The sequence below is a fragment of the Primulina tabacum genome, chromosome 11, assembly GCF_025594145.1.
Source record: "Primulina tabacum isolate GXHZ01 chromosome 11, ASM2559414v2, whole genome shotgun sequence".
Classification (NCBI taxonomy): domain Eukaryota; kingdom Viridiplantae; phylum Streptophyta; class Magnoliopsida; order Lamiales; family Gesneriaceae; genus Primulina; species Primulina tabacum.
Genome location: NC_134560.1, coordinates 30427193 through 30499281, shown reverse-complemented (window position 1 = coordinate 30499281; position 72089 = coordinate 30427193). Strand labels below are relative to the sequence as shown.

The 72089-nt window shown below is 38.8% G+C and overlaps 1 protein-coding gene across 1 annotated transcript; it reads right to left on the bottom strand.

Annotated features, from left to right (window-relative positions):
- Positions 1-23518: 23518 nt before the first annotated feature.
- LOC142519736 (uncharacterized) lies at positions 23519-39579 on the bottom strand. The gene is given in 9 exon segments (XM_075622764.1): positions 23519-23652; positions 35167-35361; positions 35419-35783; positions 36372-36394; positions 36629-37057; positions 37148-37690; positions 37692-37741; positions 38220-38569; positions 38648-39579. Coding segments are annotated over 9 exon segments (3021 nt in total).
- Positions 39580-72089: the final 32510 nt, after the last annotated feature.

Here is a 72089-nt window from a genome sequence, read left to right as displayed (position 1 = left end):
AGCCTCAAAGTTGTAAGTTTTACATGCTTTATGTGATTTAATATGTTGTTACCTGCATGACGATATGAATATTATGTTTATGATACATGTTTATTAGTTGTTTTGAGTATTTATGCTTTGCATGCTTAAATTGCTAAAATGAATTAGGACATGTCACATGGTTAGAGAACTTAGATTTTACTGCATGTTGGTTACGTTAGAATTTGGAAAAAATTCAGATAAAATGCCTCCTAGACGTGCACCCGTTATCGAGAATCAGGAAGAGAACAGTGTTAATCGTCGAGGGAATAGTCAAAGAAATTCACCGCCACCACCACCTCCTCCTCCAGGGGATCCTTCTACTCGTGCTTTAGAGGGTATGGCTCGTCTCTTCGAGCAACAATTGCAGCAGCAGCAGTTACAGCAGATGCAGCAGCAGCAGATGCAGCAGCAGCAGCTGCAGCAGCCATCTAGGCCACAGCAGGATATTTATGAGCAGTTTCGGAGGCTAGGGCCGAAGGAATTTTCTGGCACCACCGATCCATTTGCTGCTGAGAGTTGGATCCGTTCACTCGAGGTACATTTTCGTTATCTGGACATGGGAGACGCCGACCGTGTGAGGTGCACTACTTATCTGCTTAGGGACGACGGTTCTTTATGGTGGGAAGGAGCCGAGCATGGCGTTGACCTGGCTACACTCACTTGGGCAGAGTTCAAGACAAAATTCTATGAGAAATACTTTACTGCTGATGTCAGAAGCCGGATAAAGAGGGAATTTATGACTCTCCGTCAGGGAGACATATATGTTGCTGATTTTGTGAAGAAGTTTGATAGGGGTTGCCACTTTGTACCACTTATTGCTGGGGACGCGGAAGAAAAACTTAGGCATTTCAAGGATGGCCTACGACCTACCATTCGGGATAAAGTTATGATGATGCGTCCGGAGAGTTATGCTATGGCAGTTACTTATGCATATCAGGCTGAGCAGTCCTTAAAGGACTTTGATTTTGAGATCCAGCGCAAGAGGCAACACTACCAGAATAACAATCAGCCGAATAAAAAGCCAAATACGGGTCCTCCTAGACCTCAAGGGCCTCAAAAGCCCCAAGGTCCCGTCAAGAAGCCAGCTCTACCAAAGCCACAAAATCCTGGAGCACCAAAGCCTGCTGAAAGGCAACCATGCAAAGAGTGCAACCGTCTTCAACTTGGAAAATGCGAGTTGGGATCATTTAAATATTTCTACTTCAAGGAGGCTGGTCACAAAGCTATTGATTGCCCAAAGAGGAAAGCAGCTACTACAACACGAGCTTATGTTATGAATGCCGAGGAAGCTGAGGAAGAGGCAGGCACTACACTCATCACGGGTAACCTGGTCATTTAATGTTTTTATATTGCTTATTATTGCATGAAATGTTAAATTGGTTATTAGAATTGATTTGGAATCAAGATTCAACCTAGTGAAAAATTAGGTTGCATGTTCTACTTAGTTGGATTTAAGTTATGATTTTAGAAACCATAGAAAACGATTTGAATGTTGTGCCTTATTTTATGTGAAGGATGTAATGATTCCAAATAAAAAGTTTAGGGCTAAAATTAAAAGGGAAATCATAATTAGGGGTTTAGGGAGAAATTTCGAATTTCTGGAGGGGTTATCATGCAATTTCAAAATTTTAAGGGACCATAATGACATATTTCAAAATATAAGGGACCTAAGTACAAATTCTGAATTCTTAAGGATCAAAAGGCAATTCTCGAAACATGAAGGACTAAATCAAAATTTTCGCAATAATGTAAGGACTTAATTGCAATAATTCAAAATTTTGGGGACAATAATGCAAATTTCAAAAATTTGGAGGGCTGAAGTTCAATTTTTCCAAGAAATGTTTAAGTTCAACACGAAATCTTCTTATAACTGTGGGAATTAATGATAGTAAATCCTTAAGATTGAACGCGAAAAGTTATAAAAGACAATTTTCATCGCAGGGAGGATCATCATTCTAGGCGTAGCTACCTATGTATTGTTAGATTCAGGAGCTACACACTCTTTCATATCCGAAACCTTCATAAAAAGACTGAAAATTACTCCTCAAGATATGGGTTTGGGTTTCAAAGTTTCTATTCCTTCCGGTGATCAGATGCTCACGTCTAAAATTGTCAAGAATCTGGAGCTTCGTTTATTCAGGGACGTTGTTCGAGCAGATCTTATTGTGCTCCCTATGCCAGAATTTGATATTATACTTGGGATGGATTGGCTATCAGCGAATGGATCATCGATTGATTTTCGACACCGATCAGTATTTATTAGGCCACCTAGTGGTAAATCTTTTGTCTTTGAGGCGGTAAGAAACAAGCAAATGCCGCACATTATCTCTTGTCTATGTGCGAGGAAGCTTATTAAGCATGGATGTCAAGCTTATCTAGCATGTGTACCTACTACACATGAATCCATTAGTCAGAAGTTAGAAGATGTTGATATTGTGAGAGATTTTTCTAGCGTCTTTCCCAACGACGTTTCTGGCATTCCACCCGATCGTGAAGTGGAATTCTCTATTGATCTTATGCCGGGCACTGTTCCTATATCAAAAGCACCATATCGTCTAGCACCTGCAGAAATGAAAGAATTGAAAGATCAATTTCAAGAATTGCTAGACAAGGGTTTCATTCGCCCTAGTTACTCTCCATGGGGCGCTCCGGTGTTGTTTGTGAAAAAGAAAGATGGCAGCATGCGTCTTTGCATTGATTATCGAGAGCTTAATCGGGTCACTATCAAAAATAAGTATCCACTGCCAAGAATTGAAGATTTATTTGATCAGTTGCAAGGAGCATCGATATTTTCTAAGATTGATCTGCGATCTGGATACCATCAGTTGAAAGTCAAAGAGTGACGTTCACAAGACAGCGTTTCGCACGAGATATGGGCACTATGAGTTTATGGTCATGCCATTCGGGTTGACCAATGCGCCAGCGATTTTCATGGATCTCATGAATCGCGTATTTCAGCCATATCTGAATCAGTTTATTATGGTCTTCATTGATGACATATTGATCTATTCCAAGAGCAAAGAGGAGCATAGCCGTCATTTGAGGATCGCACTGCAGGTATTACAAGACAGAAAGCTATATGAAAAGTTCAGCAAGTGCGAGTTTTGGCTTGACAGAGTGGCGTTCTTAGGCCACATCATTTCTAGTGATGGCGTGGAAGTTGATCCGAGTAAAGTTGAGGCAGTAAAAGAGTGGCCAGTACCGAAGAGTGTCATCGAGATTCGCAGTTTCTTGGGACTAGCTGGCTATTATCGCAAATTCATCAAGGGGTTCTCATCTATTGCAGTGCCTTTGATATCTTTGACGAAGAAAAATGCTAAGTTTATTTGGGGATCCGAGTGTCAAGACAGTTTTGACAAGTTGAAGCAAGCCTTGATATCCGCACCAGTGTTATCTATGCCATCGGGGCAAGGGGAGTATGTTCTATATACCGACGCTTCTAAACCTGGTTTGGGCGCAGTTCTGATGCAAAACGACCGAGTTATTGCCTATGCGTCAAGACAGTTGAAAATTCATGAAAAGAACTACCCTACTCATGATCTTGAGCTTGCAGCAATAGTCTTTGCACTAAAAATTTGGAGACACTACCTTAATGGGGAGAAATGCAAGATATTCACCGATCATAAAAGTTTGAAATACTTCTTCAACCAAAAGGAGTTGAATATGAGACCGCGCAGATGGCTTGAATTGGTAAAGGACTATGATTGTGGCATTAGCTACCATCCGGGGAAAGCTAATGTAGTGGCAGACGCATTGAGTAGAAAAGCAACAGTTATCACTCATTTATCACTCCAAAGAACGTTGCAGTCCGAGATACATCGGTTTGAGCTTACAGTGTATGCTAGGGGCGAGGCCCCTAATCTTGCCACATTATCAGTACAGTCGACTTTGAGAGACATAATTCGTGATGGGCAGTCTACTGATGAGCAGTTGCAAAAGTGGAGAGCTAGAGATGAAGCCAAGGGCCGGAATTTATATTCAGTAGTGGATGGCTTGGTCCATTGTCGAGACCGTCTATGGGTTCCTAGTGACGATTCCTAGAGAAATCTTATTATGAAGGAAGCCCATGACACACCATATTCCATTCATCCGGGCAGCAAAAAAATGTATAGAGATTTGCAGTTGTTATATTAGTGGCCAGGCATGAAGAGGGACATTCTGAGATATGTATCCAAGTGTTTGACTTGCAGCAAGTCAAAGCAGAGTATCAAAGACCAGCGGGAAAATTGAAGCCACTCCCCATTCTCGAGTGGAAATGGGAGAATATCACCATGGACTTTGTTGTGGGATTGCCAAAGACAGTTAAAGGATTCAATGCCAGTTGGGTGATAGTTGATCGTCTTACGAAATCAACGCATTTTCTGCCTATTAAGACGACATTCACCATGGTTCAGTATGCCGACTTGTTTATTCGGGAGATAGTTCGGCTGCATGGGATTCCTGTATCCATCGTTTCTGACAGGGATCCGAGATTCACGTCGTCTTTTTGGAAAAGTCTGCATGCAGCAATGGGGACCAAGTTATTGTTCAGTACAGCATTCCACCCTTAGACCGATGGCCAATCAGAAAAAGTTATACAGATTTTGGAAGATCTACTGCGAGCTTGCGTTATTGATTTCCAAGGCAGTTGGGAACCAAAGTTACCTCTAGTGGAGTTCACCTACAACAATAGTTTCCAGTCATCAATCGGGATGGCTCTTTTTGAGGCACTTTATGGAAGGAAATGTAGATCTTCTATTCATTGGGACGAGGTTGGGGAAAGAAGAGATATTGGTCCGGATTTGATTGAAGAGACGGCCGCGCTTGTAGTCAAAATACGTGAGAGAATGAAGACCGCACAAAGCCGACAAAAGAGTTATGCAGACAAAAGACGAAGGGACTTAAAGTTTGCAGCGGGCGACCATGTATTTGTGAAAATAGCACCTATGAAGGGTGTTATGCGCTTTGGCAAGAAAGGCAAGCTGAGTCCAAGATTTATTGGTCCATTCAAGATTTTGGAGATGATTGGGACACTAGCTTATAGAGTGGCATTGCCACCAGCGCTTGCAGGAGTTCACAATGTGTTCCACATTTCAATGCTGCTGAAGTACATGTCGAATCCGTCACATGTGCTTAATTATGAGCCTCTTCAACTAACTCCAAATATGACATATGAAGAGAGGCCTGTCCAAATCTTAGCAAGGCAAGAAAGACGATTCCGGAACAAAGTCATTCCAATGGTCAAGGTAAGGTGGCTGAATCACTCGGAAGAGGAAGCTACTTGGGAAACCGAGAGAGACTTGAAGAGTCGCTATCCTGATCTATTCGGTAAGTTCTAATTTCGAGGACGAATTTTATTTAACGGGGGGAGGAATTGTAAGGTCCAAAATTAAGACGACGTAATCCAACTGCATGCAAATCTAAAAAATATGAAAAATGAGTAATTAATTGATTTTAATTGCTAATTAATTATGTGACATAATGTTTATATGTTAAATGAGATTTTATTGTCATCATGCATAAAATGGTATTTTTAAGGAATATTCAAGTGACGATCGATGAACGGGAACCGATGGCTAAAAAATGTAAAAATGTTTTTGTTAAATAATTATTTTAATTATTTAAAATATGGTCGATGCTTTTTAGTATTTCTGAAAATAAAGGGGTTTTGACGTAATTTTATACACTGGGACATAAATTTTATCGGTGTTGGTTTTCAACTAAAATACGAACTTTTTGGCAACCCGGCTAATAAATTCACATACTTAATTAAAGAAAAACTTTGTTAATATTTTAATTGTGTCCTAAATAGACTAATGGGCCCAATTAGATGGCCTAATAGGACTAAAAAGCCTTGAAGGTGATTAACTAATATATAAAGTATTGAATAATTAAAACCCTAGTCTAGTTTAGACAAAAATAATCGGCCACACACTTCACTTTTCTGAAAACACTCCCCACCCCCCTTGCACGGCACTACACACAAATTGGAGAGGGTTTTCGAAAGGGCAAGCAAGAACAAGCCAAAGTCGCGTCCCGTTCTTCGTCGTCAACGATTATTCGAGCATATAATACGCAAAGGCACACCTTAATCTCCTTTGCTCATCCATCATATCATATTATTGTCGGAATTTTTGCATGCATGAAAAACATGAAGTTATTTTCAGAAGTTTCGGTTATTACATGCACTCATAAGAAAACTTAGGATTTTTTTTATGCAAATTCATGTTTTATCACGTCAAGGGGCTGCCATGGTTTTAGGTTATAAACTGATAATGTCTATACATGAATTAAAGTCCTAACTAATTCACCATACTCACTAAGTCGAAGGGAAACAAGCAGAACAGGTTGAAGCCGTGAGTTTCTGTCATGTACTTGGGGCGATCGGGTTTCTTGTGGTAGGGGGCTGGAGGGTCACGGCTTGGGCTAGAGCTCTGGCTAGGGATGGGTTTGAGTCAGGGGCAGAGTCCTAGCCATGCTAGGACTCGAGCTGGGTAGCTTGGGAAGAGTCCTTGTTGACAAGGACACTCACCCGAGAAGGTGAAACAGCGCGCGCAGGGGCAGCGCCTGTGCAGGGCTTAGGGGCTTGGTCTGAGGACTTCGGGCTGGGCCAGGGGGTGACCTTTGGGTCCTAGGCAAGTGCTTGTTAGGTTGGTTCGGGGTTGGGTTCGTTGGTAGGGGCAGGAGAGCTTGATCAAGTGTCCTTGTCCAACAAGGATTTGTCGGCCAACTTTTGGTGAGAGAGGGAGGCCTTCGTTTTTCGTTTGGGGGAGGTTTCCGTGAGTTTCCTAGGTCTAGTAGGGTACTCCAGCATGTAGAGCAGGTTCTGGGTCATTATGGTCCGGGGGTAACTCGATAAAATTAAGAGATGGCTCGGGGGCGAAGATTTTGTGTCATTTAAGGGTTTTTTTAAACTAATGAAAATTGGAAAACGGCTCACGGGGGTCGAGTCATGGTCCATAAGGGCTAAAATAATATAAAAAGACTAAATTTAGAGTTTAGGAATTTTACATTAAAGTTTGGGATTTTTCGGGATTAAAACACCGTCAAAACAGTTAATTAAAGATAGATGAAAAAGTCTAATATTTAAGCTAAATAAAATTATGAAAAAAAAAATTCATGTAAGCTTAAATAATTATTTGGGACATGTTAGAGTCGTGAAATCAAGAAAAAAGTCAAAATCGTAAAATGTCAAGTTCAGGGGTAAAACGGTCATTTTACACCTAGAAATTAGTAAATGTCATGGCAGTGCCCTAAATGATATTTCTATGATATTATGATTATTTTTAAATGTATATGAAATGTTCATGATTAAATTTCAATTTTTAAATGTCTAAGCGATTTTTATGATTTAAGAAAGACATTTAAAAGACATGTTGCATGCTTGGTTTCAAAAACAAAATGTTATGTTGTGCATGATTTTTATAATATGATGAGAATGTAAATGTTGAAGGAAGTGAAGTGATTGTGACTAATTCGTTAATGTTGGCGACGTCGTGAGGGTTATGGTCCCAGTGGGAGCCTGACGATCGTGTTTCCATCATTACGAATATGCGGTAACGGTTATGTGGTAGCGGTTTTGTGGTAACGGTAAAGATGGAAATATCGTGAGGGGAAAAGGCCCCAGAGGGAGCCCATTTATGGGAAAAAGGCCCAGAGGAAACCCCGACGATCGTATTTATAATCGAAAAATGATAGGCAAGGGCCCAGTTGACCGGTGAGAGTGTTGCTGGTGTCCCCCGCCGCCCAGTACTGTGGTTACATGTTGATGGATCCATCGATTTATGATCATGATCAGGAAAGTCACAATTAACGATCTGAATTCAACAAAGGAAAGGAAAAGGAAAACTGGGAAATGTTTATGATCATGTTAAAATATTTTTTATGTCATGATATAGGAAAAAAGTTTAAGGTTTATTTATGCAAGTCATGAAAATGTTTATGCTTAAGTTTATGCATCTTCATGAAAACGATATTTTAAGTATAAGTATTTTTCACTGTTATATATTGACTGTATTACGTATTACTTGTTATCGAGATTATGGTGTGTTGAGTCTTTAGACTCACTAGGTGTGATGGATGCATGTGAGGTTGAGGGAGGCCTTGACAAGTGATCCTACTGGACTGTCGGTGCACACAACCCGAGGACCGGTGCAACTATTTTCCGCATTATGTTTCATGATTACTGATTTAAGATAAAGATTTTTAAGACTATTAACTTATGCTTTTGAGATATTTTTGAGAGATTTAGTATGGGCTTTACTTTTCAAATTATTTCTTTTTAGGTTTGGTACAACAGTTGACGATTTCAATTTATGACTATTGCACTTGATTTTTAAAATGCTAGATGGTTGGTATTTTAATTTCAAAGGGTAAAATATGTTATAAAAATATTTTCATGTGTTATATGTCATGACCGAAAACTGAGTGGGGAAAAAAAATTTAGTACTTTTAAGCAATAAAAAGAGCAGACGTTTCATAGAGGGTAGGCTTCCAGTAGACCTGGCGCTCGAGCGGTAATATATTACCGCCCGAGCGCGGCCCCATCTGTGAGAGTTTTTGGTTTCCACTTCTTTTCAAGTTCAAATAGTGAGTTCATGTATTTTATTGTTGGGAAATGTTCACACATCACTTTAGAGATTTTTCGGGGTTCGATGTCATGGGTTAGTACGATGATTTAACGAGGTCAAGACCCGAGTGATCTAGAACGTCATAAGCTATTTATATACTTCGGTGGTGAGCGCGATTACCTACCTCTAAGTTATGAAAGTTAAGTGCATGTAATCATGTTAGTATATGCAGCAGTGGCTCCAAACGAGATCCAACGAATCCCTCAACGCCATGTAAGTATGTTTGACGTGCAAAAGAAAATATTTTTTTAGTTTTTGAGGTATGCTAAATGTCTTGTGACCAAATTATGTATGAGATTAAAAAGCGGTAAATCATGACCATGGACCAATCTACCCCGGTAAAGCATGACCGGGTTTAGATCATGATTGAGAAGCGGTAAAGCATGACCAGGGACCAATCAACCCGTTAAAGCATGAACGGGGATCTCATGTATGTGGCAGTGTATCTTCCCTGTCAGCCCAGTACTGTGGTTTAGTCTGATCAGGCATTTTATGTATTGGTCACTTGCTTTGAAACATATTTCTACGCAAAATGATGAAGTTCATGTATGTTCAAGTATGTATGTTGCAAGCATGTTTCAGAAAAGTTTCACGTTATGGCACGTTTATGTTATGTATGTAAGTTCAAGCTTTTACATGCATGTTCAAGTTCCAAGTATGTTTATGCTATCACGTTCAAGTTTCAAATATGTACGCTCTACTTTAAAGATGCATGTGGTTTTATTATGTAGTACTTGTTATATCCAGTTTATTCATGTTGAGTCTTTAGACTCACTAGACCTGATCGATGCAGGTGAGGATGACTTTGAGGAGACGAGAGGTGCGGACTAGTGAGCTCGCTTGGACTGAGCGGGAGGCTAAACCCGAGGACCGCCCATGTTTTTAGTTTATGAAAAGCTTCAACTACTCTGATTTCATGTTTTGAGTCAAGATGTTTAAACAAGTGTTTTTAGCAAACTTTATTTACGATCTTTTTATTGCAATCATTTCTGGATGAATAGTTTACTTTAAATCGAAATTGAGAGTTTATTTCGTATGCAAGAAAATTTTTATTTTTCCGCAAATTTCAAGTAATTTAAAAGTACGATACGTTACACTAGTAGAGTCGAAATAATTAAATTAATTTAAGTGTTAAATAATTAAATAACATTGGGTCTTGTAGAGCCCAAATGGAAATAATTATTTAACTTGTGGATTTGAATAAATTCAAGTAAAATTTAACTGATCTCAAATGTATTTGAGATATTAAAATAATAGTCAATGGGCTTTGTAAATGTTACAAACCCAAATAACATGCTAGGAATGTGAAAGATTGGGAGTCAAAATTTTCAAATTAAAGGCTAGCATGCCTTTGGAATACACAACACTCTTTACACAACCAAGGCTCCCCCTTCCTTCTCTCTACCATGGCCGAAATTTTCCTTGAATTTTCTTCAAAAATTGCTTCTTCATTTTGATGATTTGATAGCAAACTTCTCAAAGAAAAATGTCTTAAATTTTCTAGTGCAAGTGTAAGGTGGTTCTAGCTGGTTGGCATTGGGCTTGATTTTTGACTAAGGTGTACTCAAAGGAAGCTTGTAGACTTGTCTACCATTGAAGAGCTAAGTTGTTTATCATCTTAGTTGGAGCCATCATCAATCTTTGAGATTGATAGGTAAAAAACTGGAACAGCCTATGTATACGTGTTTTTGTATTTGTTACACACTATGTGAGGGGTAGGGGTGGGCGCGGGTCTGGTTTTCGGGTTCGGGTACCCGACACCAACTCGATCATGTCGGGTACCCGAAAAAAAATTAATTTTTTTTTTTTGAAAAAATATATATATTTCTCACATTTCACAAAAAAATCACGTTATTATATCGAGTTATGGCTAGTCATTATATCATATTATGACTAGTAAATTAAAAAAACACATGTATTTTTCACATTTCAAAAAATATCATGTCATTATATCATTTTATGATTAGTCATTTGTCATTATATCGGATTATGACAAGCCACAAAAAATACATGTATTTTTTAAATGAATAGACGGATAGACCCATAATTTTTTTTAAATAAAAAATTTCGGTTACCCGATACCCGATCGGGTATCGGTAAAATACTCGAATCCGAACCCGAAAATTATTTTCGGGTATCGGGTACCCGACAAACCCATTTTTTAAAAAAATATCCGACCCGATCGGGTCGGATTAGGACACGATATCCAAAAATAAATGCCACCCCTAGTGAGGGGTGCTTAGGTTTTGCTCTTGTAAATTATTTTTAAAACTTCCGTTGCGAATTCCGTGCACCCGTAAACGATTCTCTTTCAAGTGGTATCAGATCTTAGGTCACTTTTTGAAAAGAAAATACATGATATTATATTGAGAACTTATTTCTAACCGCATGAGAAATCGACACAACGAATCGAGGACCGGTTTTTGGGGGTGTTTCGGCGCATGGTTGCTGCCCATTTCATGCAGCTAGGACTGCCTGGGGGGCTGCCGAAACACCACAACAAAATATAAAAAAAAAATTGTTGGCCGGAATCCGGCGACGGAGCTCCAACAACGACAATGACGGCTAGGGTTTCCAAAAGTGTTCTGGGATATCAAATTGTCATGGGCCCTAAGTTTGTTGAACCATTAGATTGTTGTTATTTTGTGAAATTTAAATGAGCCAAAAATTTTTTTGTGATAAATGTCTAGTTTAAGTTTAAGGTTGTTCTAGCTTGTTGGCAGTGGGCTTGATTTTTGAGTAAGGTGTGCTCAAAGGAAGCTTGTAGACTTGTCTACCATTGAAAAGCTAAGTTGTTTATCATCTTAGTTGGAGCCATCATCAATCTTTGAGATTGATAGGTAAAACACTTGAACCTCTTCTGTATGTGTGTTTTTATTTGTTACACACTATGTGAGGGGTAGGGGAGGGCGCGGATCGGGTCGGGTTTTCGGGTTCGGGTATCTGATATTTCGGGTACCCGACACCAACCCGATCACGTCGGGTACCCGAAATGATCGGGTATTTTCGGGTACCCGAAAATGTAACCTAAAAAAAAGTAATTTTTATGAAAAAATATATATATTTTTCACATTTCACAAAAAATCACGTTATTATATCAAGTTATGGCTAGTCATTATATCATATTATGACTAGTAAATTAAAAACACACATGTATTTTTCACATTTCACAAAATATCATTTCATTATATCATTTTATGATTAGTCATTTGTCATTATATCGGGTTATGATTAGCCACAAAAAAATATATGTATTTTTTAAATGAATAGACGGATAGACCCATAATTTTTTTTTTTTAAAAAAAGTTTCGGTTACTCGATACTTGATCGGGTATCGGTAAAATACCCGAATCCGAACACGAAAATTATTTTCGGATATCGGGTACTCGACAAACCCGTTTTTTAAAAAATATCCGACCCGATCGGGTCGGATCGGGACCGATATCCAAAAATAAATGCCACCCCTAGTGAGGGGTGCTTGGGTTTTGCTCTTGTAAATTATTTTTAAAACTTCCGTTTCGCATTCCGTGCACGCGTAAACTATTCCCTTTCAAGTGGTATCAGAGCTTAGGTCACTTTTTGAAAGCAAATACATGATATTATATTGAGAACTTATTTCTAAGCGCATGAGAAATCGACACAACGAATCGAGGACCGGTTATTGCGGGTGTTTCGGCGCATGGTTGCTGCCCATTTTAGGCAGCTAGGGCTGCCTGGGGGCCTGCCGAAACACCACAACAAAATATAAAAAAAATATTTTGTTGGCCGGAATCCGGCGACGGAGCTCCGGCAACGACGATGACGGCTAGGGTTTTCAAAAGTGTTTTGGGTTATCAAAGTGTCGTGGGCCCTAAGTTTGTTGAACCATTAGGATGGTTGTTATTATGTGAAATTTAAATCGGCCAAAATTTGTTTTTTGAAAAATGTCTAGTGCAAGTGTAAGGTTGTTCTAGCTTGTTGACAGTGAGCTTGATTTTTGAGTAAGGTGTGCTCAAGGAAAGTTTGTAGACTTGTCTACCATTGAAGAGCTAAGTTGTTTATCATCTTAGTTGGAGCCATCATCAATCTTTGAGATTGATAGGTAAAACACTTGAACTATTTGTTACACACTATGTGAGGGGTAGGGATGGGCGCGGGTCAGGTTTTCGAATTCAGGTATTCCGAAATTTCGGGTATCCGACACCAGCCCGATCATGTCGGTTACCCGTAATGATCGGGTATTTTCGGTTACCAGAAAAAAAAATTAATTTTTTTTATTTTTTTAAAAATATATATATATTTTTCACATTTCACAAAAAAATCACGTTATTATATCGAGTTATGGCTAGTCATTATATCATATTATGACTAGTAAATTAAAAAAACACATGTATTTTTCACATTTCACAAAATATCATGTCATTATATCATTTTATGATTAGTCATTTGTCATTATATCGGGTTATGACTAGCCACAAAAAAGTACACGTATTTTTTAAATGAATAAACGAATAGACCCATAATTTTTTTTAAAAAAAAAAATTTCTGTTACCCGATACCCGATCAGGTATCGGTAAATACCCGAATCCGAACCCGAAAATTATTTTCGGGTATCGGGTACCCGAAAAACCCGTTTTTTTTAAAATATCTGACCCGATCGGGTCGGATTGGGACCCGATACCCAAAAATAAACGCCACCCCTAGTGAGGGGTTCTTAGGTTTTGCTCTTATAAATTATTTTTAAAACCTCCGTTGCGCATTTCGTGCACCCGTAAACGATTCCCTTTCAAGTGGTATCAGAGCTTAGGTTACTTTTTGTTTAGCAAATACATGATATTATATTGAGAACTTATTTCTAACCGCATGAGAAATCGACACAACGAATCGAGAACCGGTTTTTGGGGGTGTTTCGGCGCATGGTTGCTGCCCATTTCAGGCAGCTAGGCTGCCTGGGGGGCTGCCGAAACACCACAACAAAGCCGGAATCCGATGACGGAGCTCTGGCAACATCGATGATGGCTAGGGTTTCCAAAAGTATTTTGGGATATCAAAGTGTCATGGGCCCTAAGTTTTTTGAACCATTAGGATGGTTGTTATTTTGTGAAATTTAAATGAGCCAATTTTTTTTTTTGTGAAAAATGTCTGTTTGGGCCTATAAGTTTAAATTTATAAAATATGTGTATTTTTTCTCATAAAATAAATAATTGAAGTTGGACTTTAATTATTTATAGTAATTTGTGATTTACAAAAAATTCGATTATAAAGAAATTAATTAGAAAGTGAATAAAGGAGTTTGTTTACTTTGTTAATTTAATTTATAATCGTGACGGTTAGTGATTGGATAATGATATATAATATTGGATCAAGATATATAAAATTGGATCAATTGATTATTGTGATAATTAATTGATGGTGTATGATATGTGATATTATGCATGAAGGATGATCAAAAGCTCAAGCCCAATTTGCTAGGTGTATGATATGATATTTTGTGTGGAATAATTGTAATAATTATCAATTTATAAATGGGCTTGGTTTATAACTCGTTCTCACTCCATGAGATGTATCCCTATTTGCCATGGATATTTATTTGTAAATATTAGTATAGTGGAAGATCAAGATTATAAGATAGTGGGCCTTGATGATTATGAAGATCGAAGACATGTAAATATTGAAAGCTTATGTAATTATGCATTTGCATCCCATGCATTCCCTAGGATTGGACTTAGGCCCGTGTTTGGCTCACACTGGCCATTAGTGTTGGGGCGATTGATCATCCTTGTTAAGTTTAATATTTATAATATATGCATGATATATTATAAATAATAAGTATATGCGTTATTATTATGATAATAACAAAGTTGCATGAATCCGACAAACATACGATCAAACATGGCAAGCTTTTAAATAAAATTAATGATGAGACCTTTCAAAATTAAAAACCCTTATTTGAATAAGATTCAAAATTAATATCAAGCCCGAAAATGAGAATTATAAAGGTGTTTATAATTTTCATGTTTTCCATCGACAATGGATGCCTGATGAACGCTACCCGTTCTCAGTGCTCGGTTCATATTATTGGGGGAGCTCTGGACGCCGAAAAGCTGTGACATCCATTGACATGGTAATGTGAACTATGTGAAACTCTCATGATTTCGGCTCATATTATTTAGGGAACTCATGGCGACCGTCCATTAAGGTTCAACATCGATGGGTAAGGCTTGACACGTAAAGATGAACGACGTCATATTATTGGGTCCTAATCAAACGTGAGACAGAATTTTACGTAGAGGGTTGCATGGAGATGCAATTGGAAACTACATTTTAGAAATTATGATTTCCTGATATTATTCGGGATCATAATTTGCTAATTGGACCTTACGTATCTACTAAGGAAAGGATTTTCCCGTTTTCATTAGAGGGTAGTGAAATATTTCAAAACAGTGGGAATGAAAATTTATGAAGTAAAAGTCCATACTTTATATCTTACTAAATATTTTACAATAGTAATTAACATTTATATGTTCTTACTTTTCTGTACATATTGGACAATTTCTTCGATACGCAATCTGTTATCTGCTATACTCGACAAACATATTTTAATCGGACCTAATTAAATAAATTGGCTAAGAAACCTAAAAATCGTCTTGAATTCGGAAATGATAGCATATAAACTCACTGATTCGCCCCCTGTTGAGGCTCCGATTAGTTGCACTCCTGAGGAATTGCAGACATACAAGGATTGGTGTGACCATGACTTGCGAGCCAAGTGTTATATGCATGCTGCTATGAATGATGAGCTGCAGAGGCGTTTTGAGGATGCAAAGAATGCTGCTGACATTCATATACATCTCATAAAACCCTTTAATGAGAAAACACGGCCTCTTAGGCATGCTACCATCAAGGAGCTAATCACTTTACGCATACGAGATGGGGCTTCGGTCCATGAGTATGGCCTAAAGATGATTGGGCTTGTGGACAAGCTTATTGGAATGGATCTTGTGTTGCCATAGGATTTGACCACTGACGTGTTGCTCTTGTCACTGCCTAGCTCATTTGATCTTTTTGTTGGTGAATTTCAACATGAACAAGCTAGAACCTACCCTTGAGTAGTTGATGAATATGCTTGTTACGTTTGAGTCCACCATCAAGAAAGAGAAGTCGGTTCTTTATGTGGGTTCTTCATCTGGTACGAAGATTGGTCCACATGGGAAGGGAAAAAAGCAGTCCGTTCCAACGTCCCAAGAAGAATGTGCCCTTAAAGAGGCAATCTCCGAGTCCCGCTGTAGCAGCCATACCAGTTAAGGCTGACAAGACTGTTGATGTATGTCATCACTGCAAGAAGCCTGGACATTGGAGGCGTAACTGCAGAGAATATCTTGCCCAGAAAGGTTCTGGAAATTTTATGTTCTACATTGAATTAAAATTTCAATTAACTCTACTTCTTGGGTATTAGATATCGGCTGTGGCTCACTTCTCTGTAATGATTTATAGGTGATGGGAAGAAGTAGTAGACTTAGGGAAGGTGAGACCTTCTTGAGGATGGGCAATGGAGCAAGAGTTGCTGCCAAGACCGCATGAGATGTTTACTTATTGTTGAACAATGATTTTAAGTTAATTTTGAGATATGTTTTGTTTGTACCTGAGTTGGTGAAAAACATTTAGCAAAGGTATTTACAACATTTACAAGAATGAATGTTTGATTGGAACAGGAGAACTTCAAAACGATCTATACAACTTAAAATTGAAAGATATTCCACTAAACAATGTCCAAGCAATAACAACAACAAACAAGCAAAAACAGGATACTCTTAATTCAGCACAATTATGGCATGCTCGATTAGGACATATTTCCCTAAGAAGAATGAACAAGCTAGTGGGAGTAGGCATGTTTGATATGTCTGATATTAACTCTCTTACGACTTGTGAATCGTGTCTAAAAGAAAGATGACCAAAATTCCCTTTAAGTGCCATGTGGGGGGAGCCAAAGGATTATTGGATTTGGTCCATACCGATGTGTGCGGTCCACTTAGCATTACCACTAAGCATGGACATGCCTACTTCATCACCTTTACCGATGACTTTTGGAGTTATGAGTTTGTTTATTTGATGAAATAGAAATCTGAAGCCTTTGAAAGGTTCAAATAATTCAGAAATGAAGTAGAAAAAAAATTGGGACGAAGAATCAAGTCACTTCGATCGGATCGAGGTGGTGAGTACTTGAGTGCCGAGTTCAAAAAGTATCGTAGGGAGAATGGGATTATCTCGCAGTGGACTCTGCCTGCTAGACCGCAGTTGAATGGTGTTTCGGAGCGGCGTAACTGGACTTTGATGGACATGTTTCGGTGTATGATGGGGTTCACGGAGTTGTCGCCATCCTTTTGGGGATATGTGCTTGAGACAACGGCACTGTTGGTGAATAATGTCCATTCAAAAGCAGTTGATAAGACACCATATAAGATATGGATGGATAAGCCTCCCAAATATTCTTTTCTTAGAATATTGGGATGCCCTGCTTATGTGAAGCAGGTGGTGGGAGATAAATTGGATAGTCGATCCATTTTATGTTACTTTGTGGGATATCCAAGGAATTCTGTTGGATATTATTTCGATCATCCCCAAGAAACAAATATGTTTGTTTCTAGGAATGCAACCTTCTTGGAAAAGGAAATTCTATTAGATATAAAACGGGAGATGATAGAACTTGAAGAGATTCGAGAGACACCCACGATTGTAGAACCCACACCCAAAGAGCCAATTAAGGAGATACAAGCTCCTAGAAGATCCGAGAGAGTCTCGAGTCCACCTATGAGGTATGGTCTGCTTCTTAAAGAGGGTCATGATGAGTCTAACCATGGATATGATTCAATGACCTTCAAGTAAGCGTTATCTGATACCGATTCATCCAAGTGGCTTGAGCTAAGGAATCTGAGATGAATTTCATGCGTTCGAACCAAGTGTGTAATCTTGTGGATCCACCTAAGGGAATGTTTCCCATAGGGTGTAAATGGATTTACGAGGAAAATTGGGGCGGATGGGAAGGTATTTGTAACGTACCGTAATTTGAACTACTTGAAATTTGCGGAAAAATAAAAATGTTCTTAATTAAATAGAAACCTTCAAATTGCGATAGAAATAAACTGATCATTCAAAATATTTGCAATTAAGGATAAGAATTAAAGTTTGCTAAAACAATTGTTTAAATATCGTAAACGATAACGTGAAATCAGAGTCTTTGAATCATTGCATAAAATCATAAAATCTTAAAACGTTGGCGGTCCCCGGGTTTAGCCTCATGCGCAGTCCAAGCCAGCTCATTGGTCCTCACCCCTCGTCTCCTCAAAGTCATCCTCGCCTGCATCGATCAAGTCTAGTGAGTCTAAAGAATCAACATGTATAAACTGGAAATAACAAGTAATACGTAATAAAACCACATGCATATTTAAAATAGAGCGTACATACTTGAAACTTGAACGCAGTAATATAAATGTAGACGTGCCATCATCATAAAGATTTTCTTAAACATACTTCCATCATACATACTTGAGCATACATAACATCATTTTGCGTAGAGATATGTTTCAAAGCAAGTGACCCATAGATAAATGTGCCTGATCAGACTAAATCACAGTACTGGACTGACAGAGAAAATCCACTGCCACATACATGAGATCCCCGGTCATACTTTACCGGCTGGATTGGTCATTGGTCATACTTTACCGCTTTTTAATTCTGATCTAAACCCGATCATACTTTACCAGGGTGGAGAGGTTCTCGGCCACGTTCACCGACTTCCAAACCCGTTCATAATTTGGTCACAAGACATTTAGCATACCTCAAAAACATAAAAAATATTTTCCTTGCACGTCGAACATATTTACTTGGCGTTGAGGGATTCGTTGGATCACGCTTGGGGCCACTGCTGCACATACTAACATGAGTTCGAAAACCTACCTTGCATAACTCTGACGTAGGTACTCGTGCTCACCACCGAAGTAATTAAATAGCTTATGATATTCTAGATCACTCGGGACTTGACCTCGTTTAATCATCGTACTATACCAAGACACCGAACCCCAAAGCAATCAACATATTTTTCCCAAAAAGAAGTACACAGACCCCATGCCCAGATCCGGCTATGGGTCCGTGTAGGTTCTGTAAAACTATACCCGAAAAGAAGTAAGAACTCGGACCCCATATACACCTTCAGGTCAGGGTCCATGTAGGCTCTGTATTATGACACCTCGAAAGAAACAAGGGCACGGACCCCGTGTAAGGGTCCGGCCCCTGGCCCGTGAACTTGCTAAAGAAATAAACCAACGAGAATTCCTATGCTTGTGACTTAGTCTCCCTAACTCGATCATTCAGACCTTGAATCGACGACACCGAAGCGGGGAAGATGCGGAGGTTGATCTGGAACGATTTGTGGCTCGATTTCTTGAAGAAAACTCACGAAAACTTGCTGGAAAAATATTCAGAGGAGGGGCGGCTGCACTAGGAACCCTAGGTTTTTGCTCTCAAAAATTTCTGAATTGGTGGAATAAAATGTGTGTGTGAGATATCGTGTAAGTGTTTGTGTTAAAGTGTGTGTGCGTGTGTTAGGTAGTAATTAGGGAATAAAAATTGCTTATTTAAAAATTAACCACTAATTAAATGTTACTCAAACACTAACTTTACTAAAAATTCCTTATTTAAAATAAAATGCACATGTACTAAATCTTTAAAATTTTAAAATCATAAGAATCACCTAATAAATAAATTAGGCTTTTAAAATGCTTAAAATTAAATAAATCTTTTAAAATTCCTCAACCTTAACTTGAAATAAATTACCACGTTTTTAAATTGCCAAAATCGTCTGAAACATTAATCTCAAAAAAACATTTAACGTGTATCACATAAACACAAATAGTTTAAAATAATGCAAATTAAATAGATCATGCATCGCTATAAATCATTTTAAACTTTAATAAATAATTTAACAATTAAATAAATGCATGTGTTTTGCGTGTACTGAATTTGGGTTCTACAGTTCCTCCCCCATTTATATAAATTTCGTACTCGAAATTAAATCTTACCAAACAGTTCTTGGTAGCAGTTCCTCATATCTGGCTCGGTCTCCCAAGTGGCCTCCTCTACTGATTGATTTAGCCATGGACTTTGACCAGTTTGGTTACTTTGTTCCGAAGTCTCCGTTCCTGTCGGTCTAGGATTTGAACAGGTTTTTCCTCATACGACAGGTCTGGAGTAAGCTGCAATGGTTCATAACTCAAAACATACGAATGATTCGCTAAGTATTTCCTCAGCATCGAGACATGGAACACATTCTATACACCGGAAAAATTCGGCGGTAGGGCTACACGATAAGCTAGTGTTCCAACTCTGTCAAGAATCTTGAACGGTCCAATAAATCTCGGAATAAGCTTGCCTCTCTTTCCAAATCTCATAACACCCTTCATAGGTGCTATCTTTAAAAAACCGTGATCACCTACGGCAAACTAAAGATGCCTTCTCCTCTTTTCAGCATAACTCTTTTGATGACTCTGTGCAGTCTTCATCCTGTCTCGGATCTTGACCACCACATCTGCAGTCTGCTGCACAATCTCTGGACCAAGTTCTGATCTCTCATCGACTCCATCCCAATGAATCGACGACCTGCACTTTATCCCATACAGTGCCTTGTAAGGAGCCATATCTATAGATGATTAAAAACTGCTGTTGTAGGTAAACTCCACTAGAGGTAGCTTAGATTCCCAAGTCCCATAGAAATCGATCACACAGGCTCGCAACAAATCCTCCAAATCTGAATCACTCGCTTAGACTGGCCATCTGTCTGAGGATGGAAAGTTGTACTGAATTGCAACTTCGTCCCCATGGCTGCATGCAAACTCTTCCAAAGATGTAAACCTCGGGTCCCTGTCGGACACAATAGAAACTGGGATCCCGTGCAATCTAACTATCTCCCTGATATAGAGCTCCGCATACTGCGTCATGGAGAAAGTTTTCTTCATTGGCTAGAAGTGTGCCGACTTAGTAAGTCGATCCACTATAACCCAAATGACATTGGATCCTCTGATTGACCTCGGCAAACCAACAACAAAGTCCATGGTGATATTCTCCCACTTCCACTCAGGGATAGGGAGTGGCTTAAGCATCCCTACTGGCCTCTGATGCTCTGCCTTCACCTGTTGACAAGTTAGGCATTCAGACAAAAATCGGCGGATATCTCGCTTCATACCTGGCCACCAATACAAAATTTGAAAATCCTTGTACATCTTGTACCTCCTGGATGAATGGAATATGGAGATGCATGTGCCTCTGTCAGAATATCCTCTCTACCGGCGGTTGCAATTCGGACACACTGGGTACTCAACGGGTCTCTGAGGAGCCTTCTGTTGAGGAATATGACCCTTGACTTTCGGCGGTCCCTGAAATGGCCTCTTCCCCTGCTGCCCCTGGAAAGGCCTCTTAAACAGGGTTCGCTGTTGCTGCTGCTGCTGAGGTGCTTGATAGGGCCTCTTGCCTTGCCTATCACTCTTGATATCTCTTTGGTACTGCTCTACCGCCAAGGCTCTAGATACGGCAATGGAATAGGTAGTAGGACTAGCAACCCTGACATCACGGCGCAAGATCGGCCGCAACCCATCCATAAAATACCTCAGCTTCCCCCGAGCATCATTCGCAATCAGGGGTACAAAGTGACACCCCCTCTCGAACTTTCTGACGAAGTTTACCACGCTGATGTCTCCCTGTCGCAGCATCATGAACTCCCTAGTCAATATGGAGCGTACTTCCTCAGTGAAGTACTTGGAGTAAAAGACCTCCTTGAAACCGTTCCAAGTCAAAGTTTGCAAATTAACCGACACAGACGCACTTTCCCACCAAAGTCTGGCGTCTCCAGCCAACAAGAATGTGACACATCTAATTCTGTCTGCATCCTGCAGCTCCATAAACGCAAAAATGACTTCAATGGACTTAATCCATCCTTCAGCTACCATCGGGTCCGTAGTCCCCGAAAACTCCTTCGGATCCATCCTCCTAAACCTCTCCTAAAGTGCCTCCGGTCTGGGTCTCGCCCCTGTATCCACTGCAGCATGGTTCCCCGCAAACTCCGCAAAGAACTGCGTCATTCCTGCAAGCATCTGAGCCTGCATATCTGGGGTGGACGAGGAGGAGTGACCCTCTCCCCATCCTGAGCTTCCCTATTCTCATCTCTTGCTTCACGCACAATCCTACGTCTAGGAGGCGTACTCTTCCAACATTTACCCAAAACTTAAACCCAACATGCATGAACATAATATCATAACATAAGATGCACGTAATTTAAATTTAAATATGCACATGCTGAAATAATGACTTGATGCTTACTACATGAAATAATTTAAAACCTTAAAACATACAGACTTGAGGTGTGGCTTCGTGAGCTTCTCGCAACTGGCAGTAGGCATAACCCTTTACAAGAACCTGGATCTGATATCAACTGTAATGTACCGTAATTTGAACTACTTGAAATTTGCGGAAAAATAAAAAATTTCTTAATTAAATAGAAACCTTCAAATTGCAATAGAAATAAACTGATAAATCAAAATATTTGTAACTAAGGATCAAAATTAAAGTTTGCTAAAACAATTGTTTAAACATCGTAAACGATAACGTGAAATCAGAGTCTTTGAATCGTTGCATAAAATCTTAAAACCTTGGCGGTCCTCGGGTTTAGCCTCATGCGCAGTCCAAGCCAGGTCATTGGTCCTCACCCCTCGTCTCCTCAAAGTCATCCTCACATGCATCGATCAAGTCTAGTGAGTCTAAATACTCAACATTTATAAACTGGAAATAACAAGAATACGTAATAAACCACATTCATCTTTAAAATAAAGCGTACATACTTGAAACTTGAACGCAGTAGCATAAACGTAGACGTGCCATCATCATAAAGCTTTTCTTAAATATACTTGCATCATACATACTTGAGCATACATAACATCATTTTGCGTAGAGATATGTTTCAAAGCAAGTGACCCATACATAAATGTGCCTGATCAGACTAAACCACAGTACTGGGCTGACAGGGAAAATCCACTGCCACATACATGAGATCCCCGGTCATACTTTACCGGTGGATTGGTCCCTGGTCATACTTTACCGCTTTCCAATCCTGATCTAAACCCGATCATACTTTACCGGGGTGGAGAGGTCATCGGCCACGTTCACCGACTTCCAAACCCGTTCATAATTTGGTCACAAGACATTTATCATACCTAAAAAACATAAAAAATATTTTCTTTGCACGTCGAACATACTTACTTGGTGTTGAGGGATTCGTTGAATCACGCTTGGGGCCACTTTTGCACATACTAACATGAGTTCGAAAACCTACCTTCCATAACTTAGACGTAGGTACTCGTGCTGACCACCGAAGTAATTAAATAGCTTATGATATTCTAGATCACTCGGGACTTGACCTCGTTTAATCATCGTACTATACCAAGACACCAAAACCCAAAGCAATCAACATATTTTTCCCAAAACGAAGTATATGGACCCCGTGCCCAGGTTTGGCTATGGGTCCGTGTAGGTTCTGTAAAACTATACCCGAAAAGAAGTAAGGACATGGACCCTGTATATACCTCCGGGTCAGGGTCCGTGTAGGCTCTGTATTATGAAACCTCGAAAGAAACAAGGGCACGATCTCGTGTAAGGGTCCGGCCCCAGGTCCGTGTACCTGCTGGAGAAGCAAACCAACGAGAATTCCTATGCTTGTGACTTAGTCTCCCTAACTCGATCATTTCTACCTTTAATCGACACCTCGAGGCCCATCCTAGGATACTATAGCACTGGGTAAAGCCTATACAAATGCCCCAAAAAAACTACGCATCACAAGCACGCAACAAATCCGTGGACATGACACTTGACTAAAAAACCATTCCTACGACTTCTAATTCAACCAAGTGTCTAACGACACTAATCGAACCACCCACAATCACCCTAACATCATTCTCGATATACCTAAATGCAGTAGCGATCACTTGTCGATTCCCAACGAAGCCTGTAACAACAAAACTTCAAGAACACATCAAGAATGGATTTTCAGGAAAATGAATTTGGAGCAGTCTCACGAAAACGATCATAACTCACTCATTTCTGATCCAAATATTTTGAATTTACTGTCAAATCGAATGTATCAAAAAGTTCTACGTTTTATATGTTGAAAGTTTTCCCAAAAAATTGACCCAAAAGTCGCAGTATTTAAAATGAAAGAAAATTTTGAGTTTTCAGATCTAAAATCGTTTCAAAACAGATCCAACTAATTTTTGCTCAAACGTTTTACAACATACATGAATTTTTACGGATAATAAACATAAGAAAAAATACTATGAGGAGAGCGATGCATAAACGAAGGAATATACGTGTCTTTTGATACTTAACGTTACCAAAACGACGACACCGAAGCGGGGAAGATGCTAAGGTTGATCTGGAACGATTTGTGGCTCGATTTCTTGAAGAAAATTCACGAAAACTTGCTGGAAAAATATTGAGAGGAGGGGCGGCTGCTCTTGCACTAGGAACCCTAGGTTTTTGCTCTCAAAAATTTCTGAATTGGTGGAATAAAATGTGTGTGTGTGAGATATCGTGTAAGTGTGTGTTAAAGTGTGTGTGCGTGTGTTAGGTAGTAATTAGGGAATAAAAATTGCTTAATTAAAAATTAACCACTAATTAAATGTTAATCAAACACTAACTTTACTAAAAATTCCTTAATTAAAATAAAATACACATGTACTTAATCTTTAAAAGATTAAAATCATAAAAATCACCTAATAAATAAATTAGGCTTTTAAAATTCTAAAAATTAAATAATTCTTTTAAAATGCTCCAACCCTAACTTAAAATAAATTACCACGTTTTAAAATTTTCAAAATCGTCGCTGATCTCTTTTCCTCAATCCCGCATCGAATAATCGCCTGAAACATGAAACTCAAGAAAACATTTAACATGCATCACATAAACATAAATAATTTAAAATAATACAAATTAAATAGATCATGCATCGCTATAAATCATTTTAAACTTAAATAAATAATTTAACAATTAAATAAATGCATGGATTTTACGTGTACTGATTTTGGGCTCTACAGTATTGACCTTCAAGGCACGATTGGTGGCAAAAAGATATACTCAAAGACAAGGAGTTGACTTTGAGAAAACATTTTCTCCAGTTGCAATATTCAAGTCTATAAGGATATTGCTAGCCATAGCTGCATGGTATGACTATGAGATATGACGGATGGATGTAAAGATTGCCTTTCTTAATGGGATATTAACGAAGAGATTTACATGTCTCAACCTGAAGGGTTTACATCTATCGGAAGTGAGCATATGGTATACAAAATTCAAATATCTATTTATGGTCTAAAGCTGGCATCTAGGTGTTGGAACCTATGATTCGATGGTACAATCAAAGAGTTTGGTTTTACTAAGAATCCTGAGAAAACCTATGTATATAAGAAGGTCAGTGGGAGTGTTGTGACATTCCCTGGTACTCTATGTTTATGACATTCTACAAATTGGGAATGATGTAGGGATGTTTCAATCAACTAAAATATGGTTAGTAGGAAAGTTCTCGATGCAGGACTTGGGTGAAGCATCTTTTGTATTGGGAATACAGATCTGTAGAGATAGATCAAGAATATTGCTTGGTCTCACCCGGTCCACATACATTGATATCATCGTTAAGCGGTTCTTGATGGATGAGTACAAGAGAGGACATCTACCAATGTGTCATGGTGTGTCCCTATCCAAGTCTACGTCTCCCAAGACTGATGCAGAGATAGCGACGATGACAAGCATTCCTTATGCATCTGCAATTGGTAGCATCATGAATGGAATGATATCTACATCTCCAGACGTGGGTTTTGCACTAAGTGTAGTGAGTAGATAACAATCGAACCCTGGTCTTCCACACTGAAAAGTTGTGAAAGATATCCTCAAGTATTTGAGAAGGACCAATAAGTTGTTCTTGGTCTATGGGGGTGGAGAACTGAAATTGGAAGGCTATACCGAATCTAGCTTCCAAAGCAATATCGATGACTCAAAGTCAACCTCTGGGTTTGTATTCATGCTCAATGGTGTTGCTGTCTCTTGGAAGAGTTCCAAGCAAGAAAGTACTGCGGATTCCACCACTAAGGCCGAATACATTACTGCATCAGCTGCAGAAAAAGAGGCTGTTTGGATAAGGAATTTTGTCCTAGAGTTGGGCGTCATTCCTAATGGAGTTGCTCATGTCCCGGTGTTTTGTGACAACACGGGAGCCATAGCTCAGGCAAAGGAGCCAAGGTCTCATCAGAAATCCAAACATGTATTGAGAAAATACCACATCCTCCGAGAGATTGTGGAAAGAGGAGAAGTGTCGATTGACAAAGTCGGCTCCGCAGATAATGTTACTGATCCACTAACTAAGCCTTTACCTGGACCATTATTCGATAAGCATCGCGAATCAATGGGTTTGAAGCATATGGGTAGTTGGCTCTAATGTAAGTGGGAGATTGTTAGAGTAAGTGCCCGTCGAGCCATGTGTTGGCCGAGGGTTCACATTGAAACTCTATGTATAAACAATCATTATTTTAATTATATTTGAAATTATTGTTTTGGCACATATTTATCTGTATACCCATGCTTGTTGCATATATAAAGTCCTTGAATATACAAATAGTAGAAAGAATATGAGATGATCATATGATGAGTATCATGAAACTCATATTTGGAATACTGTATATTCTAAACAGTTCCTAGTCGATTCTGCCACCGCTAAGAAAGATAAAGACCGCTCGAGTTTGAGACCAGTATCTGCGATGTGAGTACCATGTTTCATTGGTAGGGGACATTGTGATGTCCGAACATGCAGATAGGTGCACCTTGTAGGGTGCACTGAACAACCCTCTATAAAGGACTTTTCAAGTGGTTCTCACTTATCGAGTGGAAACGTCCTAATTTATTGTTGTACACCATTAGTCCTTATGACCCGAGACAACATTGTGACTCTATATGCTAACATTGCACTTTGACTTGTTTACCGACTCATATGGGGTCATAAGGTGGCAAGGTTGGGTATTTTTTTGAAACATATAGAAGTCTATGTATTGTAGTTGGAGATTTACCACTTACCTTCGGATATGGATATCCTATGTGATCTAATGTGTATGTCGTTTGAAATTGCTGATCAGAGTGTTGGTGGTAATTAAGAAAGGGGTTTCTTAGAATACACCATCGATGAAACTACGACATGACACATAGTATCAATTCTTTGACATCTCTCGATTTACCAATGGTTGTCGAATCGGTCGAGATATATGAGATGAAGGGATCATAATGTACGCTAACCATAATGGAACGGTTCTTGCCGGCACTATCATTTGATACCTAAGGAATCATGTAAGCGATGTTGCTAGACGTTTAACATGATTGATTGGGTACTATCAGACTTGAGTTCTGACATTCTTATTATCAAGGAGTTGATAGGTAAAAATGTAGCAACTGGGGTATGCTCATATAAGGACATGTTTAGTCCTAAATCACATTGAGATGTGAACCCACTGCTACTTGTATCAATGAACCATTGAGGGCCACACAAGTACTAGATTTCTAGATCCCGTTGAGAAAAAAATTAGTTCAATGTGTTGAACGGCTTATAAAGGATTTTATAAGCACAAAGAAAAATTAGAAGTATGACTTCTATAAAGGGAATGTAACTTTTAATTTGTAGAGGTGTTCCTAAATTAAAAGTTGGCCAAATAAATAATGTATTTGAAAATTGTGATTTTCAAAAATGTTATTATAGACTTAGTTAAATTAATTCAAGTGTTGAATTAATTAAACACTAGTGGACCTAGTAGAGTCCAAATAATTAAATTAATTTAAGTGTTGAATTAATTAAATAACATTGGGTCTTGTAGAGCTCAAATGGAAATAATTATTTAACTTGTGGATTTGAATAAATTCAAGTAAAATTTAACTGATCTCAAATGTATTTGAGATATTAAAACAATAGTCCATGTAAATGTTACAAACCCAAATAACATGCTTGGAAGGTGAAATGTTGGGAGTCAACTTTTTCAAATTAAAGGCTAGCATGCCTTTGGAATACACAACATTTTTTATACAACCAAGTAAAGGCTCCCCCCTTCCTTCTCTGCACCATGACCGAAATTTTCCTTGAATTTTCTTCAAAAATTGCTTATTCATTTTGATGATTTGATAGCAAACTTCTCAAAGAAAATTCCTTACATTTTCTAGTGCAAGTGTAAGGTGGTTCTAGCTTGTTTGTGGTGGGCTTGATTTTTGAGCAAGGTGCGCTCAAAGGAAGCTTGTAGACTTTTTTACCATTGAAGAGCTAAGTTGTTTATCATCTTAGTTGGAGCCATCATCAATCTTTGAGATTGATAGGTAAAACACTTGAACACTCTATGTGTGTGTGTTTTTGTATTTGTTACACACTAAACGAGAGGCACTTGGGTTTTGCACTTGTAAATTATTTTTAAAACTTCCGTTGCACATTCCGGGCACCTGTAAACGATTTCCTTTCTAAAAGAGTGGCTGATGGAGGGGTGGGCGGCTGCTAAGGGAAAAAGTAGGTTTAGGGAGTGCTTAGGGTAGTAATTAAATAGTAAACAAAAATTATAATGGACCCTAATTATATTTTAAAAATTTTACAAAGGGTCTTGAGCTCACTAAGATTAAAAATAGGCCCATCAAGCCCAAACATACTCCCGAAAAATATTTCTTTTGGGTACGTTTTTGAAAATATTGCCCGAGCCCTCAAAAAGTTCTCTGAATCGTTAAAATTTGTGAAACGGCTAAAAATATAACCCGACGGGTAAAAATACACAACCAAAGCCCATTTTCAAAAATCATACTTAAAACACCTCATATTAATTAATTAAAAATAATTACTCAATAAAAATATTTTCCTGAATATCACCGGTCTCTGTTCCTTGTTCGAGCGCAAAATGCAACTTAAAATCCTAATGCATTAAACTTTATATAAACCATGATCTAAAACACAAATTCATAAAATAAACATGAATTTAATGCATTAAAAAAATTTAATAAAATACAAAAGAAATTTAATAAATTGCATGCATATGGTTTACGTGGACCTTCAAATTTTCGGGACGTTACAATCTACCCCCTTTAAATTGAATTTTGTCCCCGAAATTCGTTTATCTCGATAATCAAAAAGTTAGACTCTTAATTCTAGTTTCCCAACCAATAATCCACCCTTCCGTTGTGTTACTATGATAAAATAAGTGTCATGTTGTCCTTACATCTTCTCAATCCTAACTAAATTGCCTATTGAATCCTCGATTGTGAATCGCCACTTAAAACGACTTCCAACGACTTAGTTCTATTCTATTATGATCTCGAGTTTTGACCTATATCGCAATTCCTTATACTAGAGATTGATGTCCAAACTTATCGCACCTTACTTTCTTTATGCTATATCAGTAATGTTCGTCGATCTATTACAGTAGCATTTATGCAGTTCAACTTAAGAAACCTTAACATCAAAATTTACTGATCGACTTCTACCCTCGGTAATACACTTAAAATTTAATCCTTATCTCAACCCCATAATAATATTAACTAAGATCCTTGATTCAAATCTTTATATTACGATACCAAATTAACGTAACTTACTATTTACAAGCAATCTCAAATATCAAATTGTTGCAAATCTTAAACCGCGAGTAACGTTAATCCATAAAACCCGATTATATATTATTGATCTTCTACCTATATATTAAAGCCTTTCAAGCATCAATTACATGCTTAAACTATTTCTTTCCTAGTTATAATATAGTTGAGGCGTAAGACATTGGACTTTCCTCATTGAAACGATGTCGCAATCTTACGTATCCTTAATGCTTAACTAATACCAGCGTATAAAACTTAATAAGTTCTCCCATTGTAGCATTACACTAATTCTAATAAATCAACTTCACTTATAACCCATAGAGTTCTAGAATCTCCATATCAAGATTTTAGATTTCTTCCTCGATAACAATCTTAATATTCGTCCTTTAGTAACCTATGTTGAACACAACTAACTCTCTTTTGTTTTTATTTCACCCAAAATTTTCGTATGAATACGTATCTCATAAAGTTGAAATTCAAGCTTACGCGACCCAAATAGTATTAGATAACATAATTCCCACACACATAATCGCTTATTCCCAAATTTCTTAATAACTTTCAAAAATTTCTCAAGACAATGTGTCCACCCCTCTTCTTACTTGCGTATATCAAGTAATCTAATCTTCAATCCTATTCACCTTTCCAGAAAAATCTAATCCTAACAAAGGTATAATTTTATCTCTTAAGATCATGATTAAAACTTATGCTACATCAGACCTTAGGCTCCCAAAAATAAGTTAACATACTGTGTAATCATATAACTTAACTAATTGATCAACTTTATCTTAAATTGTTAACACTCTAAATTCTTAGTTTGTCACAGTATTATTTCACTAACGCTTTAAATTCTTCAAGTCCAATATTGATTCATCCTACAGTACCATTGATTACCAATCCTTACAACCTTATAACCCACATATTTCAAGGTTATAAATATCCCTTCAAGCTTAAATCATCGAAAATTCTTATCACTTAAACTATTCAATTCTCACTTATTGCTAAATCAGTCCCCAAATTTCTTAACCATTGCAAGATAAATTCCTAACTTTCTCGAAAATTATCCAATTGGTCCTTAAATTTCAAAAATCCTACAATTGCCCATAAGTTCTTGGCATTCCAAATTCCATTTTATAGGTTTCACATAACATAAAGTTCAATAATTTTAAACTTATTAGACCCAAAATCAATTCTCGTAACCTCAAAAAATTACTGATTTAACCCAAGTGTTCCTCAAAATTTCTAATTTATTCCTCAAAAATTTCAGAATTTGCAATTTGGCCCTTAAAGTTCTCGAAAATTACATTTTTTGGCCCTACAACTCTTCGAAATTTGCATTTTTGTCTCCATAAAATTTTCGATTTTAGCCTCATTAAACCTTTAAATTCTCGAAACTCAGAATTTAATCTCAAAATTTGGTAAATTCGAAAATAGTCCCTTAGAATTTTATTTTTGCACTTAAGTTCTAAAATTATTGGTTATTACAATTAGGTCATTAAAATTCTCAATGCATGCAATTAAATCCTTAAATCCAACTAGGTAGAGCATGCATCTTACATAAATTCTATGTTTTTATACTTCCAAAGATCGTCGTAGTCTTCGAATAATTAATCCATACATGGATTCCTCAAAAATTAACTCAACTAGCAACCACGAACAATCAATAATTTCTTAGAAAATCTACAAATCCCAAATAATCTTCATGACTAACTTGTGACCCAAAGAGTGGAACATCAGTACTTACTAACCAAAAATCAATATAGACAAATCATTTCCAACCTTTCCTAATGCCCAACAGCAAAATTCTTATGCATATTCAATTCCAAACATAACCAACATGCAATCCAATCTAGTTTTTTATAACATTTAATCTCCAAAACATATAAACAATTGATCATGTACTGTAAAACATATATCATGTAAACATGCAGGTAATATTATTAAAAACATTTAAAACATGCAAACTTACAGAATTGAGGCTTGAAGACTGAGGTGCAGACGCTGGCGGTAGCACAACCCTATACAGGAATCCTTGCTCTGATACCAACTGAAACATCTGCTCATCACTTAAACCCACATATTTCAAGGTTATAAATATCCCGTCAAGCTTAAATCATCGAAAATTCTTATCACTTAAACTATTCAATTCTCACTTATTGCTAAATCAGTCCCCAAATTTCTTAACCATTGCAAGATAAATTCCTAACTGCCTCGAAAATTATCCAATTGGTCCTTAAATTTCAAAAATCCTACAATTGCTCATAAGTTCTTTGCATTCCTAATTCCATTTTATAGGTTTCTCGTAACATAAATTTCAATAATTTTAAACTTATTAGACCCAAAATCAATTCTCATAACCTCAAAAAATTACTGATTTAACCCAAGTGTTCCTCAAAATTTCTAATTTATTCCTCAAAAATTTCAGAATTTGCAATTTGGCCCTTAAAGTTCTCGAAAATTATATTTTTGGCCTACAACTCTTCGAAATTTGCATTTTTGTCTCCATAGAATTTTTGATTTTAGCCTCATTAAACCTTAAAATTCTCGAAACTCAGAATTTAATCTCAAAATTTGGTAAATTTGAAAATAGTCCCTTAGAATTTTATTTTTACACTTAGGTCCTAAAATTATTGGTTATTACAATTAGGTCCTTAAAATTCTCAATGCATGCAATTAATTCCTTAAATCCAACTAGGTAGAGCATGCATCTTACATAAATTATATGTTTTTATACTTTCAAAGATCGTCGTAGTCTTCGAATAATTAATCCTTACATGGAATCCTCAAAAATTAACTCAACTAGCAACCACGAACAATCAATAATTTCTTAGAAAATCTACAAATCTCAAAAGCATTCATAATCTTCATGAATAACTTGTGACCAAAGAGTGGAACATCAGTAATTACTAACCAAAAATCAATATAGAAAAATCATTTCCAACCTTTCCTAATGCCCAATAGCAAAATTCTTATGCATATTCAATTCCAAACGTAACCAACATGCAATCCAATCTAGTTTTTTATAACATTTAATCTCCAAAACATATAAACAGTTCAACATGTACTGTAAAACATATATCATGTAAACATGCAGGTGATATTATTAAAAACATTTAAAACATGTAAACTTACAGAATTGAGGCTTGAAGACTGAGGTGCAGAAGCTGGCGGTGGCACAAACCTATACAAGAATCCTTGCTCTGATACCAACTGAAACATCTGCTCATTTTAAAATTCTACTGAAACATTTTTTTATATACAATGGCCAAAACCATTCCTACAAATTCCAAAAAATTTGAATCATGTATTCTACAAAAATCATCCCACTGCCGAATAAAATAACTGCAGTTAAAATTATGAAAAGAACAACCCACCTAAACATTTGCCATTTAGAGAATAAAACAACAAGCATATTAAAATATGTCAAAACCCTCAACACAATAACAACGTCAACCATTTAAAAAGTTGCTTAAACATTTTCCCATAAAATCATATATTTGCGAAAAATACAAGGTCCTCGGGTTCGCGTGTGCACAGCCAACTCCGCCTACTCAGTCCTTGACACCTCCAGCCTCCTCATCAATGTGTTCACCTGCATCATTCACACCTAATGAGTCTAAAGACTCAATATTCCTGTAAAGTTAATAGCAAATACATATGCATAACATGCAACAGTGAAAAGTATCATACTCAACATACATTTCATGATTTTTAAAAGCGTAAATGTAAACATATCGTAAAAGCATACGTGTCAAAACAACTCATCATATCATCATATAGTTATACATTTTCTTTAATTTAATTCAGTTCATTAGTTGTGACTTTCGTATCAGCTCTATCATATCAGCTCTATTCGATGGATCCATCTACGTAAAACTGTGGTACCCGGTGGCGGGAACATCAGCGACATCATTACCCGTCCACTGAGCCTTGGCCTCAGCTCATAATATCTCATATCATCATATTCATATACATCGTCAGTCACAACCAACTCTCATCCTTCAAAACATCATCATTATCATCACTTATCAAATCATACAAATACGTAAATTTTCCTTGAAACCAAGCATGCAACGTATTCTCATATTTACAAAAAAGTCACATACATGATGCATAAACATTTAAAAACATATAAAATCGTGTTTAGAGCGCTTCCAGGACTTCTAACTCGACCGAGTGCAAAATGACCATTTGGCTCCTGAAGCCTAAAATGACCGTTTTGCCTCCGGACCTCAAAATTTCAACCCAAAGTCAACCAAACACCTTAAAACACCCCAAATCATAATAATAAAAATTTTTTAGACGTAAAATTGAGCCCGTTTCAAAGTTTAAACGATTCGTTTTAAAACTTGGACCATGTCCCGGTTTTAGCCCGAATCAACCCTAAAAATAACCAAATTTTTCTCAACTTTAAACCGTGACTTAAACCTATATGACAAGCCTATAAACCACCCATTCTAGACAATTTATGACCTATGAAACCAGACCAAAGGTTTCTGGAAATCTCCAGCGTATACACACAAATTTTCACAGCTTGAGCGATATTACGATAAAAATGATATATATCTCATTTCTTAAAAAAGTTACGAATTTGCTAGCGAATTGAAGATAACACAGAGTGCTACAAATCATGTGTTGTACACATTTCCAGAAAACCAACCTATAAGTCGAAAAATTTGAAATAACAGAGGGTGACGGGTTTTGGGACACAAAAATTTCACAGCTTATGCGCTTTTACGACAAAAATCATATCTTCCTCATTTAAACGTGACTAACTCGTGACTGCAGCCCCTTGACACCTTAATTCCCAACATATAAAGCCCCCTAACACCTCAAACCGGCAGCCCCTTACACAAGAAGTCATGAAAACGTGAATTGCACACAAGATAAACGCATTTACAAACCTTTACAAGAACGATGCTAAAAGAGGGACCAACAAAAATTCATGCAAAAATGTAAACAAAAGCATATAATCATGGTGTAAATTATGAGAAAGGAGATACATGTCGTGCCTTGATGATTTATGAATGAAAACTTGAAGATGCACGCGTAGGATGAACACTGGAGAAGCAGGGAATGTTATTCTGAAAGAACCTAGCTATGGCCGAAATTTGCAGCAATGTTGATATGAAACTTTGTACGAACGAATAGCAAACACGATCAAAATCGAATCGCACCCTCAATTCAATAACGAACAAAGAATCGTTGTTGTCCCGATCTTTTGAATCAAGTTTGAATGTGTGATATTCAACTCTAAATTATAAAAACTTAGCAATAAATATTCACGGATTAAACAATTGAGCCTTCAAGGAACTTGCCCCTGACAATCCGTATGATATCAATCGACAAATGCCACTAGAAAGAATCTTGATAAGTTTGATTTTTGAATAAACACAAAGCAAAAGCTTGAGAGAAAAACTCTAAACTTTGATAAAATATCAATGAATTTAAAAAGTGTGCAAAATTTCGTCCAAAACATGTTTATATGTCAAAAAGATAACAATAATCTAGTTACCAAAAGAAATAAAACTCTAGAAAGGAAAATATTCTCGCGCAGCCGTCTCAGACACGGACCCCGTGTAGACCTCCGTGTACGGGTCCGTGTACTCTCGGGAAAATCATCTTCAGCTGGAAACAAGGGGCACGGACCCCGTGTCCACCTCCGTGTACGGGTCCGTGTACACACGGCCTTCGCAAATGTCATAGGACACGGACCCCGTGTACTGATCCGTGCTCGGGTCCGTGTAGACACTGGAATTCTTCATCCTCGGCTGTAAAGGGCACGGACCCCGTGTACAGGTCCGTGTACACGTCCGTGGAGTCTCGGCCGTCTCCAACAATGCTTGAATGATATTCCTTTGGCCTCCCGACGTACTCCCATGCATCACGACCCCTTCATGCTTGCTCATGACTCCCTGTAGTGCCTCCTTAAACTTTTTTAGGCGTCCCCTCGTGACTGGTCCCTCCGGCAACTGCAAAGGATCCCATGCCTTCCTTAGAGCTTGACCACCCGTGTTCGTATCATCCTCCCCTTCTTGAAAAGGATTTGTCCTCAAATCTTGCTCGTCACCTACATCAAACAACGACAAATCACTAACATTAAAAGTAGAACTCACGTTATACTCACCTGGTAGATCGAGTCTGTAGGCGTTGTCATTAATCCTTTCAAGGACTTGAAATGGCCCATCACCCCTAGGTAATAGCTTTGAACGTCTCTTCTCAGGGAACCTTTCCTTCCTCAAGTGTAGCCACACCCAATCTCCCTTCTCAAATATCACCTTCTTCTTCCCTTTGTTGGCTTGCTTGGCATATTGCTCATTTCTCTTCTCAATGTTGTCCCTGACCTTTTCATGCAAGTTCCTAACAAATTCAGTCTTCTTTTTCCCATCCATGTTTAACCTTTCACTCACAGGTAAGGACATCAAATCCAACGGAGTCAAAGGATTAAAACCATAAACAATCTCAAATGGCAAAAAATTTGTAGTAGAATGCACACCGCGATTATAAGCAAACTCAACAAATGGCAAACAATTCTCCCAATTCTTTAAGTTCTTTTTAAGAATAGCACGCAAAAGTGTTCCTAAAGTTCTATTGACAACTTCAGTTTGTCCATCCGTTTGAGGATGACAAGTAGTAGAAAACAACAATTTTGTGCCAAGTTTAGCCCATAAAGTCTTCCAAAAGTAACTCAAGAATTTAACATCGCGATCAGAAACAATAGTCATAGGCATGCCATGCAACCTAACGACTTATCTAAATAACAAATCCGCAATGTTTGAAGCATCATCGGTTTTATGACAAGCTATAAAATATGACATCTTAGAGAATCTATCCACAACAACAAAAATAGAATCCCTCCCCTTCTTAGTCATAGGCAACCCCAAAATAAAGTCCATAGAAATGTCAATCCAAGGCTCACTAGGAACAGGAAGTGGTGTATACCATCCATGCGGTTGTGTTCTAGACTTAGCTTGCTTACAAGTTATGCACTTATCACACACACGCTCAACATCACGTTTCATATGTGGCCAATAAAAATGCTCATGCAATGCGCCTAAAGTTTTTGCCACCCCAAAGTGCCCCATTAAACCACCCCCATGTGCCTCCCTAACAAGTAATTCACGAATTGATGACTTGAGAATGCACAATTTATCTTCTTTAAACAAGAAACTATGATGCAAATAAAATTTGTCATGTGGACCATGCATACAAGTTTCAAATTCACTCTTAAAATCATCATCTAACACATATAACTCTTTTATATGTTCAAACCCCAAAATTTTTGACTCCAAGGTAGAGATTAGTACATACCTCCGTGATAGTGCGTCGGACACTACATTTTCCTTACCTTGTTTGTAATTGCTGATGTAGGGGAATGTTTCAATGAATTCCACCCACTTGGCATGCCGCTTGTTCAACTTCTGTTGGCCCTTAAGGTGCTTTAGAGACTCATGATCCGTGTGGATCACAATCTCCTTAGGCCTCAAGTAGTGTTGCCACATCTCTAGAGTCCTCACAAGTGCATAGAGCTCTTTGTCATATGTTGGATAGTTAAGCGCTGCTCCATTAAGCTTTTCACTAAAATATGCCACCGACCGCCCTCCTTGCATCAACACTCCACCAATACCTACACCTGAAGCATCACATTCAATTTTAAAGGTATTAGCAAAATCAGGTGAAACAAGTAAAGGAGTATTAATTAATTTTTGCTTAATAAGATTAAAAGACTTCTCTTGCTCCTCGCCCCATTGGAATGGAACATTTTTCTTGATCACCGCCGTCATTGGTGCTGCCAGTGTGCTAAAATCCTTTACAAACCTCCTATAGAAGCTTGCAAGACCATGAAAACTTCGAACTTGACCAACAGTAGTAGGCTTTGGCCAATCTCGAATAGCACTTACCTTGTCTTCATCAACTTGTATACCCTGTGAACTTACCACAAAACCAAGAAAGACAAGTTTGCTTGTACAAAAATCACATTTCTTTAAGTTAGCATACAAATTTTCAGCCCTTAGTGTGATTAGCACAAGTCTTAAGTGATTAACATGCTCTTCCAAATTTTTGCTATACACTAGGATATCATCAAAGTAGACCACAACAAATTTCCCTATGTGTGCACGCAAAACATGGTTCATTAACCTCATAAAGGTGCTAGGAGCGTTAGTTAAGCCAAAAGGCATTACCATCCACTCGTATAACCCGTATTTGGTTTTAAAAGCAGTCTTCCACTCATCTCCTTCCCTCATCCTAATTTGGTGATAACCACTTTTCAAGTCAATCTTGCTAAAAATACAAGCACCATGCAACTCATCTAACATATCATCTAGTCTAGGTATGGGATGCCTATACTTAATGGTTATGTTATTGATTGCCCTACAATCTACACACATACGCCATGAGCCATCTTTCTTAGGAACTAGTAAAACAGGTACAGCACAAGGAGCCATGGACTCAAGCACAAAACCCCTATCTAACAACTCACTTACCTGCCGTTGAAGCTCCTTGGTCTCCTCCGGATTGCTTCTATAAGCTGGACGATTTGGCAATGCACTTCCGGGTACCAAATCAATTTGGTGCTCAATCCCCCTCAATGGTGGTAGCCCTTGAGGTAGCTCCTCCGGGACTACATCTTCAAATTCCTGCAACAGTGAAACAACAATGCTCGGAAGGGACCCGGCTATATCACTGGTGTTAAGGAGGATCTCCTTGTAAAGAATCAAGACAAGTGGTTCATGTGTGTGCATCAATTTCTTCAACTCACTTTTTTGGGCCATATATGATTTCTTTTTTGCCTCTTTTCTCTCATTTTTTTCCCCTCATTTTCTTTCCTCTCTTTTTTCTTTTGTATGGCTATCTCACCTTTTTTGTCACTCTTTTTTTCAGCTATTTCATTTTTATTTTCAAAGGCCATCACACTTTTTAATTCACTTTTTTTTCCGGCCTCATCTCTCTTCTTTTTTTTCAATTGGTCCTCCAACACTTGCTTTGGGGACAAAGGGAGTAAAACAATGGATTCCTTCTTCAACACAAATGAATATCTATTCTTGAACCCATCATGAGTCACCTTTCTGTCGTATTGCCACGGTCTACCCAACAAGATATGACAAGCATGCATGGGTACTACATCACACAAGACCTCATCCACATACTTCCCAATAGAAAAAGGCACTAGCACTTGCTTTGTGACCTTCACTTCCGCACAATCATTCAACCATTGAAGCCTATATGGTTGAGGGTATTTTAGTGTAGGCAAACCCAATTTCTCCACCATTTCAACACTAGCCACATTAGTACAACTCCCCCCATCTATGATTAAATTTCAAACCTTTTGATTCACAAAACACCTAGTATGGAACAAGTTCTCTCTTTGGTTAGTCTCTTCCTCCTTGACTTGGGCACTCATGATACGTCTAGTCACTAGGGCTTCACCTACAACCGCCTCATAACCCTCGTCAGGATCTTCTAATGCAGGCATCTCATCATAATCCTCACCCTCACTATGCGATTCATACTCACCATAATCATTTAAAATCATTACCCTTTTATTAGGACATTCACTAGAAATATGCCCTAATCCTTGACACCTAAAACATCTAACATTCCTAGATCGATTAGAAGGAGTTTCAGATTTACCTTGCACTCCTTGTTTAGGCGCCTCTTGTTTGGTCTCAATCTTGGGCTTGGTCACCACCTTATTCTCCTCACGTTTCACCCCATTTGACCGCCAAGAAGATGATGAACCCCCAGTTTGATTGGTGCGGCCAACTCCACGCCTTTTGAGTTGTTGCTCCACTTTTATGGCCATTTGCACCATCTCGTCTAGATCCAGGTAGTGCCGAAGCTCCACTTGATCTTGAATTTCCCTGTTCAAACCACAAAGAAAACGAGCCATGGTCGCCTCACTATCTTCCTCAACATTGGCCCTAATCATGACTACTTCCATCTCCTTATAGTAGTCTTCAACACTCTTCAACCCTTGCCTCAAAGTTTGTAGCCTCTTAAACATCTCCCTATAATAGTGGTTGGGCACAAACCTCTTCCTCATGACCCTCTTCATCTCATCCCACGATTCAATGGGTCTCTCATTATACCTCCTCCTAGTGGTCACTAATTGATCCCACCATATGAGAGCATAGTCTAAGAATTCAACCACCGCCAACCTAACCTTCTTTTGTTCGGAGTAGTGGTGACACTCAAACACGAACTCTACCCTCTTTTCCCACTCTAAGTACGCCTCTGGATCAGACTTCCCATGGAATGAATGGATTTTCATCTTAATACTACCCATGTTACCATCTTCCCTATTCCCATCATATCTGCCCCGTACGGCTTCTCTTCTTCCTCTCCCAAATCCTCTACCTCTTCCATTCCTACCCCAATTCTCATTTTGACTTTCCTCATCTCCTCCCAAATCATATTCTTCCTCTTCTTCTCCTCTACCCACATCCTTAGGTTTAGACTTACTCCCGTTAGTACTAACCTCAAGTTTATCCAACCTCTCATGTAAGGGCTCTAATTCATTTCTCATCTTCCTACTAAAATGCCCAAACAACGCCTCCATTTGAACCTTAGACAACCCCGGGTTCGAACTGTCTTCTACCTCCCTCTCCATTTAATTTCAAATTTGTACCTGCAAGAAAACATTAGTAGAAAACAAATTGATCCTCACCCAAATGCTCATGGTCACTCCAAAAAAATTCACTCGTCTCTCCTCTCTTATTATTATTTTTTTTTGCTCACAACAAATACTCACCGTTCAGTCCAAAGAAAATACACTCGCACTCAAGTATTTTCCACTCAAATTCGATAGTATCCTCAAAGGTGTGCTCAAGCTTTGAATTTGTATATCAAACAATCAAGTTCAACTTGTGAACAATTGTGATCGACTCACTTGGACTGTGTAGACAAGAAATTTGAAGGTGAATGATAATAATAAATTTTTTTTTTGACGGTGTGAGACAAGTGTATATGACTCACAACAGAGAATAGAACAAATTACCAAAAAGAAATAATAGGGAATCTTCGGATTTTTGGTAATCTTTTTTTTTTTTTTTTAAGAATTCCGAAAATTCAAAGAAAAAAATAAGGCACAAAATTTCGTATATCACAGATTCACGAACGACGAAGAATAATAGAACAAATTAGATCTGAAAGCGGAACGAAAGAAAATTTAGATCTTATAATAGAACGAAGGGTAAACTTACTTGAATTCAATGAGCCAAAGCTCTGATACCAAATGATATGAAACTTTGTACGAACGAATAGCAAACACGATTAAAGTCGAATCGCACCCTCGATTCAATAACGAACAAAGAATCGTTGTTGTCCCGATCTTTTGAATCAAGTTTGAATGTGTGATATTCACCTCTAAATTATAAAAACTTAGCAATAAATATTCACGGATTAAACAATTGAGAAACAGACGAACCTTCAAGGAACTTGCCCTGACAATCCGTATGATATCAATCGACAAACGCCACAAGAACGAATCTTGATAAGTTTGATTTTTGAATGAACACAAAGCAAAAGCTTTGAAAAGCTTGAGAGAAAAACTCTAAACTTTGATAAAATATCAATGATAATCTCCAAAGTGTGTAAAATTTCGTCCAAAACATGTTTATATGTCAAAAAGATAACAATAATCTAGTTACCAAAATAAATAAAACTCTAGAAAGGAAAATATTCTCGCGCAGCCGTCTCAGACACGGACCCCGTGTAGACCTCCGTGTACGGGTCCGTGTACTCTCGGGAAAATCATCTTCAGCTGGAAACAAGGGGCACGGACCCCGTGTCCACCTCCGTGTACGGGTCCGTGTACACACGGCCTTCGCAAATGTCATAGGACACGGACCCCGTGTACTGATCCGTGCTCGGGTCCGTGTAGACACTGGATGTAGAACCCGTAAATCAGTAGACGTATAAGCCATGCATAATTCTAGATTTTTTTTAAATTTAATTGACTTCATTGCATGATTATTTTAAATGCATTTATTTGAAGTTAATTATTTATTATTTCAGTTCAGTAGTATGATTTTTAGCATTTCAGTATTTTCAGTGAGGCCGGACCGGAGTTGGAGTTTTGAGATAGAATATAAGATTCGAGAAATATTTCCAGAAGTTAATTTAGCTAGTAACTAAGTTCATTTAAGTTAGAAAGGGAGGTTTGAAGATTTAATTTAATTATTTGAGGTGATTAAGAAATGAATTCATTTAAGTTATTAAATTCAGGGGTTAGCTCACTAAATTATTTAAAGGATTAGTAAGGCTTTCAAGGATTATTAGTTGACTAGATAATCAACATTTCCCTTTATTTTATCATGCATTTTTCGGCCACCCTTAGTGCTAGAAGATTCATTTTCCAACTCATCAACTTTGACCAATTCTTTGCATGTAATTAGTAGGATAATTCTAGGATTTTTGGGAGCACAATTTAATTAAATAAATGGACATATCCTAGTCTAGAATCAAGATAAATTTCGGCCACCACCTCCTAGAAGCATCCACCAACTCATTTGATATCAAACCATAATTCAAAATTCAAATTCAAAGGGAGTGGACTTGGTCTTGATCCTTCCTTATATCTTGCACCCACTTCCCTCACCCTCCTAACCATTTTTCCCCCTCTCCTTTCTTTCGAAATCTGAGTGAAAATAAGACCCTTTTCAGAGGTAAAAATCGTGAGCCATAGCTAGGGAGAAAGGCAAGAAAATCGAGTTCAAGGAAGGTAGACAAGAAGCGCTCCACCTCCTCCGTGCCGCGTCGTCGTTGTTTCGTTCGTTTTCTTTCGAAACAAAACCAGGCATGTCTAGATTTCTTTCAAACCTCAATCAAGTCATATTATCATTTATTTTTCAGTACATGATCATGTTGTAGCAAGCAAAAATCGAGATCCATGTCAAAATATTTTGGAACACACATGCAGAATTTTCGACTTCCCTTGACAAGCTTCACGTTTTTCTGAGTTTTGATGGTTTCAGGTATTGGATCGACTCCAGGCTCCCAAGGCGGCTTGTATACATGTAGTAGGATGCATTAGGACCATGTTGGTCCATTCAAACCAGCCCCATACTTGCTGGAAAACCGAAATGACAGCAAGTTCCCCATAAGTGCAGAAATGTGATTCGAAAATTAAGTTTGGATGTCAAGGAGGAAGGATCTGATCTTGGCTGCCCCAAGGGCCTTTAGCCATGGTTGGATCACTTCCCTAGCATGTCTAAGACGTGACTAAGTTGCCCTTTTGGTGGCTTGGTCCATGGCCCCTCGGTTTTTAATCAAAACGTGAAAACAGCCCCCTCCCCTCTCGGCCCCTTTGGTTTTGACAGCACATGTACTTCGAGTTGGTTGGCTTGGTGTGGATCTTGGTTGGCCTATGGGCCTTAGCCACGGTTCATATCATGCTCCTAGATGTCTAGATCGTGCCATGGTCAATCAAATGGCCACTGGAACGACGCAAGACATCGATCATAGCATAAACACTACACACGCACGCATGAGGGCCCTCGGTGAGAACTTTCGGGTGGTTGCTGGAATGAGGCGAATTGTGGCTGGCCTAGGGCCCTTAGCCATGGTTCAAATCATTCCTTGGGACGTTGTGGAGAGGCTTTGGTCGGTGGTTCAAGCCCCAATGGCCAAAAGTCTCGCAAACGACGCGATGCAAGCTAGGTCGCAGCTGCTGGAAATTACAGCAAGTTGCTGTGTCGTTTAGAAGGCTCGTTTGAGTTCTTGGTTGGCTTTTAGCCCATGGCCTTGGACTGGACAGTGCCTCATTGAGTTGGGAAGGTCATGTTTTTGACCGTTTGTCATTCGGATCATTTTTGAGGTCGTACGAGAATTTACGGTGCAATGTGCCAAATTGACTCTCGAAAGAGCGTTTCGTGTTTTGGCCTCCATTCCACCTAGATTTCGACCCTATCATTTTAGGAGCATTATTTTATGATTTTTCAGCATATTTTAATCATGACTATACGTCGGTTCGGTGTCGGTTCAGGTTGGTTCGGAGTCATGATTAAATGCGAAGTCATTAGGCGTCATAGTCGCATCTTTTGAACGTAAATTGCATAGTTGGTCATGTTTAAACTATTGCATATTTTTCATGGCACAGTTAGGTTGCAGCGAGCCTGGGAACGAACCAATCCAATCCAGTTGGTAAAATTACAGGAATTTTCATTACGCCAGTTAATTATTTTACGTGCATTAAATAGAAAATGATTATTTTTGAGATTTTTGCGATATGGCTTGTGGTTCATTCACTATGTGGGAGTGTTATTTTTATACGGTCGCCAGTGACCGATCAGTTCAGTATGGTACCACCCGGTCGCCAGTGACCGGCCAGCTCAGTTCAGTTTCAGCCTCCCCGGTAGCCAGTTACCGATCAGTTCAGCTTAGTGCAGTGGCCACAGGCGTAAAACATAATCTCAACAGAAAATTTTACCAGATATTTCAGTACAGGCTCCAAGGAGCAAATATTTTTACAGTGATTTCCAGTTCAGTTATGCACGTATTATAATTGCTCAGTACAGATTATTTTCAGTATGCCTCAGGACAGGATATTTTATCCCATGCATATTTTAAATTCAGATTTTTACTCGTTACCTGCGATTTATGCATGCTGAGTCTTTAGGCTCACTAGACTTGATTGTTGTAGGTACTGATGAGGCCAGGGCCGAGGGCGGGGACCAGTGAGCCAGCTTGGGTCGGCAATAGTGGCACCCGAGGACCTCAGTGCAGCAGTTGTTATGTTTTTCCGCAAACAATTTTTATCAGTTGATGGATATTTTTAAATTGTGATTTTTGGAAAACTTTATTTTCTTTCGCTGCAATTATTTTGAAATATTGAACTTGTTTCACCAGTGATTTTATGAGCGAGGCCATTAAGTTCTTTAAAAAAAAAAAAATTTTAATTTTCCGCAAATTTTTAAGCAAGTAGTTCGAGGGCCTTTGCAGTTGGTATCAGAGCCAGGTTCTGTATAGGGTTTCACTACTACTGACCGCGAGAAGCTCACGAAGCCACGCCTTTGGTCTGTAAGTTTTTCAGTTCAGCATTTTGTTCAGCATTTCAGTTATAGCATGAATTATTTTGTCAGCATGCTTCCAGATTTTGAGTATTTCAGTAATAAATTATGGAATTATGCATGTTAGTTACGTATGGGTTATGTTGGAACAGTATGCCCCCTAGACGCATTTTAGAGCGCAACAGAGAGGAGGAGCCTCGCCGAGAAGACAGGGAGGAGCATAGATAGGAGGGAGACCTACCACCTCCTCCACCGCCCCCACCGGACATGAGTGCCCAGATGTTAGCTGGGATGGCACAGTTCTTCACACAGTTTGCGGGGGGCAATGCCGCAGCCGTAGCCGCAGCCGCAGCCAGGCCGACAGGGCCCGAGGCTGTGTATGAGCGATTCATGAAGATGCGCCCGAAGGAGTTCTCTGGGGCATCAGACCCCATGGTTGCAGAGGGATGGATCAAACCCCTCGAGGTTATCTTCGATTTTATGGAGCTGGGAGACGCAGAACGAGTCCGATGTGCCACCTACCTGTTCAATGGAGACGCCCGCTTATGGTGGGAAGGAGCTTCGGTAGCCCTGACATTGGCTACACTTTCTTGGACCCGCTTTACGGAGGTTTTCTACTCCAAGTATTTTGCTGAGGAGGTTCGCACCAGGCTGACCACCGAGTTCATGAGTCTGAGACAGGGGGATATGTCGGTTACGGAGTTTATCCGTAAGTTCGAGAGGGGCTGTCACTTTGTGCCCCTGATAGCGAATGATGCCAAAGCAAAGCTGATGCACTTCCTGGTGGGTTTACGGCCGATCTTGCGCCGGGATGTTAGGGTATCTGACCCTGCTACTTATGAGATTGCCGTCTCCAAGGCCTTAGCCGCAGAGCAGGATCTGCGGGATATCGAGAGGGATCGCCAGGGCAAGCGCCCAGTCCAGGCACCGCACCGCCCTCCTCCTCATCAGCATCAGCTGCAGAATAAGAGGCCTTTTCATGGACCGCCCAGGAACAGAGGCCAGCAGCAGCAGCAGCAGCAGCGGGGACGCCCAGCCCCGAGGACTCAGGAGCACCCAGTCTGTCCCAGGTGCTCACGTCGCCATCCTGGAGCATGTATGGCTGGCTCAGGAAAGTGTTTTAAGTATGGCAGTCCAGACCACATGTTGCTGCAGTGTCCTCAGAGGAATCTGCCTACCCAAGGCAGAGTTTTTGCTCTCCATGCCGCGGAAACCAACCCGGAGACTATGTTGTTGACAGGTACCTTTAAACTTTAAGTTATTATTTGAATTTCCGTGTTTTGGGAATCGGGATTTAGATTTTGAACCTAGAACTGTTATAGGATTGCATGCTCTACTCAGATTTATTTCGGGGAAATTAAGCTAGAGGAACCTTGACCTTTGCATGTCAATAAGTTTAGACCTTGTAGTGGGATTCAACTTAGAGCTCCGCTCTTTCAGGGAGAATTTTTATATCTGGTTCCGCTACCAAGGCCTTGATAGATTCAGGGGCCACTCACTCGTTTATTTCGGAGGTCTTTGCAAACTTTCTCAAGATCCAGACCATTGGGCTAGATACAGCCTTTTCAGTAGTGTTGCCGTCAGGAGAGGAGATGGCAGCTACCAATGTTATCCGAGATATAGACCTTGAGCTGCACGGTAATCTTGTTTATGCGGATCTGATCGTGTTACCGATGCCGGAATTTGACATCATCCTAGGGATGGACTGGCTATTGAGGAACAGAGTGTTGATAGACTTCCAGCGGAGATCCGTTCTTGTCCGACCGCCTGGAATGGAGCAGTTCTTATTTGAGCCGGACAGGTATTTTTCTTTACCGCGCATTATTCCTTATGTTCAGGCTAGGAAGCTCATGCATAGAGGGTGTCGGGCATTTCTAGCAACCTTTTTATCTGTCCCCGAGGAACCCAGCCAGTCAGCCTCAGATGTTCCGATTGTTAGAGATTTCTTAGATGTTTTTCCCGAAGACGTCTCTGGTATGCCACCCGAGAGAGAGGTGGAGTTTTTCATTGATCTTATGCCAGGTACGGCTCCGATATCCAAAGCGCCGTACCGTCTAGCACCGACAGAGATGGCAGAGCTTAAGAAGCAGATCCAGGAACTTCTCGACAAGGAGTTCATTCGCCCGAGCTTTTCTCCATGGGGCGCGCCGGTCTTATTCGTGAAAAAGAAGGATGGCACGATGAGGCTTTGCATTGACTACCGGGAGTTGAACAGGGTTACAGTGAAGAATAAATACCCACTGCCGAGGATTGAGGATCTGTTTGACCAGTTGCAGGGAGCTTCGATTTTCTCCAAGATAGATCTGCGTTCTGGTTATCACCAGTTGAGGGTGAGAGATGCTGATGTTTCGAAGACAGCTTTCAGGACTCGTTATGGTCACTACGAGTTCCTTGTGATGCCGTTCGGTCTGACGAATGCGCCAGCGATCTTCATGGATCTCATGAATCGCGTATTTCAGCCGTACCTCGACCAGTTTGTGATAGTGTTCATAGATGACATTCTCGTCTACTCCAAGAATCGGGAGGAGCACAGCAGGCATCTGACCACAGTGTTGCAGACATTGCAGAAGCACAAATTATTTGCAAAGTTCAGTAAGTGCGAATTCTGGTTAGAGAAGGTGGCGTTCTTGGGCCACATTGTTTCTAGCAGTGGTATTGAGGTAGACCCCGCAAAAGTTGTAGCAGTTAGAGATTGGGTTGTGCCTCAGAATGCATCCGAGATCCGCAGTTTCCTTGGACTAGCAGGATATTACAGAAAATTCATCCAAGGATTTTTCTCTATCGCCGTTCCACTCACAGCACTGACAAAGAAAAATGTGAAGTTTGTGTGGAGCGAGGAGTGTCAGAAGAGCTTCGATACTTTGAAGCAAGCTCTTATTTCAGCACCAGTTTTGGCCATGCCATCAGGGCCCGGTGAGTTTGTCCTTTATACTGATGCTTCGAAGCTTGGTTTAGGTGCAGTTTTGATGCAGCATGGGAGAGTGATAGCGTATGCTTCTCGACAGCTGAAAATCCACGAGAAGAACTACCCCACCCATGATCTGGAGTTAGCGGCCGTAGTTTTTGCTTTGAAGATTTGGAGGCACTATCTGTATGGAGAGAAGTGCCAGATCTTTACCGACCATAAGAGCCTCAAGTATTTCTTTACGCAGAAGGAGCTGAACATGCGTCAGAGGCGTTGGTTGGAGCTTGTGAAAGACTACGATTGTGACATTAGCTACCACCCGGGTAAAGCTAATGTAGTTGCGGATGCCTTGAGCAGGAAAGTCGCAGTGATGGCTCATTTGACGATGCAGAAACCTCTTCAGATCGAGATGCAGAGGTTTGATCTTGAGACTTACCCTCGAGGTAGAGTTCCTCGTTTATCTACCTTGACTATCCAGTCCTCTCTTATTGACCGTATTCGCAGCGGTCAGGCAGCAGATGAGCAGTTGGCACAGTGGAAGAAGAGAGATGAAGCTAAGGGCAGTGTTTTGTATACAGTCAGCGACGGTATTGTGAGATACCGAGATAGGATATGGGTTCCCAGCAGTGATTCTATCCGAGCAGACATCTTATCAGAGGCCCATACGTCCCCGTACTCCATTCACCCTGGGAGTACGAAGATGTACAAAGATCTGCAGCTATTGTATTGGTGGCCAGGGATGAAGAAGGACATCAGGCGTTTTGTATCCGAGTGCCTGACTTGCCAGTTAGTGAAGGCCGAGCATCAGAGACCAGCAGGTTTGCTCAAGCCTCTTCCTATTCCCGAGTGGAAGTGGGAGAACATTACCATGGACTTTGTGACTGGATTGCCGAGGTCAGCCAGAGGATCGAATGCTATCTGGGTGATTGTAGATCGTCTTACCAAATCAGCGCACTTCTTGCTTATTGAGACGACTTTCACCATGGTTCAGTATGCAGAGCTGTATATCCGAGAGATAGTCCGACTCCACGGTATTCCAGTTTCTATCGTATCCGACAGAGATCCCAGATTCACTTCCTCATTTTGGAAGAGTTTGCATTCGACTTTGGGTACGAAGTTGCTGTTTAGCACAGCTTTCCACCCGCAGACAGATGGACAGTCGGAGCGAGTTATTCAGATCTTAGAGGATCTTCTCCGTGCTTGCGTCATTGATTTCTCTGGGAGTTGGGAGTCGAACTTACCATTGGTAGAGTTCACCTATAACAACAGTTTCCAGTCGTCTATAGGTATGGCTCCGTATGAGGCGCTGTATGGTCGCAAGTGTAGATCTCCTGTTCATTGGGATGAAGTAGGAGAGAGAGCAGAGTTGGGTCCAGAGATTGTTCAGCAGGCAGCAGATGTAGTAGTCAAGATCCGTGATAGGATGAGGACTGCTCAGAGCCGACAGAAGAGTTATGCCGATCAGCGGAGGAGAGAGTTAGAGTTTGCAGTGGGCAATCATGTCTTCGTGAAAGTGGCACCTATGAAGGGTGTCATGAGATTTGGCAAGAAAGGGAAGCTCAGTCCGAGATTCATTGGACCGTTTGAGATCCTCGACAGAGTTGGGACGCTAGTGTATCGTGTGGCTCTTCCGCCGAATCTGGCCGGAGTACACAATGTCTTTCACGTCTCCATGCTGAGGAAGTATATGGCAAATCCTTCGCATGTGCTGAATTTAGAGCCGTTGCAGCTTACTCCGAACTTATCTTATGAGGAGAGACCCGTGCAGATCCTAGACAGACAGGAGAAGAAACTTCGGAACAAGTTGGTTAAGCGAGTCAAAATCAAATGGCTCAACCATTCAGAGGAGGAAGCTACGTGGGAGTCTGAGTCGGAGATGAGGAGTCGATACCCTGAGTTATTCGGTGAGTTCTAATTTCGAGGACGAAATTTATTTAAGGGGGGAAGGATTGTAGAACCCGTAAATCAGTAGACGTATAAGCCATGCATAATTCTAGATTTTTTTTTAATTTAATTGACTTCATTGCATGATTATTTTAAATGCATTTATTTGAAGTTAATTATTTATTATTTCAGTTCAGTAGTATGATTTTTAGCATTTCAGTATTTTCAGTGAGGCCGGACCGGAGTTGGAGTTTTGAGATAGAATTTAAGATTCGAGAAATATTTCCAGAAGTTAATTTAGCTAGTAACTAAGTTCATTTAAGTTAGAAAGGGAGGTTTGAAGATTTAATTTAATTATTTGAGGTGATTAAGAAATGAATTCATTTAAGTTATTAAATTAAGGGGTTAGCTCACTAAATTATTTAAAGGATTAGTAAGGCTTTCAAGGATTATTAGTTGACTAGATAATCAACATTTCCCTTTATTTTATCATGCATTTTTCGGCCACCCTTAGTGCTAGAAGATTCATTTTCCAACTCATCAACTTTGACCAATTCTTTGCATGTAATTAGTAGGATAATTCTAGGATTTTTGGGAGCACAATTTAATTAAATAAATGGACATATCCTAGTCTAGAATCAAGATAAATTTCGGCCACCACCTCCTAGAAGCATCCACCAACTCATTTGATATCAAACCATAATTCAAAATTCAAATTCAAAGGGAGTGGACTTGGTCTTGATCCTTCCTTATATCTTGCACCCACTTCCCTCACCCTCCTAACCATTTTTCCCCCTCTCCTTTCTTTCGAAATCTGAGTGAAAATAAGACCCTTTTCAGAGGTAAAAATCGTGAGCCATAGCTAGGGAGAAAGGCAAGAAAATCGAGTTCAAGGAAGGTAGACAAGAAGCGCTCCACCTCCTCCGTGCCGCGTCGTCGTTGTTTCGTTCGTTTTCTTTCGAAACAAAACCAGGCATGTCTAGATTTCTTTCAAACCTCAATCAAGTCATATTATCATTTATTTTTCAGTACATGATCATGTTGTAGCAAGCAAAAATCGAGATCCATGTCAAAATATTTTGGAACACACATGCAGAATTTTCGACTTCCCTTGACAAGCTTCACGTTTTTCTGAGTTTTGATGGTTTCAGGTATTGGATCGACTCCAGGCTCCCAAGGCGGCTTGTATACATGTAGTAGGATGCATTAGGACCATGTTGGTCCATTCAAACCAGCCCCATACTTGCTGGAAAACCGAAATGACAGCAAGTTCCCCATAAGTGCAGAAATGTGATTCGAAAATTCAGTTTGGATGTCAAGGAGGAAGGATCTGATCTTGGCTGCCCCAAGGGCCTTTAGCCATGGTTGGATCACTTCCCTAGCATGTCTAAGACGTGACTAAGTTGCCCTTTTGGTGGCTTGGTCCATGGCCCCTCGGTTTTTAATCAAAACGTGAAAACAGCCCCCTCCCCTCTCGGCCCCTTTGGTTTTGACAGCACATGTACTTCGAGTTGGTTGGCTTGGTGTGGATCTTGGTTGGCCTATGGCCCTTAGCCACGGTTCATATCATGCTCCTAGATGTCTAGATCGTGCCATGGTCAATCAAATGGCCACTGGAACGACGCAAGACATCGATCATAGCATAAACACTACACACGCACGCATGAGGGCCCTCGGTGAGAACTTTCGGGTGGTTGCTGGAATGAGGCAAATTGTGGCTGGCCTAGAGCCCTTAGCCATGGTTCAAATCATTCCTTGGGACGTTGTGGAGAGGCTTTGGTCGGTGGTTCAAGCCCCAATGGCCAAAAGTCTCGCAAACGACGCGATGCAAGCTAGGTCGCAGCTGCTGGAAATTACAGCAAGTTGCTGTGTCGTTTAGAAGGCTCGTTTGAGTTCTTGGTTGGCTTTTAGCCCATGGCCTTGGACTGAACAGTGCCTCATTGAGTTGGGAAGGTCATGTTTTTGACCGTTTGTCATTCGGATCATTTTTGAGGTCGTACGAGAATTTACGGTGCAATGTGCCAAATTGACTCTCGAAAGAGCGTTTCGTGTTTTGGCCTCCATTCCACCTAGATTTCGACCCTATCATTTTAGGAGCATTATTTTATGATTTTTCAGCGTATTTTAATCATGACTATACGTCGGTTCGGTGTCGGTTCAGGTTGGTTCGGAGTCATGATTAAATGCGAAGTCATTAGGCGTCATAGTCGCATCTTTTGAACGTAAATTGCATAGTTGGTCATGTTTAAACTATTGCATATTTTTCATGGCACAGTTAGGTTGCAGCGAGCCTGGGAACGAACCAATCCAATCCAGTTGGTAAAATTACAGGAATTTTCATTACGCCAGTTAATTATTTTACGTGCATTAAATAGAAAATGATTATTTTTGAGATTTATGCGATATGGCTTGTGGTTCATTCACTATGTGGGAGTGTTATTTTTATACGGTCGCCAGTGACCGATCAGTTCAGTATGGTACCACCCGGTCGCCAGTGACCGGCCAGCTCAGTTCAGTTTCAGCCTCCCCGGTAGCCAGTTACCGATCAGTTCAGCTTAGTGCAGTGGCCACAGGCGTAAAACATAATCTCAACAGAAAATTTTACCAGATATTTCAGTACAGGCTCCAAGGAGCAAATATTTTTACAGTGATTTCCAGTTCAGTTATGCACGTATTATAATTGCTCAGTACAGATTATTTTCAGTATGCCTCAGGACAGGATATTTTATCCCATGCATATTTTAAATTCAGATTTTTACTCGTTACCTGCGATTTATGCATGCTGAGTCTTTAGGCTCACTAGACTTGATTGTTGTAGGTACTGATGAGGCCAGGGCCGAGGGCGGGGACCAGTGAGCCAGCTTGGGTCGGCAATAGTGGCACCCGAGGACCTCAGTGCAGCAGTTGTTATGTTTTTCCGCAAACAATTTTTATCAGTTGATGGATATTTTTAAATTGTGATTTTTGGAAAACTTTATTTTCTTCCGCTGCAATTATTTTGAAATATTGAACTTGTTTCACCAGTGATTTTATGAGCGAGGCCATTAAGTTCTTTAAAAAAAAAAAATTTTAATTTTCCGCAAATTTTCAAGCAAGTAGTTCGAGGGCCTTTGCACTGGAATTCTTCATCCTCGGCTGTAAAGGGCGCGGACCTCGTGTACAGGTCCGTGTACACGTCCGTGGAGTCTCGGCCGTCTCCAACAATGCTTGAATGATATTACTTTGGCCTCCCGACATACTCCCATGCATCACGACCCCTTCATGCTTGCTCATGACTCCCTGTAGTGCCTCCTTGAACTTCTTTAGGCGTCCCCTCGTGACCGGTCCCTCCGGCAACTGCAAAGGATCCCATGCCTTCCTTAGAGCTTGACCACCCGTGTTCGTATCAAATGTTGCTGCTGGTTTTCACGTGAAAATAGTGGCTGATGGAGGGGTGGGCGGTTTCTAGGGGAAAAAGTAGGTTTAGGGAGTGCTTAGGGTAGTAATTAAATAGTAAACAAAAATGATAATGGGCCCTAATTATATTTTAAAAAGTTGACAAAGGGTCTTGAGTCCACTAAGATTAAAAATAGGCCCATCAAGTCCAAACATAGTCCCGAAAAATATTTCGTTTATGTGCGTTTTTAAAAATATTGTCTGAGCCCTCAAAAAATCCACTGAATCGTTAAAATTGCGCAATGGCAAAAAATATAATCCGGTAGGTAAAAATACACAACCAAAGCCCATTTTCAAAAATCATACTTAAAACACCTCATATTAATTAATTAACAATAATTACTCAATAAAAATATTTTCCTGAAAATCATCGGCCTCCGTTCCTCATTCGAGCATGAAATGCAACTTAAAATCCTAATGCATTAAACATTAAATAAACCATGAATTAAAACACAAATTCATGAAATAAACATGCATTTAATGCATTAAAACTATTTAATAAAATACAAGAAATTTAATAACTTGCATGCATATGGTTTACGTGGACTTTCAAATTTTCGAGACGTTACATATCCTCTCGATGAATGATAATCACTTGGAAATCCCTAGGGAGGACAATTCGGTATAATCATCATATGACTATCCATCTGCATGTTTGAAAATCTCTATGCCCTTACCAAGAAACGAGGTACACAACATTACAAAAGCTAGTTAAAGGATCGTTTGTTGGGCACCTTGAGGTGCTTCAAACAAAATATTCTCCAAGAGCTACAATAGCTCGTGTTCTAAGAATGTATACACCGATGAATTAGATCGAGTTTGGTATTAAATCAAGTGAAAAACACTCGAAATAATCCTTCGTTAAGAAACACTGATATATTTTATATCATGTGTAACCGAATAACTGAAAAATAACAGGAATCAGTTGTGACACATAATAGTTCAGTTATGGTGAAAAACTGAACCGATGGATGCTCTTACTGATCAAATCAGTTTGAAAAAAATAGTTAAACAATTAAATACACAAGATATGTTTATGGATGTTCGGAGACTTCAACTGCTCCTACGTCACCCCTTCTACCACATCGGGTATGATCCACTAGAAGACTTTGATTAATTACAACAAGTGCAATAACCCACCCACCTTAGGGCTTACCCACTTCCTAACTGAACTTCTAGACCAGACTGAAGATAGCACCTTCCAGACAACACTTGTTTAACGTCTGTGTCAAAGAGTACATACACAAGTTTAATGTCTTTGTGCAAGACTGTATTTGAGTGGTGGTGTGTGAGAATTGAACAAGAAATGCACCACGAAGGTGTTCTCACACAATGAGGGAGGTAGGCTTCTAAACTAAGCTGATATGACTTGAGTATTCCTTCTTGCCAAATTTCAGCTTCTTGTAAGCAGATAAGTAAATAAGAGTGCCCTTTCTTTGTATCTTCACACACTTTTGTATATATGTCTGCTTGCTGAGGGTATTGAGCTTGTATTTGTAGAGGCATTGAGATCGTACTCCAAGACTCATCACATGTAATCGTTGCAGTTTGAATGCGTTCCTTGATATCTGTGTCTTGACTTTTCTGGCATGCCTCCAGGAATCTCTATGCTTATCTTAGCTGCAACGTCCATTATTGTACTATAGATAGTATAGATGCTTTTGTACCCTTTTGCGTAGCTGGAATCAATTTAGATAAGCTTGTCTTGATCCATAACTGATTGATTCCTAACTTACGTTCCTAACTGATCATCTGAACTGATCTTCGGTTTGGCCAGTGAAATCAGTTGACTCGTCAGTTGAACTGATTTCACTCTTTCATTTGAACTGGTCAGCTGGGTTCTTCATCAGTTGAACTCTTCATCAGCTGGTCGGACTTCTGAAGGTCTTCTGCTGAACCACCTATCAGCTGGACAATCAGTTGAACTGTTATTTAAAATGTCAGTTGAGCTGATTCAGTTTGGTCGATCAGTTGGCACTTTCAGTAAGCATCTCGATAGCTTCAGTTTTGGTTGATAACTGATTGGTTCAAATCCTGATCAGTTCCAGTATCTGCACACTTAGGTAAAATCATTAGAAACAAAACAACAAGTTTTGTTAACATCAAAATCAAAATTACGAACGTGAAATATTCCAACACTAGTCTGGAGCTCAAGCAACCTTTATCCATGTTTTCGGCGGTGGAATTGACTAGGAACGAATTTAGATTATACAATGTTTACAAATGAGATTCAACATCGAATTACGATTCATTTGTATTAAAGTATATTCAAGGTCTATATTTATGTTGATCACACGGGTATACAGATAAAGAAATACCAAACCATGAAATAATACATTATATTAAAATAAAGATTGTTTATTACAATCGAGCCAATAAATTATCTAGCCAACAATTGGCTTACATTGCATCTACTCTAACAATATTTGATGCGTGAAAAGTGAAAAATGTTTTTCAAGCATTTCCGATTATGTGCCTCATGTCCACAAAATTTTAATTGCGAAATTATTCGATACATCGCCGAATTGTAATCAAATACTTTCTTGAAATCTTGGAATCTTAACGTATTACATTGATCACGGGCGGTCGGAGTATAATTTTTCTTATATGTTCAAATCTATATTTTAATCCTTTCCATAAAGTCATGAGATCTTTTCAATGATATATTCACATTTTAATCATTCATCAAGATATCGACACAAAAATATTATAGCTTTCACTTTTTCTTGTGATGATTAGATACCATTTTCTTTAATAATCTGACTTAGTCCCAATGACTCAAGATGCATTTTTACATCGAGAGTCCATGGCATATAATTTTTTTCCAGTAATGTCGAGCGTAACAAATTCGAGCTTTGTCAAATTTAACATGGTGATACTTTTTCTTATGTTTTGGAGCTTGGAAAAATATGTAGAACCGAACATTCGAGTATCGTGCTGATAAGTAAAAATTTACGGTAAAAGTAAAATCTCAAACTCACAAAATATATTAAACTACACACTTTATAAAATTTTATCTAATCAATTGTGTTTTTTCACAGTTTGAGAGACGTATTTATAGAATTTATTCAAAAATAAATACATCATTACATATATCATTACACACTAATTTTCAATATTTACAACTCTTATTTTCAACATTTAATAATTTCAACGCTTTATTTTCAAAAAAAACAAATGTTTCTTAAAAATTTAATTATGATTCTTTAATGTCTAAACAAATTTCCTATCCACTAAATTCTAATAATTTTTTATTTGAAATTTAACACTTTAAAATATTTAATTATAAAAACGGATCATGACATAAAATATTTTGACTTTATCGAAGATAGTTAATAAATACTAATATATAATTTTTAGTAGTAGTATTACTTTGTTAGGTCCATAACATATAAGCCATTTTTCTTGAACATGGCGGCTTACGCTTTTTTTTTAAAAAAAAAAATCTTTAGTTTGCTTCCGTTTTCTTTGACCAATAATTGAGAACACGTCATGTGTACGGACTTAATTTAACGTTACAGATTTGACTTTTCCCTAACTTTTTGAACACATTAAAACAATTCAAAATTAAAATGAATATTAACCGCTGGCACATATGTTCTGTCTAATTAGGTTCCAATAAATAGCAGCCAAATATTAAAATCTGATAATTTTAACTAAAGTATTATAAATCTTATTAAAGAAATAGTTAAAAATTAAATTACGGAGCAAGAAAAAAATGCTCGAAAAAGTTTATCTTTGAACTAATTTAAGCTACGGAATGAATTAGAGTAATAATTACTAATGAAGCAAACCAAAACCAGTTGTAATTTGGTGCCATCCCACCACATAAACTTTTCTTAACATTAGTACGAACATTTCTTTTGAATTCGATCGCAAGATAAAAATTTGTATGAGACAATCTCACAGGTCGTATTTTGTGAGACAGATATCTTTTTTGGGTTATCCATAAAAAAATATTACTTATATACTAAGATATTACTTTTTATTGTGAATATCGGTAGGGTTAACCCGTCTCACAGATAAAGATTCGTGAGATCGAAAAGCTCGTACCAAATAAAAGAGGACATTGGAGAGGGGAAGAAAGAGATATTTTTCTAGATAGAAAATTACTATATTGATAAATTTACACTGATATAAACGTATATTAATAAATCTCCAAAAACAAATTTAAATGTGTTGTCGGTCTCCAAATCAGAAAATATGTGTTCTCACTTCCTGACAAGACACTCTTATTTGTTTGGGTCCTTAATTGTGGGGAATAATACGAATTTGCCTTCAATTTTATTTGAAACCCAACAATAAACTTTACTTTTCAATTACTAAAAATCTTCTTTGTGTGGTTATTTTCTCTCCCAAACGTGTCATCTTCGATTGTTTGTTGCGACGAGAAAAAAAAACTGTCTACGGACAATAAAATTTTCGTCGAAAAAAATTTGCTGTCGCCAATGGCAAAGCGAATAAAATCTTTGAAAGAGAAGAAAGTGATGGACGCTGCTGAGGAGAAGAAAACGACCAAACTGTTGAATGATATGAAATCCGTAAAAGGTTCGAAATTTATTTTTTCAAAATTTATTTCATTTTGATGTATCTTTTGTCATTTTTCGCAAATATTTATGGGTAGAATATTTTTTGTTTTAGAACCTCTCTCGACTATGTGCCATTTTTATCCCAATTTTTAAGGTTTTAATGTTGATTTTTACTGTTTTACTTGTTTGCAGTATTTGTTAGGATAAAAAATAAAGTTTAGAACGAGGTGAATAAACTTTTTTAAAATTTTTTTTCAAAACTAGAGCTAGAAATCGAGCTAGCCTTAATAGTTTTTATCTACTGAAACTTTTTTCTCGGCTACCTAAATGCAACTGAATACTTGAAAATGATTTTTCAAAGTACGAAAAATATATGTCTGAATCTAATAAACAAATATATTCACTAGGCTCCATCTTTAACAAGTTAAAAGATAAATATAGATGTAGCAGATAGATAATAAATGCGCAAAGTAAATGAGTCAAAAATCCTTATATGTCTCCCTTTCTTCCACACAAAGAAGAAATCCACTAGAAGACTTTATCTTTACAACTCTTTGTAGCAACCTACTTTAGTTAGAAAATATCCACTGTCTATGAAATATCAATTCCTTTTTAACTTTAAAATATCAAAAATACTAGAGAAATCTTTTTTTTATAAATCATGAAATTCAAAACCCTCATTTAAAATTAAACTCGTCATTTAAAAATCATAAATGCATAAAAATTTATAAATCGTCAACCACAAATCGTATGTCAATCCAAAATAATTCAACAACTAAACTTCCAAACCAAGCATGAAATCTAATAAAATAATCTTCAAAATCTTTACTTCAAAACGTTAAACCATAATCTAATGCGGAAAAAGAAAAGTCCCTTGGGAGCATACTGTCGGGTTCGATCCACTCCAACGTCAGCGCCTCCCCAAAAATCATCCTCCCCCGCGACCATCCAAATGTAGTGAGTCTAACGACTTAACACGTTCTAACTATACGTAACAAATAATACATATACAAGAAGATGCAGTTTAAAATAAATCTGAAGAAACGTGTGCTGGACACCTTGAGGTGTTTCAAACACAATATTCTTCAAGAGCAGCAATAGCTCGTGTTCTAAAAATGTATACACCGATGAATTAGATCGAGTTTGGTTTCATACCAAGCGGAAAACACTCGAAGTAATCGTTCATAAAGAAACACTGATAAATTTTATATCCTGTGTAACTGAATAACTGAAAAGTAAAGGGAATCAGTTGTGACATATATCAGTTCAGTTATGGTGAAAAATGAATTGACGGATGCTCTAACTGAACAAATCAGTTTTTAAAAACAATAGTTAAACAATTAAATACACATGATATGTTTATGGATGTTCGGAGACTTCAACTGCTCATACGTCACCCCTTATACCACCTTAGATAGGATCCACTAGAAGACTTTGATCTATACAATTGATTTGTACAAACCCACTCAGCTTAAAACTTACCCAACTGCCTTACTAGACTAGACTGAAGGAAGCACCTTCCAGTCAACATTTGTTTAACGTCTGTGTGTCAAAGACTACATACACAAGTTTATTGTCTTTGTGCAAGACTATATTTGAGTGGTGGTGTGTGTGTGTGAGAGAACTAATCTCTGAGTATGACACGAAAGTGTTCTCACACACTGAGAGAATTGTGCTTCTAATCTAAGGTGATAACACGATGAAGTATTCCCTCTGGGCTGATTGCTTCTTGTAAGTTGATGTGCAATATGCGTGTCCTTTTTCTCTATATCTTCACACACTTATGTATTGTTGGTCTTCACTGACCTTCTATTTATAGGCGAAAAACTGATCGTACAGTGAGACTCAATAATTGTATTAGTTGCAACTTCAATGTGTTCCTTGATATTCATGTATCGACTTTCCGACATCTTTGCTAGAACATTTTGTCTTTAAGTTTTGCTGCAACGTCCATTATTGTATTTTTGATCGTACAATAACTTTTCCTCAGTGCGCACATGTAACGCCCTAGATTCTACGGCTGTCCTCACTGTATCAAGACAGGTCTTTTCAGCGTGCTTATCTCCTCACTCACACGCACCCTGAGAAACATCCCAATGGGTCACCCATTCCAAAATTACCCCAAGTCAAGCACGCTTAACTTTGAAGTTCTTATGTGATGAGCTACCGAAAAGAAGATGCACCTTCTTGATATTAATAGTACATATCAAATCTTTTAAGTCCTCTTTAACTGCACAATCTCATACCTGAACAGTTTCGGAATCCCTCTCCTTCCGGTGTAAGATTGGTCATTCATGTTTCCTCCGCCTAGAAGCCTGTCAGGAGTCGCTCATTGTCTGTGCAACCTCATGGCACGGGTGATCACTCCCCGCCCTCTTCGACCCCGGGCCTCACATGTCCATCAGCTTCCACTTGGTTCGTCCTCGAACCACACCCTACTAGGAGAGGTCGGCTCTGATACCAACTGAAACGTCTACTAATTTAAAATGCTGCTATTTTTTTAAAACTCACATTTTAGAAAATAAAAATTTAAATATTTTGCATGCATGCAACCCTGCTGAAAAATATATCATTCAAAAATTTATCTTAAACAATCGACAAAGAAAAATACTGTAGTTTAAAAATGTGCCAACTCGGCCCTTGACCATCCACGAATAATACAAAGCAAAAAAAATCTTGAAAATCAACAGCGTATCATAAAAACTTGTAATACTGATCATGTGTACACGAAGCTCATAAAAACGTGATGTGCGGAAAAGTGTGGTCCTCGGGTCGTTCTCGCTAGGGATGGCAATTTTTTCCTGGGTTTCGGAGCTCCGTGGGGAAAACCCAAAATGGGACGGGTTTGGGAATATGTTAATGGGTTTGGTTTCGGGTTCGGAGATTTTTAAAAATCCCCGAAATATATTGGGACGGGTTTGGGAATCCTATCCCCATACCAAACCCTCCAAAACCCGCCCCGATAACATATATATATACAAATACAATTGTATATATATAAATACAGTAATATATATATTATATAAAAAAAGTATAAATAGTAATATATATTATTATATACAGTAATATATATATATTATATAAAAAAATATAATACTTATATATATATATATATATATATATATAATAATATATTCGGGTATTTCAAACGGGTTCGGGGACGGGGACGAGGATTTTATCCCCGCGGGTTCGGGGACGGGGATTCCCCGATTAGGTAGATCCAGGGATGGTGCGGGGATGCGAGCATGGATATAATTAGGGGACGGGGATGAGAATGGCAAACCCGCCCCGGCCCCGTCCCATTATCATCCCTAGTTCTCGCACATCAAGCCATGCCTACTCAGAGATCGGTACCTCCAGTCTCCTCGCCTAAATGCTCACATGCATCAAACACGCCTACTGAGTCTAAAGACAAAACACACATGCACCGTTAATGGCAAATACATATACATAGCACACAGCAGTGAAAAATAGCGTATTCAACACTCGTTTCATTAACTTAAAAGCATGAATGTAAAACGTGTCGTATGAAATCATAACCTGTCAAAACATGTGATATGATTCCTCGTACGAATAAAAAGCAAACACGATTAAAGTAGAATCGCGCCCTCAATTCTATGACTAACAAGGATCGATGTTGTCCTGATCTTTGGAAACAAGTATAGATTTTGTGATACTCACCTCTAAGCTATAAAACTTAGCAACAAATAATCACGACTGAAACAATTGAAGAATCAGACGAACCTTCAAAGAACTTGTCCTTGACAATTCGTATGATATCAATCGACAAACGCCACAAGAACGAATCGTTGATAAGTTTGATTTTGATAAATACAAAGCAAAAAGCTTTTGTTGTTTGAGAGAAAACTCAAGAAAAATTAATTCAATCTTCAATAATATTTTAAAAAGTGTCAAAATTTATCCAAATATACATCCAAAATCAAAAGGATAACAAAAAGATAATTATGTACACAAAATCTGCGCCAAAATCTTCACGAAGATCATAGGACACGGACCCCGTGTATGGATCCGGAGTAGGGTCCGTGTAGGCACTGTAATTTTCCGCCAAATATATCAAAGGGCACAGACCCCGTGTACAGGTCCGGGGAGGGGTCCGTGTAGGCACTGTATTTCTCATTTTCGAGGATAATTGACACGGACCCCGGGTACAGGTCCGGGGAGGGGTCCGTGTACACTCTGTATTGATCATTTAGTATCATTTTAGTGTACTTGTATGCTTGGTTTCTCAACACTACTTCATTATATTCTTCTTGTAACTCCTTCAAAAGGTTGAACATGTTTGATTCTTTATTATTAATCACAATCAAGCTTGAAAGTCTGGGGCAACACTGCGTCTTTAACCTCCTTCCAACCATTAGCATGCTACGCCAGTTCAGGTTCATATCATACTCTCCTTCTTCAAAAAATTTTGTCCTCAAATCTTGTCTACCTACACAAAAACGAAGCAAATTAGTAATAAAAATAATTAAATTATCAACATGCTTACCTTTAAACTAAAGTTTGTATGTGCTGTTGTTTGCTTGCTCCTTCAGCACTGGAATTCCCAACATTGTCTTTCCTATAAACTCATCAGCTTTACCGCATACCAAATACTAAATGACACCAAATGATAAAATACCATTAAGTATCACAAAAATAAGGCTTCTCCCCTTCTAAGACATAGTCAACACCAAATAACTATCCACACACGTGTACGACCATAGTTTACTAGAAATAAGTTATAACTGATGCATGACATATGAATACAGTCGACATGTCATTCTCCCATAGGCAATGCATGTATCACAACGACACTTAACATGTCGTTTCATATGCAACCAATACATATAATCATGCATTTTATCAGCAATTAAACCACCACAATATGCCTCATTAGCACATAACTCATGCAATGAATATAGACTGAAGAATTTATTTTCTTTAAAATTGTATTCATTATTCACATAAAAATTCCTATATTCATTCAAGCTCTTTCCAATGTCATCATCAAACAAATATGAATCATGCAAATAGGACAAACTAAGTGTTCTACCCATGTCATCATTTAAATCTTCACATGAATTTAATTCTAATGCACACAAGTCATTGACATGACAAAGCCTCATCAATCCGACAATATTTGAACACTCAAACTAAATAACATTTGAATTTAATTTATGCATTATATCACCATTCTCAACTTTGTAACTCCTCGACAAAATCGTTAACTCATAGTTAGGCCATTTGGACATCACACTTTCAATACTCACTCCAAATTCTTGAATACAACACAACAATGAATTAAGGTAAGGACCACAATCATACCTCATAATTGTTGTGTGTGCAACTAGCCTTACCTCATCTTGGTGGCACTTGCATTCTTGCGGTTCAAACCATGGGGTTCTCCCATTAACAAGACTCGTTTGTCTACTCATCTTGACAACTCCAAAATCCTGCAATGAAGAAATAACAATTCTCGGGATTGAAACTACTATATCATCACAATGAGAATAAACCACTTTGTACAAAGGTACATGAAAGGGTTTATGCAAAAATAAGCAACTATCAACCTCACTCTTTTGGGCCATCAAGTTATTTTTCTTTTCTTTGGCCTCTTTTTCTTTTTCTTTCCTCTCTTCATTTTCTTCTCTTTTTCTTTCTATGGTCATCTCACTCGTTCGTTCACTCTTTCTTTTGACCATTTTTTATTCTTTTTCGAAGGCCATCTCACTGTTTTTAACACTCTTTTTTTCGGCCTCATCACGTTTTCTTTTCTTTAATTGGTCCTCCAATATTTGTTTTGGGGACAAGGGCAGTAATACAATCGGTTTTTTGTTTAGGACAAATGAGTATCTATTCTTGAAACCATCATGTGTCACTTTCCTATCATATTGCCAAGGTCTACCCAACAAGATATGACAAGCATGCATTGGCACCACATCACACAATACCTCATCAACATACTTATCAATAGAAAAGGGCACCAAAACTTGCTTGTTTACTTTCACTTCTGCACAGTCATTCAACCATTGTAGCCTATATGGTTGAGGATGTTTTAAAGTAGGAAGATTCAACTTCTCCACCATATCACAACTAGCTACATCGGTACAACTTCCACCATCTATAATAACATTGCACACCTTTTCGTTTACAAAGCACCTAGTATGGAACAAGTTCCCCCTTTGATTGGTCTCCTCCTCCTCGACTTGGGGACTCATGATACGCCTGGTCACCAACGCCTCACCCACAACTGCTTCATATCCCTCAACTGGATCCTCCAACTGAGGTATGTTATCATCATCACCATCACTTTGAGATTCATAATCTCCATAAGTATTCATTATCATTACCCTCTTGTTAGGACATTGGCTAGCGATAGATATGGCCAATTCCTTGACACCTAAAACACTTGATATCTCTAGAACGATTAATAGGAGTTTCAGATTTACCTTGCACTACTTGTTTAGGTGTCACTTGCATAACTTCCGCCTTGGGCTTTTCCATCACCGTGCCGCCTTCACGTGTAATGTTGGATTGCCAAGACGTTGATGCACTCCCCACTTGGGTGGCGCGGCCAACTCCTTTCCTCTTTATTTGTTGCTCCACCTTTATGGCCAGTTGCATCATCTCGTCTAGATCCAAGTAGTACCTAAGCTCCACTTGATCTTGAATTTCCCTGTTCAAGCCACAAAGAAAACGTGCCATCGTTGCCTCAATATCCTTTTCTATATTGGTCCTGATCATGACTACTTCTAACTCCTTATAGTAGCCCTCAACACTCCTCGTACTCTGCTTCAAGTTTTGCAACTTTTTAAACATCTCCCTATGGTAATGGTTGGGCACAAACCTTTTTCTCATGACTCTCTTCATCTCATCCCAAGTTTCTATAGGTCTTTCATTGCATCTTCTCTTAGTGGTCACTAATTGATCCCACCAAATAAGTGCATATTCTACAAACTCAACCACTTCCAACCTAACCTTTTTGAGTTCGGAGTATTGGTGACAATCGAAAACAAACTCAACTCGCTTATCCCATTCTAAATATGCCTCCGGGTCAGATTTCCTATGGAACGATGGAATCTTCATCTTAATACTACCCATGTTACCATCTTCCCTATTCCCATCATATCTACCCTATACGGCTTCTCTTCTGCCTCTACCAAATCCTCTACCTCTTCCGTTCCTACCCAATTCTCATTTTGGCTCTCCGTGTCTTCTCCCAAATCGTATTCCTCGTCGTCTTTTTCTTTACCCAAATCTTTAGGCATAGATTTATTCCCACAAGTACTAACTTCAAGCCTATCCAACCTCTCATGCAAAGGCTCCAACTTGGTCCTCATCATCCTACTAAAATGACCGAACAACGCCTCCATTTGAACCTTATACAACCCTTGGTTCGAACTATCTCCTACCTCCCTCTCCATTTACTTTTGGAATTGTACCTGCAAGAAAATGTTAGTAGAAATAATAGATATTTCTCACCCAAATGCACACGGTCACTCCAAAGAAAAGTCGCTCGTCACTCCTATATATATATAGATTTTTTTGCTCACAACAAATACTCACCGTTCACTCCAAAGAAAATTCACTCGCACTTAAGTATTTTCACTCACAAATTCGAGAGTTCCCTCAAGGTGCTCAAGCTTCGTATTTGGGTATATCAAACAATCAAGTTCAACTTGTGAACAATTGTGATCGACTCACTTGGACTGCGTTGACAAGAAATTTGAAAAATATAATTTTTTTTATTTTTTATTTTTGACTGCGGGAGATAATTGAATATAACTCTCCAAAGAAAATAAAATAAAATACCAAAACAAAATAATGGTGAATTTTTGGAATTTTAGCACTTTTTTTTTGCAAGGCTGAGTATTACTCGAAAATCCCAACAAAAAAAATCACCAAAATTTCAGAAACTAACGAAGAACGATATACCAAGAGAAAAGATCTTAAAAAGAACGAGAGAATAAACAGATATGATAATAGAATGAGTAAATAAAGCGATAAACTTACTTGAATTCAATGAACCAAATCTCTGATACCAAATGATATGATTCCTCGTACGAATAAAAAGCAAACACGATTAAAGTAGAATCGCGCCCTCAATTCTATGACGAACAAGGATCGATGTTGTCTCGATTTTTTGAAACAACTTTGAATTTGTGATACTCACCTCTAAGCTATAAAACTTAGCAAGAAATAATCACGACTGAAACAATTGAAAAATCAGACGAACCTTCAAAGAACTTGTCCTTGACAATCCGTATGATATCAATCGACAAACGCCACAAAAACGAATCCTTGATGAGTTTGATTTTGATAAATACAAAGCAAAAAGCTTTTGTTGTTTGAGAGAAAACTCAAGACAAATTAATTCAATCTTCAATAATCTTTTAAAAAGTGTCAAAATTCGTCCAAATATACATCCAAAATCAAAAGGATATCAAAAAGATAATTATGTACACAAAATCTGTGCCAAAATCTTCACGGAGATCATAGGACACGGACCCCGTGTATGGGTCCGGAGTAGGGTCCGTGTAGGCACTGTAATTTTTGGCCAAATATATCAAAGGGCACGGACCCCGTGTACAGGTCCGAGGAGGGGTCCGTGTACACTCTGTCTTGATCATTTTAGTGTGCTTGCATGCTTGGTTGCTCAACACTACTTCATTATATTCTTCTTGTAACTCCTTCAAAAGGTTGAACATGTTTGATTCTTCATTATTAATCACAATCAAGCCTGAAAGTCTGGGGGAACACTGTGTTTTTAACCTCCTTCCAACCATTAGCATGCCACGCCCGTTCAGGTTCGTATCAACATGTCTCATTATATAATCATATACATATAAATTTTCTTTTAATTTTATACAGTTCATTAGTTGTGACAATCGTATCAACTCTATTCGATGTATCCATCTATAAAACCGCGGTACCCGGTGGCGGGGACATCAGCGACAACATTACTCTTCCATTGAGCCTTGGCCTTAACTCATAATATCTCATATAATCGTGTTAGTCACAACCAAATCTCATCCTTCAAAATGTGTCATCATGTTCACCACTTAATGAAAAATGAATATACGTAAATTTTCCACCGTAATTTTCAAAATTACATAAAAATCATAAACATGATGCATAAGCATTTCAAACCATGATAAATAGATGCTCAGGGCGCTTCCAGGACTAAAATCTCACCCCGGGTGCAAAATGACCATTTTGCCCAAGGAAACCCAAAATGACCATTTTGCCCAAGGAAACCCAAAATGACCATTTTGCCCAAGGAAACCCAAAATGACCATTTTGCCCAAGGAAACCCAAAATGACCATTTTACCCCCGGACCTCTAAATTTTGACCCGAAGCTTACCAAAATCCTTAAACATTCCAAAAAATAATTAAAAGTATTTGTTAGATGTAAAATCGAGCCCGTTATAAAACTTACCTGATTCGTTTTAAAACTTACTTGATTCGTTTTAAAATTTAGATCGGGGTCCCGGTTTTAACCTGAATCGACTCGAAACCGAACCAAATTAATCCAAACTTAAACCATGCCTAAAATACATCTTACCAGCCTCTAAACCTCACGTTCCAACCCCCTAATGCCCTCGAAAACGAGGCCACAAGCTGCTGGAATTTCCAGCAAGTGTAAAGTTCGAACCCTAATGCCACCAAGCCGCGGTTTTATCGACTCTAGTTAAAAGCCAACGTGTCCAGCACCTATCCAGCTATCTTGGAACCACGACCGAGCTCAAAGGACCCCACATGAACCATCTTAGCTGACCCTACTGCCCAAAACAACTAACCACATGCGATACCCCCGAATCCCTTCAACAAACCAACCGAACCATCCCCAACCTATCCCTTCGATCGCCTTTTGAACAAAGACCAGCAGCTCACGGCTCTCTCCCAGCACTATCATGGACCCTAGGGGGTCAGATTCTTGGCCAAGATCAAACAATGCACGACTGCACACCCATAGCTTTTGCACTAGCCAACCCGAGCCCCTTCTTGACAACAACTCACGGCCTACAACATAACTCACCATGTCTTGAATCCAGCCTTATTTTCCCTTAATCAATGATGTTTTACAGCCCCTTAGGACCCTAAACAATCAAGAATCGGCAGCCCCCACGCAACCATACAACATTACATGAGTATCATGCAACAATAAACGAATTTCGTGTCAAACTTTTCACAAAAATGTGTACACCAGCAAGATCAAAGGAGGGACATGCAAATACATATATTTCAGCATATTTATGTAATGGATAAGAAGAAAACAAGACACAAGCATGCCTTGATGGTATAAGAAGGAAAAATTAGAAGGATTTCACGTCGGGGAGGCGCCAGAGGAGCTGGGGAAATGACTTCTTTAAAACACCCAGCAATGGTTGAGAGTTGCTCCTGGTTTCTCACGTGAATGAGGCTGCTGGTTGAGGGAAGGGACGGCTGAACACTTTTGGATGGGATTAGGGTAGATAACACTAGGTTAAGGTAATATAATAATTTGATAATATGCCCTTAATTAATTATTAAAAGGATAGAAATGATTTTGAGCCTATTTAACAATAAAATAAACCCATCAAGCCCAAAGACGCTCCCGAAAAATATTTCGTTTTGGTAAGTTTTTGAAAATATTGCCCGAGCCTTCAAAAGTCCTCCGTTTCGATAAAATTTGCATACCGATTGAAAATATGATCTGGCGGGTAAAAATACCCAAAAAAATCCATTTTTTCAAAAATACATTTAAAACACCTCATATTAATTAATAAAAATTAAAATTGTAATAAAAATAAATTTCCTTAAAATTCCCCGGTCTCCATTCCTCGATCGAGCGCGAAATGCATCTAGAAACCCTAATGCTTGAACTTTTAAAATAATCGTAAAATAAATCCTATTCATATAATAATTATGCATTAAATGTATAAAAATAAATAAACACATAATTTAAATAAAACCCTAGATTGCATGCATTTATGTTACGTAAATTAAATTTCCTGGACGCCTAACTAGTACTAACACTTTAGGAATCTAGGTACTTAAGCCTGGAGGTCCTGGGTTCAAGTGTTGGGGAATGTGAATTAAAACACTTTCCGGGGGTGAGATATTCAATGAGTGACGGTGCATCTCGGCCCATGCTGGACCATCCTAACGACCCATGACCAGTAGTGGTGCATGGGTATGGGCCAAGTCCCATGTTGGTTCAGCCTAATGGCCCATGATCGTTACAGTACAGCTGGATTCCATTGAATAAGCTTATCGTGTTCTGCAAACTGATTTTCTGAACTGGTCAGTTGAACTGATCTTGAACTTGTTAGATGAAATCAGTTGGCTCGTTAGCTGAACTGATTTCGCTGCTTCAGTTGAACTGGTCAGCTGAAGTCTTCATCAGTTGAACTCTTCATCAGCTGGACGAGCTTCAGAAGGTCTTCTGCTGAACTTCTTATCAACTGAACAATAATTTGAACTAGTTTTAGATATAATAGTTGAACTGATTTAGTTTGGGAGATCAGTTGACGTTTTCAGTTTGCGTATTGAGAGCTTCAATTTTGGCTCGATAACTGATCAGTTCATGTAATGCCCAAGATTTTATTCTGTTAATATGAGATTATTAATTGATGAATTGTGTGATTATAGAAGGACCACTCCGAGACCAGATTTGTAAGGGCATGAGTATTGTATTGTTGAAATCCAGTAGGTATCGCGCACATGCGCGGCAGAGATGCGCGCATCTGCGCGAGTAGCAAGTGCCGAGGCAGAAGACCTCGCGCATATGCACGAGATTAGGCGCGCATATGCGCGATCAAGTGAAATAAAGAAGTGCCGAGACAGTAGGTCTCGCGCATATGCGCGAGGACAGGGCGCGCATATGCGCGAGCTGATGAATCCAGAATTTGCCGAGACAGAGAGTCTCGCGCATATGCGCCGGTGATGGTCGCGCATATGCGCGAGACGTGTTGTATGAAGAGTGAGCCACCTATCCTTGCCATGAATATATTATGTAAATCCTTTCATTTCCTTCGGTTTGGACTTAGAAAGAAACAAGGAAAGCTCCAGAGAAAGCTTCAAGGTTTTCAAATAATAGAATTGTGAGTTTGCGAGATCCGTCCGTTAGAATTTCGATCCGAGTTGAGTTCTGTGTTTCTATCGACAAGAGCTTCAAAATTACGTAAGTTTTACTACTTTTTGATATGGTTTGAAAACTTGTTATTGGAGGAATCATAATTTGATATATATTATGTGTTCCCGAGATTGTGGTAATTGTATAAACGAAATCCGATTGAAGAACATACACCGTATGAAATTTTTATCATTTTCCAGATTTGATTTGATTGAGAATATACAGATTTTGTATCAGATTGTGTTTGCTATCGATTATGAGTTATGATTTGTATCTGTTGATATTGTATTGTTGGGTATATCGAGATTGTGCCGTTATGCCGTCGAAACAGAATTAGATTGAATTCTGATTATATCCAGTATTGCTTTGAGTGGTATAATGACATTGTACTTCTCGAATATATGATTCCAGAGTTGGTATTGAAAGCTTAGAAGACTGAGCAGAGCCAGATTGATCTACGAAAAGAAAGGTATAAATCAATGTTAAACCTGGAAGATACGACTCGAGTCAGAGATAGCTTGAGTTTCCCAAAACCACATACTTTATTGTAAATGCTTTGATGTATGCAATTCATGAGATTGATATGCTTAGACTATTGATTTATAGCAAAGCATGTATTGAGTCTTTGGCAGATGGGTCATGTCTTTGGCAGAGGTGCCAAGTCACTGGATATTTGGTTTATATCGATGTTGCTTAGGAGTAGATCTACTCCTATTGTAGAGATTCGATATAGAAGGCCAAATTTTGGGAATAAAAACGTACAACCATCTAGCTGGGAGAGTAGATGGGAGACTGTTGCGTTCTTATTCGACCAGGATCCCTAGATAAGAGTCGAGTCAGAGATTAAGAGTCAAAGATTTTGGTTTATAGTGTTGTATCGATTCATGTTTTTCATATTATGATACATGCTATTGATAACTGTTCTATGCTTTTATATATGTTTATATGATTGCATGTATACGTTGTTTATACTGGAATATATTTCTCACCGGAGTTATCAAGCTGTTGTTGTGTTTGTATGTGTGCATGACAACAGGTGGTACATGATCAGTCGAGAAGAGGATGAGAGATTGAGTTTAGAGTGGAGGTCCGAACCAAGAAGTAGAGTTGATTTTCATCACTTGATATGTAGTGAATGAACATTAGTTTGTTATGATTTTCTTTTGTACAAGACTTGTACTTTTGGATCATGTTGTAGATATTTAACTTGATCTTGTATTCGAATGAGATGGGACCTACTTGTTATAGATTCCGTACACTTGTTTATATAGTGTTCAACATTTAAAAAAAATAATTTATAACCCAATTTATTTAATTGTTCCCAATTAATCCTAATGATGACTAAGAAGATGAGTTAGCGTCTGGGTCCCTACATCAGTTGGTATCAGAGCTGTAGCCGTAGGTTCCTTAGACTGACTTAGAAGAGAGTGAGCGGGGTAGATTGAGTTTTCTTTCCTGCTTTTGTGCTGACAGCATGTTTTACTGCTTTAATGCATGTTTACCTTAATATCTGATTTGATTGGAAACATGTATGACCTGAGAATGAATCAGAATTGATTCTTGATCAGCAGTAAGATAACAGAAGAGGACTATAACAGATTTGTTATATTTGGTTACTTATCCTTTTGATAATCAGATATGCCTCCTCGAAGAATCTTAGAACAGGGAAGTACCTCGAACAATCCCATGGATGTTACAGCGACACCCATGCAAACACTGCTGAAGAGATTTCAGTCGTTTAAACTGCCGACTCTGAAGGGCACTGAGAATTCTATTGATTGTGAGAGTTGGCTAGATGATATTGAGATGTTGTTTGATTCACTTGATTATACAGATGAACGAAGAGTTAGACTGATTGGGCATAAATTGCATGATGTTGCAAAGAATTGGTGGCTCATGACTAAGAGAGCGTTGGAGCATCGAGGTACAATTATTACTTGGAAGATCTTTAAAACTGAATTTTATCAAAGATTTTTCTCAGTATCGTACAGAAAAAACAATGGTTTAGAGTTCGCTAAACTGAGATAAGGTCAACTAAACATAGAAGAATATGTGGCCAAGTTCTCTACCTTGTTACGTTTTGCTCTACATGTTGCTGAGAGTGATGAAGCCGTTGCTGATCAGTTTATCAATGGGTGAATCCTGAGATCTTTACATTGGTAAATACAGGGCGATCGAATAACTTTGCTGATGCCCTAAATAGAGCCAAAGGAGCAGAAGCGGGTTTGATTAGACAGAAAGGAGCTTCGTATGTTGCCCCAGCACCGAAACAACAACAACCTTCCACCCAGTTCCACCAACCCCCTCCCAGATTTGATAGTGGTGGTAGCAGCAGTGGAAAGAAAGATTATTTTAAAGCTCGAGGAAAACAGTTTAAGAAGTTTGGTAGCAGTTCGTCTAGCCCCAGTGGTTCACAACAGAGCCATAGTTACACAGGGGTCTATTGCAGAACTTGTGAAAGGAGACATCCCACAGAGCAATGCCAAGGAGTGTTTGGTAGTTGCAATATCTGTCGACAACAGGGAAACTTTGCCAGAGTCTGTCCACAACAAAGTTCTCAACGATCCCAGAGAGCAGAATCGTCTGGATCAGTGGCTCAGACTGATAGACGATCATCAGCTGTTCACTCCTTCCAGCCGTCGTCTACTATTCAGTCACAACAGAGGCCAGGAGGAAGCCAGACTGTTAGCCAACCTCCGAGACAGCAGGCCAGAGTATTTGCATTGACTGAAGAACAGGCCCAAGAAGCACCTGATGATGTTGTTGCAGGTAACTGTTATCTTTGTGGTTACTCTGCTTATGTATTGATTGACACGAGTGGATCCCATACTTTTATATCTGAGCGATTTGCATTGATGCATGATTTGCCTGTTGAGTCATTTTCTGCTGTAGTATCTGTCTCTTCACCTTAGGGG